Below are 72089 nucleotides of genomic sequence, written 5' to 3'. Positions count from 1 at the left end.
TAGTATTAACGGATCGGAGTGTCACGTTCCGACACATAGTATTAGTGGATCGGAGTGTCACATACCGACACATATAGGGGATCGGAGTGTCACGTACCGACACATATAGGGGATCGGAGTGTCACGTACCGACACATATAGGGGATCGGAGTGTCACGTACCGACACATATAGTGGATCGGAGTGTCACGTACCGACACATATAGGGGATCGGGTGTCACGAACCGACACGTAGAATTAGGGGATTGGAGTGTCACGTACCGACACATAGCAGTAGGGGATCGGAGTGTCACGTACCGACACAAGAGGAAGAAAGATAATGAATCTTGAAAGATGATAATATACTCAACTTAATAAACTTAATTCCCAAATGAGTATGGTGTTGAGGCTTGAGTCCTTATGGATGAACTTGATGGTACTTATTGATGATTATAGTACTTGTTGTTGCTACATGTTGAGTTTTATAGTTGATTTACGATAATATTTGATATATACTGTTCCCTATTTTGAGTTGGCCGATGATATCTACTCAGTACCCGTGTTTTGTACTGACCCCTACTTTTATGTTTTCTACTTGTTATTTGTGGAGTGCAGCAAACGTTCCGTCATCTTCAACTCAGAAGTGATTCTAGCCAGTCTTCGTCATATCCGATATTCAGGGTGAGCTAATGCTTCTAGCTTGGACTGGGTCTTCTTCTTGAAGTCTTGATGCCTTGAACTTCCGGTATGGACTAGGTTCTTATGTATTTTTAGCTTTTAGAATACTCTTAGTTTGGTCATTTGATCGTAGATGTTCTTGTGATGATGACTTCCAGATTTTGGGAATAATAATAGTTATTGATTTTATTAATGAGTTTAAGTCTTCCGCATTACTTTATGTTGATATTACATTGAAATGTTAAGGTTTAGATTGGTTGGTTCGCTCACATAGGAGGGTAAGTGTGGGTGCCAGTCGCGGCCGGATTTGGGTCGTGACAAACTTGGTATCAGAGCATTAGGTTCGTTGGTCTCATCACACAAGAATAGGTCTAGTAGAGTCTTAAGGAACGGTAGGGGGACGCCTTTACTTTTCTTTGAGAGGCTATAAGACTTTAGGAAAATTTCACTTTTTCATTCTTTCTTTCGTGCTACTACTTGAGTCCAATTGGTATCTAGGTGATACGAATTGGTATCTGACCATCTTCACTCTCTTTCGCGGATGGTTAGAACTAGAGCAACGACTGCGCCAACACTAACATCGGCAAGACAAGAAGTGTCTGAGCCAGCCGCTGGGGCTGTGGCTCGAGGAAGAGCAACGGCAAGAGGCCGTGGTAGAGGTCGTGGGAGGACGTCCTCTAGAAGAAGAGGACAAACACCTAGCCCATCTGATGCTAGGGCGGTGACTCCTCCACCGACTAAGGAAGTAGTAAGAGAGGGTGAGGAAGGGGAGAATGAACAAGTGATAAATGAGGAATTGCCACCCCAACCTACCCCAGAGATGATCAATCAGATTCTCGCTTATCTTAGTGGGTTGTCTGATCAGGGTCAGGCACCTCTAGTGTTTTCTACACCAGCACCTCAGGGTCCGAAGGTACAACATGCGGCTATTGTGGCTCCCCGCATGGATGCCTCATCGGACATAGGCACGTTTCCACGTCTGATTGCTGGGCCTATAATGACAAATGATCAGCGTGAACTTTTTAGTAAGTTCTTGAAATTGAAACCTCCAGTCTTCAAGGGTGTTGAATCTGAGGATGCTTACGATTTTCTGGTTGACTGTCATGAGCTACTACACAAGATGGGTATAGTAGAACGGTTTGGTGTTGAGTTCGTGAGTTATCAGTTTCAAGGGAACGCCAAAATGTGGTGGCGGTCACATATTGAGTGTCAACCAACAGAGGCACCACCTATGACTTGGGCATCATTCTCTAGCTTGTTTATGGAGAAGTATATCCCCTGAACTTTGACGGATAGGAAAAAAGATGAGTTCTTGAGCCTAGAGCAAGATAGGATGTCGGTTACTGCATATGAGGCTATGTTTCGTGCATTATCAAGGTATGCCACCAAACTTTGTTTCAGTCCACAAGAGCGGATTCGCCGTTTTGTGAAGGGGTTGAGATCAGAGTTGCGGATTTCAGCCTTACAGGTAGCGGCTACAGCGAAATCCTTTCAAGAAGTGGTGGACTTCGTGATAGAGGTAGAGGGAGTGAAAAGCCCAACTTCAAGACTTGTTGAGCAAATGCTTCATTAGACCAAGTGCATCTCCTTGGGGTGCTCCGATTTTGTTTGTAAAGAAGAAGGATGGGAGTTTTCGAATGTGTATAGACTACAGACAACTAAACAAGGTAACCATAAAGAACAAGTATCCTCTTCCCCGCATTGATGACTTGTTCGATCAGTTACAAGGTGCTTGTGTCTTCTCTAAGATTGACTTGAGATCCGGTTATCATCAATTGAAAATACGGGCAACGGATGTGCCAAAGACTGCTTTTCGAACGAGGTATGGGCATTACGAATTTGTAGTGATGTCTTTTGGTCTTACGAATGCCCCTGCTGCGTTCATGAGCTTGATGAACGGGATTTTTAAGCCATATTTGGACCTCTTCGTGATCGTATTTATTGATGATATATTGGTATACTAGAAGAGCAAGAAGGAACATGAAGAGCATTTGAGAATGGTATTGGAAATGTTGAGGGAGAATAAGCTTTATGCCAAGTTCTCTAAGTGTGCGTTTATGCTAGATGCAGTGTCCTTCTTGGGGCACGTGGTTTCAAAAGAAGGACTGATGGTGGATCCTTTTAAGATTGAGACAGTGAAGAATTGGGTAAAACCTACTAATGTGTCAGAAATAAGGAGCTTTGTTGGGTTAGCTAGCTACTACCACCGATTCGTCAAGGGATTCTCTTCTATTGCTTCCCAACTGACGAACTTGACTAAGCAGAATGTTCCATTTGTATGGTCGGACGAATGTGAGGAAAGCTTTCAGAAGCTCAATACTTTGTTGACTACCGCACCTATCATTACCTTGCCAGTAGAGGGTAAGAACTTCATTGTTTATTGTGATGCATCCTATTCTGGTTTGGGTGCAGTACTAATGCAAGAGAAGAGTGTGATTTCTTATGCTTCAAGGCAATTAAAGGTGCATGAACGTAACTATCCGACACACGATTTGGAATTGGGTGCGGTAGTGTTTGCATTAAAGCAACGGAGATACTATTTATATGGGGTTAAGTGTGAGGTCTACACGGATCATCGTAGCCTTCAGTATGTCTTTACTCATAAGGATTTGAACTTGAGGCAACGGAGATGGATGGAACTACTGAAGGACTACGACATCACTATCTTGTATCATCCGGGAAAGGCGAATGTTGTAGCGGATGCTTTAAGTAGAAAGGCGGGAAACATGGGAAGTCTAGCTCACTTGCAAGCTTCTAGACGCCCACTGGCTAGAGAGGTTCAGACTCTAGCTAATGACTTGATGAGATTAGAAGTAAATGAGAAGGGAGGGTTGTTGGCTTCTGTTAAGGCAAGATCTTCCTTTCTTGACAAGATTAAGGGAAGACAGTCTGATGATGAGAAACTGCGCAGAATTCAAGATAAGGTATTGCGAGGAGAGGCTAAGGAAGCACAAATTGATGAGGAAAGTGTTTTGAGGATCAAGGGAAGGGTATGTGTACCCCGCGTCGATGGTTTGATCAACACTATTCTGACAGAGGCTCATAGTTCAAGGTATTCTATACATCCGGGCGCAACCAAGATGTATCGTGACCTAAAGCAACTCTTTTGGTAGAGTAGAATGAAGCGCGATATTGTTGACTTTATTGCCAAGTGTCCAAACTGTCAACAAGTAAAGTATGAACACCAGAGGCCCGGAGGAACACTTCAGAGAATGCCCATTCCTGGATGGAAGTGGGAGAGAATGGCAATGGACTTTGTGGTTGGTCTCCCCAAGACATTGGGAAAGTTTGATTCTATTTGGGTAAATGTTGATAGGCTAACTAAGTCTGCTCACTTCATTCCGGTCAAGGTGACTTACAATGCAGAGAAGTTAGCCAAACTTTACATCTCGGAAGTGGTGTGATTGCATGGAGTTCCACTATCCATCATATCAGATAGAGGTACGCAGTTTACTTCTATGTTTTGGAAAACATTGCATGTGGAATTGGGTACTAGGTTAGACCTTAGTACCGCGTTCCATCCTCAGACCGATGGTCACTCTAAGAGAACGATTCAAGTGTTGGAGGATATGCTTCGTGCATGTGTGATAGAGTTTGGTGGTCATTGGGATAGCTTCCTACCCTTAGCGGAATTTTCATACAATAATAGCTATCACTCAAGCATTGATATGGCTCCATTTGAAGCATTGTATGGTAGGAGATGTAGGTCTCCCATTGGTTGGTTTGATGCATTTGAGGTTAGGCCTTGGGGTACTGACCTTTTGAGTGATTCGATAGAGAAAGTGAAGTCTATTCAAGAAAAGCTTCTAGCGGCGCAAAGTAGACAAAAAGAATATGCAGATCGAAAGGTTAGAGACTTAGACTTCATGGAGGGTGAACAAGTCTTGTTGAAAGTTTCACCAATGAAAGGGGTGATGCGGTTTGGAAAAAAGGGGTAAACTAAGTCCAAGGTACATTGGACCATTTGAAGTACTTAAGCGAGTAGGAGAGGTGGCTTATGAGTTAGCCTTGCCTCCAGGGCTGTCCAGAGTACATCCGGTATTCCATGTGTCGATGTTGAAAAGATACCATGGGAATGGAAACTACATTATCCGTTGGGATTCAGTTTTGCTTGATGAGAACTTGTCTTATGAGGAGGAGCCTGTTGCTATTCTAGATAGAGAAGTTCGCAAGTTGAGGTCAAGAGAGATTGCGTCCATCATGGTGCAATAGAAGAATCGACCGGTTGAAAAAGCCACTTCGGAGAAGGAGGCGGATATGCGAGAAAAATACCCACATCTGTTTACAGATTCAGGTACTCATTTTCGCCCTTGTTTTCCTTCTTGTGATTGTTCGGGGATGAACGATGGGTAAATTGGTATCTATTGTAACGACTTGTTTAGTCGTTTCGAGCAGCAGATTTTATTTCTGGAAAAACAGGCTGAGGCGACGAACCCAACGACGGACCGTCATGGGCAAGACGGAACGTCGCAGGGTCTCGTTTCAAAACACTTAGAAAATCTAAAATTGGGTACTGAAAATCGACTCTCTGAACTTCGTAATGGAATGGCAGGACGGACCGTCACAGGCGTGATGGACCGTCACAGATAATTCAGTGGAAACTGAGTCTCTGACCCTTGCGACGGCCTGCAGGACGGACCGTCGCAGGCACGACGGACCGTCACAGGTTGCGCAAATCCCAGTCTGGGTCGGATTTCTTTGCATGTTTTAAGGGACGTTTTGGACTATTCCAACTTTAATTATAAAGTTAGAGGGTTAAGGTTAATAAGTCTAATTACTTGGGGGTTAAAAGAGGTAACCCTAAGTTAATTAGTGGGGTATTATTGCCATCTTTTATTCTTAATTATATACTAATTAGGGTAAAAGAAAGAGGGTTTGAATAAGAAAATAGAAAGAACAAGAAGGGAGAGAGAGAAACGATCGAGAAGAAGAGGAAAACACCAAGCTTTGAGGATTAACTTGCTTGATTTCAATTCTTCGGTGGAGGTAGGTTATGGTTTTCATGCTTTCATAAGTAAACTCTTAATAGTGAATGATATGTATTGGTAGTATTGTAAACCCTACTATATGCTTAATGGTATGTTTGCATGAATATGATTATGTGATTGTGATAAGATAAGCATGATGAAAGTATTGAATCCCAAATCTTGAAAGAAACTTTAATATACATTATTAATGATGATGCCTTGGTATAGAAGAAGGCTTGATGAATTAAAGTAATGGGATTGATGATGCCTTGGTATAGAGAAGGCTTGATGATTTACAAAATGATATTAGTGGATCGGAGTGTCACGTTCCGACACATAGTATTAGTGGATCGGAGTGTCACGTTCCGACACATAGTATTAGTGGATCGGAGTGTCACGTTCCGACACATAGTATTAGTGGATCGGAGTGTCACGTTCCGACTCATAGTATTAGTGGATCGGAGTGTCACGTACCGACACATATAGGGGATTGGAGTGTAACGTACCGACACATATAAGGGATCAGAGTGTCACTTACCGACACATATAGGGGATCAGAGTGTCACGTACCGACACATATAGGGGATCAGAGTGTCACGTACCGACACATATAGGGGATCGGGTGTCACGAACCGACACGTAGAATTAGGGGATCGGAGTGTCACGTACCGACACATAGCAGTAGGGGATCAGAGTGTCACGTACCGACACAAGAGGAAGAAAGATAATGAATCTTGAAAGATGATAATATACTCAACTTAATAAACTTAATTCCCAAATGAGTATGGTGTCGAGGCTTGAGTCCTCATGGATGAACTTGATGGTACTTATTGATGATTATAGTACTTGTTGTTGCTACATGTTGAGTTTTATAGTTGATTTACGATAATATTTGATATATACTGTTCCCTATTTTGAGTTGGCCGATGATATCTACTCAGTACCCGTGTTTTGTACTGACCCCTACTTTTATGTTTTCTTCTTGTTATTTGTGGAGTGCAGCAAACGTTCCGTCATCTTCAACTCAGAAGTGATTCTAGCCAGTCTTCGTCATATCCGATATTCAGGGTGAGCTAATGCTTCTAGCTTGGACTGGGTCTTCTTCTTCAAGTCTTGATGCCTTGAACTTCCGGCATGGACTAGCTTCTTATGTATTTTTATCTTTTAGAATACTCTTAGTTTGGTCATTTGATCGTAGATGTTCTTGTGATGATGACTTCCAGATTTTGGGAATAATAATAGTTATTGATTTTATTAATGAGTTTAAGTCTTCCGCATTACTTTATGTTGATATTACATTGAAATGTTAAGGTTTAGATTAGTTGGTTCGCTCACATAGGAGGGTAAGTGTGGGTGCCAGTCGCGGCCGTATTTGGGTCGTGACAGTAGTTATCCTTTTTATCGATTCATTAAGTATATAGAGATGTAATCTTGAACATTTTGTTGGTATGTCGTTCTAACTGATTTTTTAATTTCTTGATTTATTAAGGATTACTGAGGTCTATAGATTGGATTCGGATGATTGAGTCATTGATTAAGGAATGACATAGAGCCTGTTTGGCTCAGCTTAAAAGCTGGTCAAACTGACTTAAAAACTGGTTTTTGACTTATTTAGCTATTTGGCAATACTCAAAACAACTTATTTTAAGTTAAAAAAAACTTATTTTAAACCAAAAGTTAAAAGCTGGGATAGGGGAGCTTTTTTTTTCCAGCTTATAAGCTGTTTTAATTTGACAACATTTTTACCTTTTTGCCTTTAATATGTTTATACAATCTCCAAATTACCCACATAACCCTAACATCTCTTTCTTCTATTTTTCCCTTTTCACGTGTGGATGATATACAATTACTATTACTAATGAATGAAAATAAAATAAATCTTAACTCTTTCAGGTGATCTATTCAAATTATATATTAATAAAATGTAAAATAAGTTGCACATATAACTTAAACAAAAATTTATATTCCTCTTATAAATAATTTGTGATGATAAAGAAATATGTGAATGATAGACAATTATTATTGCCTATGGATGAAACTAAAATAAAAACTTAAATCGTTCTTAAATCTATTCAAATTATATATCTTTAAAATCTATAATAAGTTTATATTCCTCTTTTAAATAATTTGTGATGAGAAAAAAATATGTGAATGATAGAAAAATATAATTATTTATGGCTGTAAAATATAAATTAATTAACTTTAATTATGTTAACAACTTTAAGGGTATTTCAGACATTTTGATTTAAAAAGTTGTTTATCAGCACTTATTTGCCAAACACATCCACAACTTTTTTTTAACTTCAGAACTTTTATCCAAACGCATAACTGCTTATTTTAAGAATAAGTTTCAGCACTTTCAAAAGTACTTTTTTAAAGATGCTTTTATGAAGCCCATCCAAACGGGCCCATAATGTTTAGTTTTGTGTTCGAGAAAGATGAATTTGTTATGAGTTGTTTATGAAGTTGAGTCTACTGTTATAGGCTGTTCATTTAATCATAATTATAAGTTAATTGAATGTAAAAAGGTTGTGTTACGACATCTGAAGTTTAAATGAATACCATATGTGAAAGTTTGGTTTATGCCAACAAATTGGCTAGCAAAACTATGTCCAAAATATTATCTCCCAAAATGTATGAAGTTACTAACAAAGTGATACCAATATCTACATCAATGATATCATAACATAGGGTATGCCAAACAATGTGACAAGTCCCAACATACCCTATCCACATGAACTTGTGAACGTAATAGCATTGAATAAGTAGTTATAACTTTCATAAAGAATCAAAGCTAGTTCATAATTCTATAATGCCAAAATAACTTCATAGCATGGCCAAACAAAGCATTGAATTGTTCTTGTAAGTTAATGAAAGATTAAATGTTCAAGTGTAGTGAAAGTTTGGCTTATACCAATAAATTTGTCTACAATATTATTTTCAAAATATGTAATAGAATTGGATAATGATTCCATGAAATTATGCTTTAATGAATTTTCTGCCTTATGCCAATAAAATGGCTAACAATACATCATCTAAGAATGATGAATGAAATTGGCTATAATGTTACCTTTAAATAATTATAAGATTAGTTAATTGGTAAGGTATACAAAACTAAATATGAATAACTATAACTTTGACTTGTACCAATAAATTGGCTATGAAGTCAGTTTTCAGATTTTCTAGGCCAATACTATTTTTGTACCAATCATATATAGACAAAGTATATCAATGAAAATATAAGCACATCTAAGGTAATTCAATGAATCCATATCCAAAGGCATCTCAATCGTTGGGACAAGTCCCAACATGCCCTAACCAAAATTAAATATGAACATATGCAATTCATTGAGTGAAGTTCTCATTGTCCACAAACAATGATATAAAGCTATCAAACAAAATAAGAAAGTAACATGAGTAATAACATAACTAAAGATGTCTACGTTGAGAAAGTGACAAGAATGAGGGTTAAAATAAGTGAGACAAGCCTCACTTATACCTAAGCTACTATGTTAAAAAAACTCACAAATGAAGGTGTTAGAATTATGTGACACAAGTATCATCATAACCAAAGATGTTATCTAAGGACAATTCATATCTCATCAATGTAAAGAAAAGGATGACAAGTTATTAGTAGTGTAAGTAAATGTGACCAAAACGTACTCACCTTTGAGATTGTAAAGATAATGAAGAGACCAGTGTCTATGTACACTTTAATGAAAGTATTGATACTTATGTATACTCAATACTAATGAAGAGATTAGAAATCTTCTATTGAGATATGATGTCCTCATACTAAAATCCAACTTCCAAGACGTATGAGTTGAATGAAATTGAACTTTATAATGAGCACCCATAGGCTATCTATGAGCGGTGATGCCTTCTTTAGAGAAGGCGGAGGTTCACGTAACTCTCATAAGATGAGTCTGTCCAGCATTCCGGGTATGAGTCTCATTATATCTCCTAGTCTTCGAACATATACTGTCAATATAGGGATCTTGCGGGGATCAATTCCCATGTAAGCTAGCATGTTTTGGGTCACTTTGGCCGATGATTCCATCTCTTTTCAGTGTGGGCTAGACACTGGATTTCATGATGCTCACATAATCTATGTCGGTTAAGGTTGGAGTTCCTCAATGTATGAAAGTTAATGAAATGAACGATACCGAATGTGTTTGTTCAAGACAATCAGGAGGTGAAATCAGATTCAAGTAATGACATTAGGTCATTCTTGATCAATGCACTTCATGATCTTGATGAGATTCTTAAACTTCATCCTAGGTATAACTGTTGTTTACATCAGACTACGAATGAATGAAATGAATAATTTGATGTACGATTGAACGAATGAAGCAGACTCTATATTTTCTAAAGAAGGCCCTCGGGTTGAGGTCTCATATGTTGGGCCTTCACTTGAGATGTCTTATGCTACATCAATGATTCCAAAGTCTCATGTATATGAAATGTATAATATATAAAACATTAAGGTTATTAAATAAATGGAATTATCAATAGAGAATTGTTTATGAAAGTTAATGGATATATAATGTAAAGAATGACTCACTTTAAGGTTGGGAAATTATTCATTAGTCCTTGGATTACTTACATCGATTCATTATTTGTATGGAACTACAACGAATCATTGCACTTGTAATTAAAATAACGGACCAAAAGATCTATTGAACTAAACAACAACAAGAAGAAAAAGACTAAAAAATAATCTAAGTTTACAAAGAGGAGCTCTAGACCTAAGAGGAAAGAAATCTGCAATCTTCGCCCGAGTTGTTCTAAAATTATGTTGATGATACTAATGTTTTGTTATCATATATAAAATGAGTTGCGTGCTTTAAATGTATTAATTACATCATATTCATACCACAATTCACAACTAACAAATTAGGAAAGTCTAATGACTAGACTTTGCAGAAGTGGCATGTTTCTTAGGAAGATCTTTCATTGATCATGCATAGATTTATGAGTATGTTTGCATGCACCCATACTTAGTACAAGTGGTGTACTAACCCCCTACTATTTACTATTCTTATAGGTGCAGGTCAGAGCATAGGTTGACGACACCTGTTGCGGTTTGGACTTCAGCGTTTCTCCAAACCATTTGGTAGGTCCTCATGATATCGAGGATGCTATAGATTTAGTCTAGCTTTAGTTTCAGACATAGCTAGTGGATGTTGGACCTAGAGATTTTTTTGCACCTTCATTTCGAAGCTTTGTAATAAGGCCGTATTTAGCGAACTATTTATGATATACTCATCTTTAGTTTTGAATAGATTCTTTATGTTAGATGGTTGTTATCTTATGTTGAGCTTAGTATATGATGTATCAAGTTAATAATTATATGTAGTATATGTATACCTCATACATATAAAAAGTTTTATAATTTTTCACAAATTTAACTAGATGAATGTTATGAATGCAAGATGAGGCTTGTCTACGACCTCTGAGAGGTCAACGACGCCGGTTGCGATCTGGATTCTAGAATTCAGGTCGTGAGAAACTTGGTCTACAAAAATGAATATACACAAGGATCAATAATCAAAGATCAAATTATTCTGATAATAACAAACCTAAAAAACCTGGACTAAACCCAAGATCCTAATACAAAAATTAAGGCTTTTCCACCATAATTCTTAGGTTAAAACCCTCTACCCTCAATAATAACCCAAGAAAATAGGTTCTACAGATAAAAAAAAGAGATTCGGGGAAGTAAAACGTTACATTTAGCCACAAGAATGGTGAAAATTGTGAAGAAAAGGTCTGGGGTAGCTTTCTTACTTCTCAAAATAAACAATTGTCAAATAAGGCCGTTTAAGGAATTTGTTTTTGACTTTAAGTCGCGTCTGAGCTGGTACAGTGGAACCATACCACTACAGAGGTCCCTTTTTGGCACACAAAATCCAGCTACAACGTCCTCAATGGAGACACAATGTACACGTTGACGCTAAGATCGTTTACGGGTGTTATACTCGCCCAAATTCATTTTCATAAAGTTATAGAGGTTCCTTATCGTCATAGCTATCCAATCATGTAACAAAATTCCTAATTAGATCTCTAATTCATAATAAGATTTCCCTACACCTTAATGACTCTGATTTCTTCCAACATTTGACTAGGCTAGGAATTCCAAGTTACTACCAAAAAGTTCTCTAGCCCCAATTATTTCTTCATTAACTTTTTCCTAATTACGGAAAAACTTTGTTACAATATCTGTGGAATAAATGTTTGCCTTATCAAGTATTCTTTAGTTCAATGTTTTATTATTTTGTATCTGTGAGTATTACAATTTTAATTCATTTTTATTAGAAGGTTTTTTCTATGTTTTAGGCATGAGTCTGTTTTTTTATATATAAAATCACGAGTTGTATCCTAAAGAGACACATACGAACATGGTTCTTGGAAAGATTTGAATTAAAAAAAGAACCAAAATTCTTTTTCTCTCTATTCTTCTATTTTTTGTTTAGCCATATATATTTGTTTCCTTTTAACCGTTTATCAGTTCAAGTTAATTAATAACATTTCTGAAGTCATATATTCGTGGAAATTTAAGGGGATTTTTCCCCTTTTCCCGAATTATGAAGTATTTTGCTAAAATCTTCACCTAATAATGATTAACTACAATAGTCAGCCTTAATAAATTTTATATATTTCAATAAAAAATTGCAAATATTTCTATAAGTACTAGCATATATATAACTAAATAACCATGAGGTATTCACAAAGCTAAGCTTGACCATAAATGTATTTTCATGCAGTTGTAGAAACTTCATCTAGATTCAGGAGGTTATTTATTATTCTAAAATATAACAGTTCCACTAGAGTTTCCTATAGCTAAGACCTCAATCATATTGTTAAAAGAAAAATCACCAAGTGGAACTTAGTGATCCAACATTTCTGTCTCCCACAAGGCTACCAATGGAGGCCTATACCAATCAAATAATGACGTAAAGTTTCACCTAAAATTCGGGCCAGTCCCTTCCGTACGGTTTCTATATTATGATGCTCATGGATCTGTTCAAATTTAGGTGGGTTTATCATTGTGTCCTTTTTGAATACTATCAACGTATTTGTGTTTGAATTCTTTACTGTTGGGTTCAATATTAGCATATAATCAATTTCCTATCGGCTGTTTAAAAAGGCTCATGATATCTATTAAACTTTAAGAAGATTCGACAAACAAATAAGCCTGAGTTTCTTATCTGATTTCTCATTGTAAATCATTAATTTTACTTCTTTTAACACAACTATTTATGTTCCTGTTTCTCTCATTAGTTCTAGGGATTATTTTAATATTTGGGTGTTTGTATTCACAAGTTTAAATAGAACAAGGTTTACAAGAGTGAATACCTTGAAATCCCTCCTATAAACTTAGCTCAGTTTGGACTTGTGAGTACAATACCTATCAAATAAAAGAAGCTATAAAAGTAATAGGCATCCAACAATTCAATCAACAAGAAATTGACACTTTTCATCAAGAACATGTAAACAACTCTTAAATTGCTGAATTGAAAAAAATTGGTGTGTGGGTGGACTAACCATACACCAAAAGATCTCACATACCTTAATAGGGATCACTCCCAACGAACTCCACTTGAATTTTCTTGGGGTTCTTGACGAAACCTTGATCTTTTTATCTTCTCCTTGTTATCTTCTCTTTTGTACTACTAAGATTTGTAAGAGATTTAGTCGATAGATAATTATTAATTCTTGTTGTGTTTCACATGTAAATCATTATTTTTATCTTCTCCAACAAAATATTTGTCCAATTTCTATCATTAGTAGTTATTGATTTTTACGCATCGAATTACACCCTAGATGTGGCTAACACTCAAGAACCATCGTTGGTCCTCGAGCAAATCCTTAGACTGCTTAACTACTTAGAAGAAGAATTAATCAAGCAAACAGGAAAATTTTAAATGCATAATAAAACTCAACAGTCTCAATTAAACTCAACTCAAATATATGCCTCGAAATAGTGAATAAGGTATTAGCAATAGTCTCAACATCTCAAAACAGAATGAAACAAACTGAGAGACTCGTCAATTTAAATTGTCTATAAAACCTCTCAAACTAGGATCAATGTAGGGAAAAGATCAAAGACAAATCAAAAATAAACGGAAAAGAAACATGAAATCCTCCGAATAGCAAGGAGGCTCACCAAATCTAACAAGAGCGCTAACTAGAGAACAAGTGATCACAACGAAGCTCCTAATGTCGATGACCCTAAACACATGTAATTGCATCATAATAGGATGCAGGTATGAGTATGTATAGAATATTCAACGCACAAAGAGGTAAACTGATAAGACTGACATAATACTCACCTAAACTAAATTGAATGCACAAAAAAGTAAACTGATAAGACTGGCATAATACTCACCTAAACTCAACTCTATACAAAGCAATAATAAAAGATGGATTTTTTAAAGCTTCATAAATAAAATATATGAACTCCGGGATGTATACAAAAATACAATAAAATTACTTCTTACTAGTTTTTTGGAGACCCTCTAACTGACAACCATGACTATATGCTATGTGATGATACAACTTCTCGCGTACACTGCTAGCACTTTTGTATGCCTTGTCGGGATATAGAACACCTTAACTAAATAGATTAACTAAAGCTATGCTCAAAAGAAATAAGATTAGGCGTTTGAAGATGGTGATAGAGTGTATTTGAAAATCTCACTTATCAAAGGGGTGGTTAGATTTGGCAAGAAAGGAAAGTTGAGTCCTTGTTATGTCGGACCCTATGAAATCTTGCAAAGGATTAGTATGTTTGCCTATGAATTGAAACTTCCTTGTGAATTAGCTTCGGTTCATCTTGTTTCCACTCTTAGAAAGTGTGATAAAAAGTTTTAAATTTTACATTAAATTTGACCTATGAATGTAATGATGTAAACAAATAGGCTACTCTTGGACCTCAATGAGGACGACGACACCAGTAACGTCTAGGGGGTAAACCCCGATGTGACACATAGGAGGAAAGATAACTTCACATTACATTCAAGACTCCTAACCTTAGATATTTACACATTTACATAGGGGTACATGGGTAGGGTTCATCAATCATGAACATTTCATTAATGGAAGCACCTACACATGATCCTAACAAATTTATACACATGCTCATAGAATGGCCAAACAACATAGATCACAACCAGAATAGGAAAGCAGACATAAGTTTCACATAGTGTGATCATCATAACCACACACTCAAGTATTCATCAATTTTCCTTCAAGGCCATAATCAACACACATATAATGACAATAAGGTAAACACCACCATAAGTGGACCATACCACACAATTCCACACAAGGCTTCATCAATTACAATAATATAGAAAATTAGAGGGAAAGAATCATTCTTACCAATTCATAAACCTTTAACCATCATTGATAAATACAAGACGTTTATGAAAAATTAAATTATAAGGCAGTATCTAAACATTTATTAACATAAACGAAACCATACTCAAATCCCTACAAGTTAAAGGTACCAACATAGGCACTTATTATCAATTCAATAGTGAGTAGACAAAATAGGTCATCTTACCAATTTCCCAAAGTATTGATTATCAATCCTATTTTATTAATAAAGTACATGCTAGGAAGTAGCAAATCAATTATTAATCATGCTTTATTCATCTTAGAATATAGATCACATCCTCTACATAGCATTATCAATCATTAGGCGAAAACATGCATATTAATCCTTATCAATATTCCCATGATTTGATCATCAAAGGTTTATAGAACCAATCAAAAACCTAAGACAATAGCTTTTATCATCTTCACCTAATAGAATTCAACATTCAATCATTACAAAAGCAATGTTACAGTGAAAACCTATAGATCAAAGATAGTCACATTCAATTCTTCCTACATTGATCCACAGGGATCCATCATCATCAATTCATCATTAATACAAGTAATTAACAGTAGACATAAGAAATTACGTAATAAAATCACAAATCAACCATTGACAAGACATGTTCACAATGCACATGCAAGGACTAAATCAATTTTAAAAAGGAACATGGGTTCATAATGCATTGGATTTGTAATCATGTTAAAACAAATTCATTATCATAAATTCATCATGATTAAGCCATTAAAATGTTTTTACAAACAACCCATGGCTAGATTGAAAGATTGAATGTTTGATCATGAAATTTCTTTTAAAACATTAAGATTAACTCTCAAGATAGAAGAATAAGTAGAGATGAAGGATGAACATACCTTTATCTAGTTTAAAATCTATAATACTTGATGAATAATCCATAGAAATCCAAGGTCCAAGAATTTCTTGAGTTTCACCTTAAATGGAGGTTTCTAAGGAGAATTGGTTTTGGAGGGAAAGATTATTTGGTGTTAAATTTCTTGGGAATGGGTTGATCACGTTTTTGATCACTTGTATACACCAAAAATAGCTAAATAAATCATGTAGGGTAAGTTTATGACTTGGGGTGAATTTTCCATTCACCCCTTTAATGAAAAAGTCGCTAGGCAGTAACACAAGACATGCATCGACAGACCCAACGACGGGCCATTGGTCCATCGACGGGCCGTTTTGTTCCCTCTGTCATTTCTGTCTGAGGCTTTCATGTAGAGAAGAATTATCCAGGATAAGTGATAATCGATGCTTCCTTATCTATGGGGCATCAGTCCACCAATTGGCCGTCTTTTGAGCTCATCGATTGACACTGCAAAGGCTGTGCTCGACAACCTTTGGGTACTTCTAGTGGGACCTTTTGTGGGTCCTTGGTAAGTCGTACCTGGGCGTTTCCAATGTAAATATGAACCTTAACATGTTGATGACCTTCCACATCACTTTCACCAAAAATTAACACAAGAAACATTGTCTAATATGCTAGGCATATTCAAGACGCACACATGCATGTCTTAGGGGCTATCTTTTGAACATCTAAGACGTTTGACCTCCAAACTCCACGAAACTCGATATACTGCTTAAAAAATCATTATTACTCATTTAAGGACCTCATAATATCAGTAGACACACATAATCACATCAAAACACATAAGGCCTCTTAGGTGACTAGTCGTCTAATGTCTTGATCGTCCCTTGACGTTTGACTTCCAAATGACATCAAATCACCCAAGCGTACATTAAAGAACTGTATTAACATGTTAACAGGTTTATAATAACATGTGAGGCTCTATACACCAATAACTCATATTGGGGGTCTTACAATAGACCTCATGACTCTCAACCACTACTAGGCCACACTCTTGAGTACAATAGAATTACTAGAATATTAACATGATACAAATCGAAAAAATAACCACTTACATGAATTACCAACAATTTTAACTAAAATTTGAAAACCTAATCTAGAGTGGATTGCATTAGCTTAATATGTAAAGCTTTTAGATGTTATAGATCACCACATAGTTAAGACAAAAACCTCTCCAATAGATTCTTATAAAAATCTATCTTTATATTTTTTTATATTATAAGATACTAGTATTGTGCCATGTCTCCTCATTTCATATTTTTCCTCTGCAAACCTTCTATGATTTACATTTCAAAGGGAAAAAAAAATTTCCGAAAAAAACATAGGCAAGAAGCCTAAAGAGTATTTGATATCAGTGATTCCCTTTTCTTTAACCTCTAGTGTATTAAGAGTTTGTAGCGCATTAGTAAGAGCAACATGTTTACTAACTCTCAAATATTCTTTTTGACATCATCGAATTCTTTTTAGCCCTCTTCCCAGACTATTCTTTTCCACTAAAAAGAGTGATTGAGGATCCCGAGAACTTCTCTGAACGTCTGTCTTAGCGAGAAGATTGGAAAAGAAAAAGGAATTCTTTCTGCAATAGTCATTTGCAGGATTCTTATAAACAACATAGGATGTGTTGATGTACTATACCACAAACATAATAAATTTCAGTTGAAACAAAATGAAAAATGTATAAATAAATATTCAAGCCCACTGCGGCATACTATATACTCATCCTACATACAATAGACCAACAATATTGTAGACTCTAAAGAACTCCAAATTAGTTGGAGAGTCCAAAGCTCCATAAACAGAACACTTTCCTTCAACATAAAAATATTTCGTTTTATATATACTGAATATACTTTATACGTAGAACACTTCTTTGTCTCAACTTCTCTTTCACTATGCTTACATCACTACCGACTACAATATTTATCCACACTTCTCATCTTTTTTGACAAACACTTCATAAAGGAAGAAGCACCACCATTTATAGGGGAGAAATTCTTCTTTGTATTGAATTAAAAGAATGAGAATAATAAAGTAGGTAAATGAATGTCCTAAAGCTTACATAAGTTACAATGTATAATGTGGTAGAATAATGGATGGAATTAGCGTTAGATAATGGCAATAGAGGTGACCACAGTTACACCACAATTATGATAACATTCTTGTCAACTTATACCAACTAGCACATGCACTTTATTTATATAATTTTAATATGAAAAGCCATAAACACAAACATTTCCCACTCATTCGAATATTAAAATAAGAGAGTGTTTCACAATATAGTTGAAGGTAGATTTTTGTGCATGATGAAGGTGTGAGCTGCATTGAACCTTCACATAGTAAAAAAAAGTCTTTACTCTAGAGTCAATAGTTTCTAAGACTTGAACTATAACTACTTAAGGGGAAAAAAGTATCATTACTTAGACAAAACAATCAAGGTGTTGACATAAACTTTCTTTTAGCCAGCATGTTACGGCCTTGTGTTATCCCGGTTTTCATGAGTGTTTTTTAGAACAAGATCATTATTGAAAGCGTCCTACATTCACACTCATATCGGTGAAGTCTTTCAAGGGTTCTCCTATAATTTTACACCCCACTCATACAAGATATAGACTTTCATTAAGAGTTGAAAGACTCAACCTCCACAAATCAATATAGGATAAATATACTCTCATCATATGGCTTGAATAAACATAACAAGAGTGTGTTTCACAACAAGTCATCATCAGATTCAACTTCCTACTAAACATTGTTATAGGATCTCTAGTTCCAGTTTGGTTTTCCTCTTATATAACTTAGAATTTTTTTTCTTCACTTTCATCCCTCTAAATTTGATTCAAACTCTTTATCTTGCTAAGGCCTTACCTATCAAATATGTAAGATTTTAACAAATTTTAACACAACTAATATTGATGGTATGCGAGTGATCGATATGATCTCTTAATATTGTGTTTTCTCCTTAGGTGTCTTAATTTACCATTTTAATAACGATCTTGTACTCTACCATCATATTGGTATCATTAGAAAAATCAATTTCCCAAAATAAAGTTTTTGGTAAAATCGATTCACTTTTTTAACTAGTTTAGATTTTCTATTGCACCCTCAATAGTAGAGTTAGCAAAAAATTATTTGCTTTTATCATACCAACAAATAAGAGCAATTTTTTCTTTTTTAGTTCACTTGTACCTGAGGGCAAGTACTTTTACCACAAACACATCATCAAGTAATGTGATCAATCTCATAGCTCATATTTTATCAACCAACAAACTCAATTTTTTTCACAACTTTCTCATAATATTGAATAAAAAGAATCTCCAAAACTCACACAACTAAAAAAGTAGTATTCATAATTTTTTTTCAATATTATGTGACTTGAGAAGGAATATTTCATCACATGTTTTAGAAATTTTTCTTTCCAATAATGATTTTTTTTCTCTCCCAAAACATTTCATTTTAAATGACAACTCAAGATGTTTTTTCATTATTTATTTATAACCCTCATGTTAGAGCTAAAAATCATCACATTATTGTCATACAACAACATGTGATTTATTCCACAATCAATATATGGACTTGTAATACTCCTTTCAGAACATTTCTCAAAGACGCAGAAATCTTTTTTTTTTCAAAATGATTTTTCCTCATTTCATGAGACACCACTATTTTAAGAATTTAAATATCTGTTTTTCCTGAAAAATAGTATAACTTTATAAATAAAAATATTAGGTAAGAGTTTTCCCTTAACATTTTCTCAACTTGAATTGTGTAAAGAGAAAACTATTTAACCCGTTCATCTTTTCTTTTTCATCTCTTGAAGAGAGCAAAATTGAGCAGAATTATACCCGCTAACATATACACTTACTATTTTAATTTTAATATGAAAATGCATAAACACAAATAGGATGTATTAGGATGTTCTAACATCTGTTCTGATTAGGTGGATCTATTATGGGAATGTCCCTTAAGGATTGTATCCGGGCATCCTTGTTCAGATTCTTCACTTTTGGTTTCAATTAGTAGCACATAGTTCCCATCAGATAGTTAAAAGGGCTCTTAGTCATATGTCACATCCGGGGTGCACCCCCAAGATGTAATCGGCATCGTCGTACTCGAGGACTAAGGCTAGCCTTTAAGCATCGTCATAACATATCATACGTTAAAATGCGAAATATTTAAAACTTTTCGTTAGCCTCTATATTGATCTTTACATAGTCCTCTACATAAACATAATATATTTATATCGAGTATACATATACCCTTCGTATAGGAAGATTACATAGTCTTCTACTTTTATTGCACACATATTTATATATAAGATACGATATTGTCTAAAAACGAATGTCTCATATCATAACCTTTGAAACAAGAGTATAACAATTAAGCATACCCCATACATCAATGATATAAGCCACATGTAGGCTATTACAACAAACGTCTTTAATGAAAAGGAAAGAACATATAATTCTTAAAACTAAAACAACATTACTGGCTTGATAATGACATTGTCCTCAAAAGTGAGGACCTACCGAAACACTTGGCAAATGTCCAAGTAGTCTTCAATGGTCTTAAACTAAGCTCAACAAACGGATCCTACAATTTGTAGTAAGTGTAAACATGGGGTTAGTACACACTTGTACTAAGTATGAGTATATGCACATAAACAAGTAAAATCATGCTAAAGAGGACATTTGTTCAAATCCATTACAAAGTACTTTGAAAAGCTTATGCACAATGAAGAACTCATATAAGCCAATACTTACATAATCCATAAGTCCAAACCATGAACAACACAATACCAACATTAACAAGAATAGTCATGTCAACATGTATATCCACATAATTGAGTACATAATCAAGACAACTCCAACATCAAGTGATAACACCAACAAGCATGTATAAGAGTTCCTAACATCAGAACATAAGCAAAAACCTTACCCATAACCCATCATTAAGCCTACAATTGCAATGACCAAGTAAAGCCCATAACCTTACTAAATCAAGTAAACCAAACAAAGGATCATTAGAAACGTCCAACTCAATATAACATAGCATCAATAGTAGACATCATCACATTTAGCAATATATACCAATAGCATGTTCATAAATGAAACTGACAACATTTAGGATCATCAACATGCATATTCATAGCATATACAGTATAAGAACACAAGAACAACCTCCTAAGGATTCCCTCAAGGAAAACTAGTGCGAGGAAAAGAGTCTCATACCCCTACCTAGGCTAACTCAAACCTCTCAAGTCACCCTAGTTAGTGTGTAGTCCATTACTTCATTTTACTTTCAGGAACACTTTCCTTAATATACAACCACAAGAGCTAAGTGTGGAATCTGGTGTTGTAAAATCTTACACCAATGGAAGATATTCCACCGGCCAAAGTAGAACCAAACATGAACATAGCATCTAGGTGGATCCACTAGCTAGTATTCCTATGGTGGAAACATAGTTTATGGAGCTTAGAGGTTGTCATGGAAACATGACTCTATGCCCCTTTTGAACTATGAAGCTATCGACCTCGTGAGGACAATGGTGAAGCCTACCTTCCCTCATAGGGAAGGTGTCACCCCTCATCTACAAGATCACTCCATGCTTAGATAGAGTCCATTTTGAAATGTATTTATATATCAATCATAAGCTTAGTTTAGGTCATTTGATCTAATCCCTTGTGTAGTCATTGTGATTAGCTCGTTAGAAATTCTATGAGAATATCCTTTCATGTCAACCCTAATATGTGGGGCACATAGGTACTTCATAACCAACATTATATGATTTCATCTTAAACATTATCTCACAATCACATAGTCAAGAAATTCCAGTTCAACAACATACAAACACCTATTTAGGCAAATCACAAGTCATGCTTTAATTGAAATACATCATCAATCACAGATCATAATAATTGAAGTAAAGGTTAGGATCATACCATCAATCAGCCAATTACATCCAACACTAGTTTTTTGTAAAATCAATCAACACTACATAACACAAGAACTAGATAAATTGCGTCATCAGTATCTAATTAACATCAATTCATAACCTAGGGTTAGGGGAAATAAGGGTCATCATGAATTCGTCAACAATTCGATCGAATACCAACAATACCTTACCCTAGTCAATCCATACATGAATTAGAATAGATAAAACAAATCCAATGATCAATTCATACTTCAATTCCCATCAATTTACAACTAAGATCTAATATTTGGGAAAATTAGGGAAGGGACATGATACTCATCAAATTCAATCAATTAACAACGATTAACCAACAATATATACTCAATTTGTCATAATTAATATCAATTAATCAAGATCAATCATAAATTTGATGTTTAGAAGAACACCCATTAGAATTGAAAAACCTTTGGAATCGGGTAATTTAGAAATAAACATTGAAAGAACCTCCTGGGGACAGGATTACCAAGATTGAAGAGTCATACCTTATTAAATATTAATCCATGAAATTTAAGGGAAATCCTAGAAAATCGACCTTCTTCCTCAAGCTTTCTTCCTTCTTCAATGGAGGATTTGGGGAGAGAGAAATTAGAGAGAGATGAGAGCTTTTGGCTTTGTTTCTGAAATTAGGTTTAGATGAGTGAAAAATAAATTAAAACTGACCCTTAGTATATATACAATCACCCCCTAAATTTCCCAATACACCCCTCACATAATTGGGTCTTTTTCTGAAATTAAAATGGCTAAAATATGATTTCAACAAATGTGGGAAGTGGCTCCGCATTGCGAGGCTGATTTATGATTTTATTTTTTAAATCCCTGTCGAGGAACTGATCCTCGTGTAGTGCACGTGTCGTGAGGAAAAATTTTCCAATCTGTGCGTCACGCAATGTTTGCCAAATCTAGGCTGCCGCAAAACATTTGTGGAAGCCTGCCTACCTCTTTTGGGGTCCTCCTCAAGGAACTTTTGGCTTGTCCTTGGGGAGTCGTTATTGTAATTTTAAACCCTCAATACTATATATTACCTATCCAAAGTCTATTTATAAGTTTTTGACTTCATTTTACCCTCTTAAACCTTCACCTAACATAGTGATGTCAACTAGTTCAATTTATCTAGTTTCCAGACGTCATGGATGTTCTTTGATGTCTTGGCTCTAAAATTTCTCAGTTGACTAGAAACTTCTTATAGGCTCTAGATTAGCTCTTGAATTTTCTTACTTTTACAATCCAACACCCCAAAAATTACAATGTTAAGACCCGAACTATTCTTGAATTTCGTATAAAGTCTCACCAAGTAATTGTTAATATTTTTATATTATTATTTCAATTCATTATTGTGGGAATGATTTTTGATATCAAATAAGGTTACTAGCATTCCGTAAAATCAAAATTGAGTTGAAAGCTTCCTTAACGATTATGTTTTGACCTAAGATTCTACATAGGTAAGCTCAAAACTATCCTATCTCTTCGCTTGTAAAGAATTAGGTAGCCAATAACATCTCAAATTAAATGTGTTAAACTCTTCTTTCCAATGCCACCATGTATTTTATTTTTTCCCTCTCCTTCTAAGCCTAAGCCTCATTTTTTCACCTAATTAAGGATCTAATCAGTGTTAAAACATATTTTCACATTTTTAACACTTGGAAGAATTACGCAATTTCCCAAGAGGAGAAAATTCTAGGATTCAAGCATTCTTCAAAACTTCACCAATTTTCATAAAGAACCTTTGTTCTTTGCAGGTATGTAAGGTGAACATAATATTGCACTACCTTGTCCTCATGTCCTACATCTCAATTTTTCAATCATTTAAGGGATCCATTCGTACTTCTTGATATTGAATTTGGTTCTTTAACCATTGGGGTTTTGATTGTTTTATTTTGTCGTATAGTGTTGTTCATGCTTAGTATCAGATGAACCCTATTGATTTCGTTAATGTATGTTTTCAAAAGGAATTTTATGAAATTTTCTCTGGTATTGGTATTGGGTTCGAAAATCAAAAATAGTTTGGGATCAATTTCCCAATTCTAAATTAATTTGGTGTCCTAATTTAACTTGAAATTTCATCGGGGATGGTAGAGAGGTCCATAGGTGGTGTGCCAGTAATACACCACACCTAGAGTTCAGTAGTTCAGACCCTGAAGCGGTGCGCCTAGGCCTGACTTCTGAATTTCAAGGTTTTGCACCATGCGCCAACAGTACACCAAGGATTTGTTAGGCTAATTCTTTTTTTTTATCTGATACATGCTTCTTTTAGTTGTGGGCATGTTTCCTTCTCAGTATTAGATCCTATAAGGTCCATTTCCCTTTTAAAAAAATTGCATATCCTAATCACATGTATTACTGCACATTTAAAACAAAATTGAGTTGAGGAGGAATGTTCAAGAGCTTTTTTGGAGTTATGATTGAGAATCCTTTTTAACCAACAATGATCTGAAACTAACTATTCCCAAATATATTTTTTTCATTGAGAAAAGAGAAACCTTGAATTCTAAAAAGTTGTTATTTTGAGTAATAAACCCAAAATAGACAAAGGATATTTCTACTAGAGCATGATTATATATACTTATTGGGAGTAGTATTGAGCAAGGATATGGGAATGTGTTTAGAAAACTCACATTCCTCATAAATCATGTAGCTATGAAAAAAGGATCATATTTGTAAAAAACTCCTAAAGTGATCGAACTTGGTCAACCTATCCACAACTAACCATATAGAGTTACGTTGCTTGAGTCCGAGGTAAACCCACTACGAAATCTATATTGATGTCTTCCCACTTACAAGTAGGAAGTTGGACTTCTTATAGTAAGACAGACAACTTTTGATGTTTGGCTTTTACTTGTTGGAAATTTTGACCCTTAGCAACAAACTTTGCTATGTCCTTCTTCAAAACTTTCCACCAATATACTTCACTAAAGTCATTGTACATCTTTGTCGAACTCGGATGAATGGAGTAGCAGGACCCATGGACTTTCTCAGGTATCCGAGCCCTCAACTCATCTTCCTTAAAAATACACAATCTTCGTTGGTACCTCAAAACACAATCACCTTAGGAGAATGCCTCATTAAGCTTTCCATGTACCGATTCCTTCAACTCCATCAATAATTTTTCAAGGTGTTGTTTGGACTTCATCAAAACTACCAATAATGACTCGAAGTTATGGTGCACCGTGAAACCACTATTAGGAGAAACTTCCAATGTCACACCCAACCTAGCCAATCTATGAACATCTTTCACTATGTATTTATTGGCTTAATCTATGTGAGACACGGTACCCATATTCATGCAGCTTAGAGGGATTCGCAACTACATTAACCTTGCCGGGGTGATAGAGGACACTCATGTCGTAATCTTTCTACATTTCTAACCACCTTCTTTGTTGGAGATTCAACTTTTTTTGGGTAAACACATGTTGGAGACTCTTTGGTCGGTATAGACATCAACATACCCAATATACAACTAATGTCTCCAGATTTTCAAGGAAACTACCACGACCTCTAACTTAAGGTCATGAGTAGAATAGTTTCTCTCATGCACCTTACGTTGCCTAGAAGCATAGGCTATCACTTTACAATGTTTCATAAGAACACACCCCAAACCCACTCGGGATTCATAAAAATACATAACAAACCCCTTCGAACCCTCTGGTAAAATGAACACCAGAGCGGAAATAAGCTTATCTTTCAATTTGAATCTTCTCTCACATTCCTCCGACCACTCAAATTTCTTAAACTTTTTGATAAAAGTAGTAAAGGGAGAAGCAATTGATGCATAACCATCCACAAAGCTCTGATAATTACTCGCTAAACCCAAGAAACTCCAATTGTCGGTTGGAGTCAAGGGTCTAGGCTGATTTTTTACCACATCCATTTTCCTTGGATCAACCTCAACACTTTCACTAGAGTTGATATGACCAAGAAATGTAACCGACCTCAATAAAAACTCACATTTGTTATACTTAGCAAACAATTGATGTTCCTTAAGTACTTGCAACACCACCCTCAAATGGTTCGTGTGATCACCCTTATTATTTGAGTATACTAAGATGTCGTCAATTAATACAATGACAAATGAATCTAGGTATCTTCGAACCACCCTATTCTTTGGGTCCATCAATGCCACCGGAGCATTAGTGAGACAAAAGGATATTACTAAGAGTTTATAGTGACCATATCTAGTCAAAAATGTTGTTTTTTGTATATCCTATTGTCTGACCCTAAGTTGTTGATACCCAAACCTCAAGTCAATCTTAGAAAAGTAGCTTGACCCTTGAAGTTGAACAAACAAGTCTTCAATCCAAGGGAGAGGATACTTGTTCTTGATTGTGACTTTATTGAGTTAGAGGTAATCAATAGACATTCTTAAGGACCCATCATTCTTCTTCCCGAACAAAACCATAGCACCCCATGGAGAAATACGTCTTATAAAGCCTTTTTTTAGTAGATCCTTGAGTTGTGCCTTCAACTTTTTCAATTCATCTGGAGCTATCCGATAAAGAGGAATTGAAATGGGATTTCTATCCCATAGCAAATCTATACAAAAATCAATTCACCGTTCGGGAGGAATACGGGGAAGATCATGAGGAAAAACCTCCAGAAATTCACTCACAACGGGGACCGACTCAATGTGATGAATTTTAGAGTCTAGATCTTAGACTCTTACAATATGGTATGGACAACCTTGAGAGATCATTTTGAATGCTTTTAATTCTCTCATATGACATCAAAAATGAGAAAACTCGGCAGCGTTGGAAAAATAATTCCAAGTGATTTCCAACCCTATCAAGAACTACCTCTAAATCCTCCTGAGTTAGAAGTTACAACCTTTTAAAATTGATCAAACCTCACTTCTTAAACATAGAGAAATTTACCAGATTTTCTCCTTTGTTTCAAAAAAGTGATTATGCTTAATTTCTTAGCTTATTCTTAGTTATTTCGAGTTATGAAATTTACAATATCTCCCCTTAGGAATCTTTGTCCTCCAATTCGATTTCTTTCACTAATATAAGAATTATAACCTCAAGATTAACACTTAGAAATAAAAAAAAAGTAATAACATGCTTATTCATAGATTACAAATTACCAAGAAGATAATTAATAACTTCATATACGTTGTCTCCGGATTCAAAGGGATGTCGATATCTCATCTTCATATCCTCTTCATCTTCCCAAGGTGATTATTCAAAAAATTGGTTCCTCCAAAGTACTTTGAGTGCACAACCTCCTTTGTTCTCAACTTGCGATCTTGGCGATTTAAAATTTGAATCGAATTTCTCCATCGGATAAATCATTCTTAATCTCAACAATTTTCAGTTGGTACAATCAATGAAGTATCACTCATGGAATTTTTCAACACAGACATGAAATACTAGATGAACAACTTATAACTCTTGTGGTAGCTCCAATTCATAAGCTACATTTCCAACTCTCATGGATATTCTATAAGGATCAAATCGGGGACTAAGTTTTACTTTCTTACTAAACCTCATAACACCTTTAATTGGTGAAACTTTAAGATATACCCAATAATCCACTTCAAGCTCTAACGACCTTCTCCTAACATCTATGTAGGACTTTTGGCGACTTTGTGTCATTTTCTTTCAATCTCTCTTGAAATATATTCACCTTCTCCATAGCTTGGTGAACTAGATCTGGTCTTATCAACCATTCTTCACCAATATTAAACCACCCAAGAGGATATATGCATCTTCTCCCATGAAGATCTTCATATAGAGCAATCTGGATGCTCAACTAATAGCTATTGTTGTAGGCGAACTCAATGAGAGGTAGATGCTCATCCTAATTCCCCTTGAAATAAATCACACAAGCCCTCAACATGTGTTTTTTGGTCTGGATAGTTTCCTATTCTTGACCATCCATTTGAGGATAAAAAACAGTGCTTAAGTTCACCTTTGAACCTAAATACTTCTACAAAGACTTCCTGAAGTGAGCAGTGAATTATGCACCTCTGTCTAAAATGATCGACACGGGACTCCATGAAGTGTTACGACCTCATGAATGTATAACTTCGAATAATCCTTTATAGAATGAATGGTCTTTACCGGCAAAGAGTGGGAAGATTCTGTCATTATATCGACAATCATCAAAATTGAATCATGGTGTTTAAGAGACCGTGGCAAGCCTGTGATGAAGCCCATATTAATCATTTCTCACTTTCATTCTTGAAATTCTATATTCTGAAGCAACCCTTCAGTCCTTTAGTTTTCTACTTTAACTTGATGGCAATTCGAGCACTTGGCAATAACTAGGCAATATCCTTCTTAATACCTTCCCATCAATGTACCTCTCTCAAATCGCGGTACATCTTTGTGGATCTCGGATGAATGAAATATCTGGAGCTATGAGCCTTTTCTATGATCCTCTCTTGAATTCCATCCACCCAGGTACACTCAACCTATTTTGATACCTTAACACGCTACATCCCCCTTGTTCAAAACTCAATACTTTTTGCTTATGAACATTCTCCTTCAAATAAAGCAAAATGGTGTCCTGATCTTGCTTTTCTTTCACCTCTAACAGTAGTGAGGATTCATCTCCATTTGTCACCAGTATCCTCTTTTTATTAAATTCATAACTCTAACTTCCAGGCGTGCAAGTCTGTGAGCATCATTAGTTAACTCCCTCTTTTCTTCATCTATATGGGCGGTACTCCCATGCATGACCTGCTTACAGCATCCACAACCATATTTGACTTACCTGGATGGTAAGGAATACTCATGTAATAATCATTGAGTAATTCTAACCACCTCCTCTATCTGAGATTGAGCTCTTTCTAGGTGAACACATATTGTAGGTTTTTGTGATCATCGAATATATAAACATGAACACCATACAAATAGTGACGCCATATCTTCAAGGCAAAATCACTACAATAGCCAACTCAAAGTCATGGGTTGGGTAATTCATCTCATGAACCTTCCATTGTGTGGAGGCATAAGATATAACTTTGTCATTTTTTATTAACACACAGCCTAACTGAAGTCTTGATGAATCACAATACACCACCAAACCTTGAGAAATCTCTAGTAACGTCAAAACTAGGGCATTAGTTTACCTCATTTTCAATTTCTGAAAGATTTTCTCACAATCTTCAGACTACAAAAACTTAATTATCGTCTGACTCAACTTTGTCAAAGGAGACGAAATAGATGAAAACTCCACAACAAACCTTCTATAGAAGCTGGACAAAGCTATGAAACTCCTTATATTAGTTGGAGACATGGGCTAGATCAACTTTCAACTGCTTCTATCTTTGGGGTATCCACTCTAATTTCATCACCAAAAACTATGTGGCCCAAGAATGCCATCGACTTAAGCCAAAACTTACACTTAGATAACTTGGCATAAAACTCCTTATATTTCAAAGTCTGAAGGACTATGTTGATATGATTAGCATCATTTTCTTCATTCCTTGAACAAATTAGTATGTCATCAATGAAGAAGATGACAAACATATGCAAATGAGTTTTGAATACTCTGTTTATAAGGTACATGAACGTTGCTGGTGAATTATTTCAATCGAATGACATGATCTAAAACTCATAATTCCCATATATGGTTCTAAAGTCTTTCTTTGGAATGTCACACTCCCTAACTTTCAACTTATGATAGACAGATATCAGGTTTATTTTTTTTAAAACAGGTGGCACCATGAAGTTGATCGAAAAGATCATATATCCTTGGGATAAGAAACATATTCTTAACGGTAAACTTATTCAATTGGGAGTAGTCTATGCACATTCTAAGGGAACCACTTTTCTTTCTGACAAACATTATCGGAGCACCCCAGGTGAGACACTTGGTCGAATAAAACCTTTATCTTACAGATCGTTCAATTGATCTTTCAACACTTTTAATTTTGTTGGTGCCATTCAATATGGTGAAATACATATATGAGGAGTGTATGGGATGATGTTTATGTCAAAGTCTATTTCTCTCTCAATGGAACTCTGGGTAAATCATCAAGAAAAACTTCTGGACCTCCTACAATAGAAATTGACTGAAAGGAAGGTACCTTGCACTTGAGTCATTAACTCGGACTAAGTTATAGATACATCCTTTTGATACTAACTTTCTTTCTTATGGTACGAAATGAAACAACTCTTAATTATTGCTGAACTACTACTCAATCCTATGACTTGATCATTAGAAATGTAAAACTTGACGTGTTTAATAACTTATTCATGCATAATAGGCATGAAGCCAGTCCATACCTAGAATTACATTAAAATCTACCATGTGTAACTAAACTAGATTGGTCATGGGGTTCTTCTGATTAATAAAATAGGACAATCGCGATACAGTCTTTCTGCTAGAATAGACTCTCCAGTATGGGTAGAAGCACATACAGGTTAACCGAGTTTCTCAAGAAAAATCTAAATCTTATTTTCAAAAAAAGGATTTAGAAATGATCTTGCACCAGGGTATAACAAGAAATAAACATGAAAAGTAATTACTTTAATTATACCCGTGTAAACATCTAGAGAGTTCTCTTGCTTTTGGCGGTTTGTGATTTCATAGACGTAGTTTGCCCCTCATCTAGTTCCAGAAGTGTCTCCTCTAGGTGAAGCCCTGTTTTTTGAGCATATAATTATTTTGGGATCTGTTTCTAGGATTTCCACTACACTACCTGATCTTTGGGCACTCCCTAAGAAAGTGTCCCTTTTAACCATACTTAATGCAACCTGTCTGGCCCTCATCACATTTATATGTAGTTTCTACCGCACCTATAACATGCAGAAAGAAAGCTACCTCCTTCTGCCACAGTACCTTGAGATTGTGCTAGTCTTGCTCTAAAGGTATAAATATTCTGCCCATGATGCTCACCTTTGTTTCTTGGTGAGGAGCACTAGCAGATAATGGTGCAGGACCCTTTTGTTTCTGAAAATGTTGTTGATTACCACCTTTTTTCTACCCAGACTAATTCCCAATTTTAGCTTTCTTATTGCTAGACTCTTATCTACCGCTCAGCTTATCCTCTTGAACTTGTTGCACATAGACCATTAACCTAGATATGACCATGTTGCCAATTAACATTGCAAATCTGCCCTCTTTGCTTGAAGCATGACCAAGTTAGCAACAAAAAAGTTCATTCTGCTCTTCATGTCCTTAACAATTCTAGGAGCAAAGTAAGATAGTTTGGTGAAGTTAATCCTATATTCATGTACAGTCAAGGAATCTTGTTTCAGTATAAGGAAATCATGTACATTAGCTTCCTTAAGTTCTCAGGGAAACATATTCCCCAAGAAAGCTTCTTCAAAGAAAGCCCAACCCGAACGTGGTGCATCCTCATCTGCACCCTCCTTCCATTGATCGAATCACGTACTCGCAACATTCTTCAAATTGATATGTAGCTATCAAATCCCTTTCACCATAAACCACATGTACCAGATCAAAAACCTTCTTCAACTCTTCCACAAAAATTTTTTGGATCCTGAATAGTGCTTGAACTGGTGAAACTGGGAGGATTCATTTTCACGAACTTACATATCCTCAAGGTTCCAACCTCTCCTTGTTGAACCCCTCTGTATTGCCTGACTTGATTAGTCACCTCTTGGCTTAACATCCGAATAGTCTCACGGAACTCAACATTGGTGATTTTTCTTTGAGGTTGCACGTTAGCAACACTTGGTACCTCTGGTTCCTCAACATTCCTTCTGTCTATACGACCTCTTGCTGCTCTTCGTGGAGGTATGATGATCTGAAACACGCGTAAGCACGAATTAGAAAGAAACCTTTTAGTAATGAACTCTAGCGCATGAAACCACTATGAAGGAAGTGAAGAAATTCCTAAAATTTGCAACATCATATTTAATGATGTGGAGCTCTTCACATCGATAAGTAGGACACTAGAGACACTAATTCATAGAATCCCTAGGACTCTTGAACTTTGTGCTATGATACAAAGTTTTTCTTTTCCTGAGCCTACACCATGGACGTGGCCGACACCCAATAACAATTGCTGGCCGTGAGAGAACCCTTGGTCTCTTGTTAATTTAGTGAAAGACTTTGCTCAATAATAAACAAGAGTCATCCTCACAAGAGTAACCTTAGCAATTATGTTTCATAGTAAAAATATATGTAAATAAAGAGACACTTAACAACTAAGCAGCTTGACTGTCTATATGTCTATGAAGCCTCTATAATACTATGACGAATGTAGGGATAAACCCCATAATATTTTATATATAAAAAGACTGGAAAGAAATAAAAGAGTCCTCCGAAATGCAAGGAGGCTCACCACTGACATTGAGTGCTCAAACTTGATCAACTAGGCATTCGATGCTAATACTACTTACTTGCATCTGAATCATAGGACGATGCACGCCAACCTGCATCTGTACATTGACTGTACGAGTATGCAAGTTTGCATGCTTAAAACAGTTTGTACGAGTACATTTTTAAATAATTTTTTTTGTATTTATTCTTACAACAATTAGGAATTTTATATTAGTGAATTTTAATTACATTATTTTTATCATAGTAGGTTGACTACGTTCAAATGTTCATTCATTTTTATTAAATCATCAGTTCTGTTAAATTATATTTTTCACATATCATTGATTATGTACATCACATTTTTAATCATCATTATATTCATTACATTTGTTCAAATTCATTTTAATATTTTGCATAGTCTGAAAGTTCACTTATGTATGGATACAATTACATACACAAATATTTTAAGATAGTAATATTGTATTATATGGAATTTTTTATTTTTATTTACGTTATTTCTTGGTCATTAAGTTCGGAGAAATGGATAAATATTAAATTTGAGGGTGAACTTTCAGATTTTTATAGATAAAAGAGTTTCTTGTTTTTCCAATGAGTATACCAGAATCCGGCAAACCACCACCACCAGAACCCTTCTTAGAAGATGAAATAAAGTTTAAGTTTATATGTTTTGTATGTTAAAATGGAAATCTAAAGAAATTACCGTTGATTTCTAAGCCCTCCCATCTTGATAAAATTGTCCACCCCGAGCCTACACCTGGACGTGGCCGACACCTAATGACCATTGCTGGCCTTGAGAGAACCCTTGAGGGAGACTCAACAACTAAACTCTCAAACTTTGTATATATATATAAAGCCTCTATAATACTAATATGAATGTTGGAACAAACCCCATAGCATTCTATAAATGAAAAAACTGGAAAACAATAAAAGAGTCCTTTGGAATGCAAGGAGACTCTCAACTTACTCTGAGTGCACAAACTCGATCAATAAGGAACTGAATGATGATTTTTGTTACCTGTGTATGCATCATAAAATGATGCAGTCCAATTTGCATTAATACATTTAATTTATGAGTATGAGTGTTTGCATGATAAACAACAACTTAACTTGGAAAAGAATAAGAAGAAACACTAACATTGGGTTTGTTCAACTCATGAAATATTGAACTTAATATAAAAAAATAAAGACACATGCAAATATAGAATTTATAAACTTAATGGATGAAATAGCTTAAATTACTTGATCATCTAAAAAGTATGCCCCGTTGATACCCATAATGGCTATATGGTTTACATGCAGACTTGAGTTAATATCAACTATTATCCCCACATTTGTGCTTAATACTACTACCAAACTTTACTTCAGCTCATGCTTTTAAATAAAATCCTTTCTTTGGGCTGACATAATTTGCTCAACAACTTAGCTTTAACTATCTCTCTTGAAATCGATGTCCCCTTTTTCTTGTTCAAAACTCTTTTGTAAATCTTTGTTTCCACTTTAACTTAATAGTGAAAACGTATATAGTCTTTTATGTAATACATAGTTCCCTTGTAACTTTTGAGAAATTAACTCAACTCTTTACTCTTTGCTTATATTGAAAACTTGAGCATTAATAAACTCTTAGGAAATACTTAGTTCCCTTAATATCTTTGAATGTAAGAATTAATCTTTTAAATTCATTTACTTCAATATTGAGCCTTCGAAATACGTTTAAACTTATAATTAAGTCTCTTTAAAACCTTTATGAAGTTTTTTTTGATTTACACCTTAACATTAGACTATACTCTTAACTCTTAGAATTTTATCGTAACTCTCCTTGAATTGGATTACGAATTCAAGGTTATGAATTGTGTTCGTGAATGATTTCTAAGTGCTTAGAAATTATTTGAAGTAATTAGAATCATTGGAAGGTTTTTTTTATACCTTAGAAGTACTTAAAGGGTAAAACTACAAAAAATTAGCAAAAAACCACGATTATGGCCCGCCGCGCTAGCCTCAAATGACTGAGGCTTATTTTAAGCACACCGGTGGCGCGCTGCGCTAGACCAATGTAATACTACGAAAGTCTAAAGCATTATCTAACATGAGTGTATAAGGTTTGTAACAATTTTTTAAGGTCAGTAATAATGAATAAAAGTTATTTAGTAAGTTTTAGAGTAAAGGTGTCAAGAAACGTCTATAACGTCTAGAAACTAGTTAAATCGAACTAGTTGACGTCCCTATGTTTGATGAAGATTTGGGAGGGTCATATGAAGTCCAAAACTTATAAAAATTACTTTCAATAGGTAGAATGTACTACGAAGGGTCCAAACATCTAGTAATCACTATCCAAGGACCTCTTGAAGAGTCCTTGAGGAGGATCCAAACCTTGGCAAACAAGCTGCCAAAACCGTTTGCGACAACTAAGAATAGAAAGTCACTGCACGATGCGCCACTTACACTTCGAAAAAGTTTCCTCTCAATGCATAACTCTACAGGTCCATTGCCTCAATCCGAATTTCAAAAATAAAATGTGAAATTAGCCCCACTAAATGCAACCACTTTCCAGATTCATTAAAATCGTTTTTTAAGCATTTTGACTTCATAAAAAGACCCATTTAAGTGACTGGTCTTTTGGGTAATTTGGAGGATGACTATATATTGACTAAGGTTCAGTTTTAGGTCTTTTTTTACCCACCTAAATCAAATTCCCAAAACAAAACCCAAAAGCTCTAGTCTCTCTCTATTTTATCTCTCCCTAAATCCTCCATTGAAGAAGCATGAAATCTTGAAGAAATACCAATTTCATTAGGATTTCAATTAAATTTAGTGTATAAATATTCATTAATGTATGGTTTATTAACTCTTGGTATTCCTTTCGCCAAGAAGTCCTTTCAAAGTTGATTTCTAAATCACCCAATTCCAAGGGTTTTCTTTTAAACTTGCATTTGATGATTCATTATGATTAATTGTGATTGCATTTGGATAATTGAGTGTTTATTTTAAATTAATTGATGACAATATGGGATATTCATTTATATCATGTCCCTTTCCTCAATTTCCCCAAATCTTGGACCTTGCTTATAAATTGATAGATGAATTGATTGTTAGACTTGTTGTATCTATTCAAATTCGTTTATGGATTTCCTAGGGAAATTTATTATTTGGATTGGATCTATTTTTGAAGAATTCCCGATTTATCCATTCCTTGTAGCTCTAGGTTATGAATTAAGTTAATTGGGATAGTTATCATGCAATTGATTTAGTTATTGTAATAGTTACAATTGAATGATGTTACTACCACTATTATTGGATGAAATTGGCTTGTTGATAGTAAGACCATGATGATGGCTTGTGAAGGATATGGGATAATCCTTGTAATCGCAATCTTTTACTTCAATTATGATTACTTGTGTTTAGTGATGTAGTTATATTGAAGTATACCTTATGATGAAATTTATTAGGGTTGGTATGATGTTGAATTGGAATGTATTGAATTATGACTTGTGGGTTTTTGGATAAGATGTAATGAAATAAGGGTGTTGATGATTTTTCTTACTTGCCTTGTCATAACACGAATATGTAAATGTGCTAACCTCACATTATTGAATTGTAATTAAAGGACAATACTCAAGAAAATCATTTTGAGCTATGATTTATTACTATATAAGGGCTAGACCCAATGACATAAACTATGTTATGATTACTAATGAAAGACATTTTAAAGGGACTCTAGCTTAGCACTGAGTGAACTAGAGTTAGTAGTGTCTCTTCAAATATTGGGAAGGTAGGATCACAAATGTACTCATGAGATTGAAGACTATAATGAATGTAGCATAAAGAGGTCACAACTACATCTCCTAGTTCATGAAATATGTTGACCCCATATCAATAATAATTAGTGCATATATGCTACGCTCATGTTTTGGTACTACCTTGAATGTAGTCCGCCTTCTTTAGGTGTAGGTTTCCATAAAATCGGATTCAAAATTAGCTCGTGTGATCTATGTTGGTTAAGGCAAGATGTTCCCATGAAGTAAAATGAAGTGATGAAATGAACTCTAACTAGAATGACCTAAGGGGTTTTACTTAGTCTAGGAAAAGGCATGGGACTCTACCTATACATTGCACTTGTCAGCTTTGAATGAAGTCTTAGAAGGATGTTATTATGTGCTTATATACTTATAAATGTAAATGATATGTATATGTTGATCTTACATGTTAATGACACTATGTGATATTGGTTTCATATATGATCATGTGGTTGATCTCTATTGTTAATGTATGATTATGTTTACTCTTACCAATGTAGTATGTGAACTTTGGCATCGCGTACAATTCTTCTCGGGTTTACTTGATTTAATGACGTTATGAGGTCTTACTTGGTCATTTCACTAGTGAACTTAATGAGGGTTTATGAGTAATGGTCTTGCTTTGGTTGTGGTGCTACGAACTTATAGATATGGTTGTTGATATTATAACTTGATGATAGAGTTTTCTTGCTTATGTTCTCAATTATGTTAATATGCATGTTAACTTGACTAGACTTAGTATTGTTGTTCTTGTTATATACATGGTCATGACTTAACCAATATGTGCTTATTAATTTGTATTGGTTCTTAATTTTTCATAATGTGCTTTCAAAGTAAATTAGCATGCTTTAATGAAATTTCCTTTTTAGCATGATTTCTATGTTGTGTATGCATATGTTTAGATAATTAGTAAAAGTAATGTGCTAACCCCATTTCTGCCTTTTGTCCCAAAAATATAAGGTTCCGGTCCTTGAAGGGCTTGTGACGGCTTTTGAAGAAGACTTGGATCCTCATTCTCCAAGTTGGGTAGGTCCTCACAACTTCGAGGACAATGCCAATTTCTAGAATTGGATGTTGATTAGTCTAAAAGACACTTTGTTAATTCTCTTTCATTTGAGTACTATTATTATATAGCCTATATAAAGCTTTTATTGTATTGATGTATGGGTTATGCCCGATTGTAATACTCTTATTGAGATAGTTATGATATGAGAAATATTATTTAAGACGATACCATATCTTATATATGTGTGTGCCATAGTAGAAGACTATGCAATCTTCTTATACCAAGAGTCTATGTATATTTTATATAAATATATTATGTTTATGCTACAGGTCTATGTTAGCCTCGTGATAGATTTAGAAGAAAAATTTAATGTTATCTACATATTTTCCCTACGAATGTAAGAATGAATGTTAAGATGCCAGTCTTAGTCCTCTCCTAGGATGACGATGTCAGTTACGTCTAGGGGGTACTTCCCAAATGTGACAAGCTTGGTATCAGAGCATGTGGTTGAATATCTTTAGGAATTATGTCTCTTTAAACCACGTCTTTGTATGTTCTTAGTCATGATTGTGCAGCCCGCCACACTTAAGAGTAAGAAGATGCATGATGCTTAGAAAATACTCATTTTATTTGAAATCCAATTTCGTGCCTATAGAGTCTACATTATGAATGTTTTTACAAAAACGTTGTATTGTGGCTCTAGGTATGCATACTCGAACGGCATCCGCACAAAGACTTGATGAAGAGATTGCTAATGAAAGACTTCCTTCCCGTGGCAATCAAGATCCTCCTCTTGAAGAAGTTGTTAATGATGATCGAGCTTTGTCCAATCCTCCGGCCTTGTCAGTTGGGGACTTAAGGGTAGTGCTTCTCCAAATGGCCCATGCCATTAGTACTCAAGCACAAGCCTTCACTATTCAAGCTCAAAACATGACAGCCCAAGCTGACCGCAAGGTGGTACCCCAAGGAAACCAACATGTTTGCACCATGCCCTAACACTTGAGGGATTTCACAAGGATGAATCCCCCTACTTTCTATGGGTCTAAGGTGGAGGAAGACCACCAAGAGTTCTTTGAGGAAGTATAATAAATTCTCTATGCTATGAGTTCACTACTAGTGAAAAGGCCGAGTTAGACACCTACCAACTCAAAGATATGACCCAAACTTGGTACATTTAGTGGAGAGACAATATGCCTTTGAAGGGTGGTCAGTTGACATGGGATATTTTCAAGTAAGCTTTTCTTGATAGGTTATTTCCAATGGAAAAGATGGAATCTAAGGTGGAAGAATTCATCAACATTCGTCAAGAAGGTATGAGTGTGCTTAACTACTCTTTGAAATTTACAAAGTTGTAAAAATATGCTCGTTCTTTGGTCTCCGACCCGTGGGATGAGATGAGCTACTTTGTGAGGGGAGTGTCCGATGACTTTAAAGATGAATGTCGTTCGGCTATTGTACATGATAATATGAATGTTTCATGTGTACTGGTTCACGCTCAACAAGTTGAGGAGTAAAGGGTTAAAAAGAAGAGTAGAGATGTTAATATGATAGTCATTTTTCAAAGCGTAGGATTGATATCCAAGACAAACAAAGGTTCAAAATGAGGTTTTCCAATTAAGTCCCTTCCAAATTTTGCAAAGGCTCGTGATGATAAGGTTTCTAACCCTAAGACTCAAAATGGAAGAGGTGCTAGCTTACCAAGCAAAAATTCTACTTGTGGAAAGTGTGGCAAGAAGAATTATGTTGATTGCCTAGTAAGGATAGACATTTGCTTTGGGTCTGGAAAGAGTGGACACAAGGTTAGGTATTTCCCAAATTTTAAGATGAAAGACAAAAGTAACGGGAAAGATCAAGCTAGTGGTTCTAATGTGGATCCTCTAAAGAGAATCGCTTTAATGTAGTTTTGTATAGGGGTGTACAAGAGAGTTCTCCCGATGTGGTGACCGGTATGTTATAAGTCTTCTGTATTGCCGTATATACTTTACTTCATCCAAGTTCTACAAAGATGTATCCTGACCTTAGAGAAGTATTTTGGTGGGAAGTCTTAAAAGGGGACATAGCAGAATTTGCTGGAAAATGTCTAAAGTTCCAATAAGTGAAAGTCAAGCATCAAAAGCCGAGTGGTTTACTTCAAGAAATTCAAGTACCTACTTGGAAGTCATAAGATATTAACAAGGATGTCATGTTAGGGTTTCCTCAAACTCATAAGCAACATGAATCTATATGGTTGATGGTGGATACTTTGACCAAATGCCCTCATTTTATTCCCGTCAAGTCCACATACTTAGTAGAGGATTATGCAAGGATCCTCATATAAGAGATTGTATGTCGCCATTGTATTCCATTATCCAGCATATCGGATAGGGGTACACAATTCACATCTAGGTTTTGGAGGTCATTCCAAAAAGGGTTTGATACCACGGTAAAGGTAAACATTGATTTTCATCAACAAATGGATGGTCAAGAGGAGCGTACTATTCCAACCCTAGAGGATATGCTTAATGATTGTGTAATCTACTTCAAAGGAAATTGAGATAAACATTTGCCTTTTGTTGAGTTTTCTTACAATAATAGTTTCCATTCATCAATATATATGTCTCCTTTTGAGGCCTTGTATGGTAGAAGATGTAGGTCTTCAATTGGATAGTTTGAAGTGCAAGATTCTTCACTCTTTGGTCCAAAATTTATTTACAAGACGTTGGAGAAAGTTCATATAATAAGGAAGCACTTGAAAGCAGCCTATACCAGAAAAAATGTCTTACGCCGACCATTAGAGAAGTGATTTAAAGTGTTAAGAAGGTGATAAGGTTTAAATAAAAATTTCACCTATGAAAGGGGTGGTGAGATTTGGCATGAAAGGGAAGTTATGTCCTTATTATATCATGAAATTTTTCAAAGGGTTGGTAAGGTTGCATATGAGTTGAAGTTAACTAGTGACTTGACTTCGGTTCATCCGGTCTTCCATGTCTTTATGATTAAGAAGTGTATCGGTGATCCCGAGTCCATTCTTCCTATTGTGGGTCTAAGTGTACAAGAGAACCTCTCCTATGAGAAGGTTCCGGCTTAAATCCTTGATAGACAAGTACGGAAGTTAAGAAACACAAATGTGGCTTCCGTAAATGTGTTATGGAAGAACAACCTAGTTGAGGGAGCAACATGGTAGGCCGAGGCCGACATGAAGTCCTGTTATCCTCATCTATTTGTTTATTCAGGTTAGTTGTTCCTATTAATAATGAAAATAATAAATAAATTAAATTTGGCTAGATTTATAAATATGTGCATATTTATGATAAAGGTTTTTGTTTTTTAAAGTGAAGTTTCATTTGGAAAAAATGCTTTTTTGCTCAATTTTGCACTTAATTGTGTATTGGGTATGATGTTGCCTATATGTAATCAAATTGAGCATGATGATATGTTTGTATGAAATTTTGGTATAAATGAATCCATATGTTGTGATGAACACATGTTGTTATTGTAAAGGAAATTTCTCATTTAGTTATGTTGAGCTCTTATGAGAAAAATGGATGTTTTGAGGTCATATGGTTATGTTGATTTTCGTTGTAAATCTTGTTTCGATGTGTTGTTGTTGGTTGGGCTGCTAGTCTTGAGTCTCCTTTCTTTCAACGAGTTTTAGTGTCATTTGGTGATGAGTGTTCCTAAGAGGAGGGGGATAATGTAATACTCCAAAAGTCGAAAGACTATTCTAGATCTTAACATGAATTTATAAGGGTTCTAACAATGTTTTAAGGTCAATAATAATAATAAAAGTCATTAATGAAGTATTAGAGTCAAGGCATCAAGAAACGTTTATGACGTCCGGAAACTATCTAAATCGAACTAGTTGACGTCCCTATGTTCGGTAAAGGCTTGGGAGGGTCATATGAAGCACAAAACATATGAAAAAAGACCTTAACTAGGTAGAATGTAGTACAAAGGGTCCAAAAGTCTACTAATGACTCCCCAAGGACCACTCGAAGGTTCCTTAAGAAGGACCCAAACCATGGCGAGCAAGCTGCCAAAGCAGCTTAAAGAAGCCGAGAATTGAAGGTCACTGCGCGATGCACAGCTACCACATAGAGTGCAAAAACATTCCTCATGACGATTTCACTCCACGAGTTCCACTACTTCAATCGAGATTTCAAAAATAAAATGCGAAATTAGACCCGCAACACGCAGCCACTTCCAAAATTCATTGAAAATGTATTTTAAGCATTTTAACTTCACAAAAAGACCCATTCAAGTGATGGAAATTATGAGTAATTTAGAGGGGTAATATATATAAAATAAGTGTAAGTTTTAAGTCATTTACCACTCACCTAAATCAATTTCCAAAAAGAAAAAAACCTCTTATCTCTCTCTACTTTCTCTCTCCCTAAATCCTCCATTGAAGAAGCAAGAAAGCTTGAAGAAGAAGACCGATTTCTCTAGGATTTCACTTCAATTCCGCGGATTAATCTTCTTTCATGTATGGGTTCTTCACTCTTGGTATTCCTTTCCTCAAGAGGTCATTCAAAGATTATTTCTAAAAGACCCAATTCCAAGGGTTTTCCTATTCTAATAGGATTTCTTCTAAACTTACAATTGGTGATTGATTATGATTAATTGTGATTTCCTTTGGATTATTAAGTGTAGATTATTGAGTAATTTATGATAATTATAGGAAATTCGTGTGGATCATGTCCCTTTCCCCAATTTCCTCAAATCTTGGATCTTGCTTATAAATTGATTGATGTTTGATTGTAAGACTTTTTGTATAGATTATAATTCGTTCATGGATTTCCTAGAGAAATGTATTATTGGGATTGGATCTATTTGTTGTCGAATTCATGATGAACCCATTCCCTCTAACCCTAGGTTATAAGTTAAAAATAATTGGGATAGTGATGATGCATTTGATTTAGTTATTGTATTAATGAATATTGAATGATGTTACTTCACTTATTATTAGATGAAATAGGTTGGTTGATGGTAATACCATGATGATGGACTTTGAAGGAATTGGTTATGTCTTGTGATATCAATCCTTTAATTCAATTATGATTACTTGTGTTTATTTATGAAGTTATATTCAAGTGTAACTTATGATAGTATTGATAACACTCCAAAATTCCAAGTCACTAGATAGAGCCTCACATGTTGATCTAAGTTTAGTAACACTCTCGCAAGGCCTAAATTAAATTTAATAAAAAATTTAGGATTTTTTGAAGTCAAGACATCACGAAACGTCAATAACATGCGGAAGCTAGTCAAATTTCACTAGTGAAACGTCCTTCGGTTTCAAGAAGGTTTGGAGGTGTTGTATGAGATCTAAAACGTGTAAAGTTACTTTGTATAGGTAATACTATGTATATATATTAATGTGGTAGCGGACTCTCTAAGTAGATTGTCCATGGGAAGTTTGTCCCATCTGGAAAAACCCAAGAGAAACCTAGTGAGGGATGTTTATAGGTTGGCTCGTTTAGGGGTTCGAATTTAAGGTTCTCCTAATGGTGGTGTTGTGATAAATCATAACTCTGAGTCATCTTTGGTTGTTTAGGTTAACTCTAAGAAACACCTTGATATATTATTAATGTAGTTGAAGGAATCGATTCTTGGAAAGATGAATGAGTCATTCACCCAAGGAGGGGATGGTGTTATTAGGTACCAAGGGAGATTGTGTGTGCCCAATGTTGATAATTTGAGAAATTGGATTCTTGAGGAAGCTTGTAGTGCACGTTACTATATTCATCCGGGTTCTACTTATATGTATCATGATGTCAGAAAAGAATTTTGGTAGGATAACTTAAAAGGAACATTGAAAAATTTGTTGAAAAGTGTCCAAATTGTCAACAAGTGAAAGTTGAGCCAAAAAGTGGGTGGTTTACAATAAGAAATCTAAGTTCCAACTTGGAAGTAAGAATATGTTAACATGGATTTCATAGTTGGGTTGCCTCGAACTACAGGGCAATGAGATTCTCTATAAGTGTTCGTGGATAGATTTACAAAGTCCACTCATTTTATTCCCGGTAAGTCCACTTATTCTACTGAAGATTATGCAGAAATATATATTGACAGGATATTAGGTCTTCATGGGGTTACTTTGTCAATCATATCTAATTGAGGTTCTCAATTCACATCTAGGTTTTGGAGGTCGTTTCAAAGAAGTTTGGGTACTCAAGTTAAGTTAAGCACTGTTTTTCGTCCTCAAACGAATGGTTAAGTGAATTCAAGCTCTTAAAGATATGATTAGAACTTGTATCATTGAGTTTAAGGGAAATTGAGATGAGCACTTGCCTTCGGTAGAATTCTCAAATAATAATAGTTTTCATTCATCCACATCTATCGCTCCTTTTGAAACATTGTACGATATGAGGTGTATATCTCCTATTGGATGGTTTGAGGTTAGAGAGTCTTCATTTCTTGGTCTCGACTTGAGATATAAGACCTTAGAGAAAATTAATATCATAGTGAACTATTTGAAAAAATCCTCTAGTCGGAAAAAGTCCTATGACAATCATAATATAAGATACCTTTAAATTGAAAAAGTTTATAAGTGTGGGACGACAGTTTCATCAATGCCTCATCGATCCACACACGAATCGTAGCCTGCACCTCTGCACTCTATCGATTAGTTGAGAGTCTGTGCAGGTTAAGGGGCCTTATCCACCACCCTAAGTGTGTGACAACGGTGGCATCGACGCCCTGTCAATCCACACACAGACCGTCATCTGTCTGGTCGATGTATACTGCAACGCAATGCTGTATCAAACTGAAGGGATCCTCCTCAAGGGCCCTTGGTTAATCCTTAGGGAATTATACCTATACATTTCAATAATGAAACAACTCAAACACCCATTAGCTACCAATCCACCCATTTAGTTCATTTTTGACTCCTAAAAGTTAGTCATAAAGCTAGGCACACTAACATCCCTTTGAACCAACATCCTAGGCATTTTTGGACGTTTTGGTTCTTAACCTTCTAAATGACCTACGTTCATTAAAAATGGAGTTATAAACAGTGTTTAGACTTTATGACACCTATTTTAGGATTTAAAATGAGTCTTGGATTTTCAAGGTGTTAAATCCTCACCGTCCGAGGGTGATGTCACTATCAATCTATTGTTGTTGTTATAATTATAATATTTCTAGTTCTTTCCTTTACATTGAAAATGATTGTTATATAATCCTATATGAGGCTCTTTGTTGTAATGAAGTATTGGTTAAGCCGAATTGTCATATTTATTTTAAATGGTTCTAATATGAGACATATATAGACTTCCTATGAGATAATCTTACTATAATATGTATGTGAAATAAAACTAGAAGCCTATGTAGTGCTTCCTATTGTCAGGAGTCTAAGTTACCTCCCTAAATATCTATTATGTGTAAGAGAGAGGTGTAAGTAAACCTCAATGTAGAAGTAGTTAAAAAAATTTACATTTTCCTTAATATAACCTAGGAAAAGTAATGATGAATGCTAGGGGATGCTCCCCGAATGTGACATTGGCTACGATGTAATGATATAAGGGTGGTGATGAATTTTCCTATGTGTATTGTCATAATGTTATTATTAAATGTGCTAACCTCACATGTTTGAATTGTAACTAAAAGATAATACTCATTATATTCCAATTGAGCTATTATTGATGACTATTAAAGAGCAGACCCTAAGACCTAAACTATGTTATGTTTACTAATGAAAGACATTTCAAACGGGAATCTAGCATAGACTAAGATCATGTGGTCTATGTCGGTTAAGGCAAGATGTTTCCAAAAAGTAAAATGAAGTGATGAAGTGAACTCTAACAAGGATGACTTAGTCTAGGTAGGGGTATGGGACTGTACCTATAGATTGCACTAGTTAGCCTCAAGATAAGTCGTAGAAGGATGTTATTATGTGCTTACATACTTATAAATGTAAATGATATGTATATGTTGATGTTATATGTTATGTCACTATTTGATATGGGTTTCATTTAGGATATGTGATTGGACTTTATTGCTCAAGTATGATGATGTTTACTCTTAATGATGTAGTATCTGATGTTGGGCATTGCTAATAATTCTTATTGTGTTTGCTTGATTAAATGAAATTATGGGCCCTTACTCAGTCATTTCACTAGAGCACTTAATGAGGGTTCATGAGTAATGGTATTGGTTTGGTTATGTTTTGATGATCTCTTATACATGTGTGTTGATATTTTAACTTGATGATAGAGTTGTCTTTATTATGTCCTCAATTATGTTGATATGATTGTTGACTTGACTAGACATTGTATTGTTTGTCTGGTGATGTACATTGTCTTGACTTAAGGAATATGTTCTTATTGATTGGTATTGGTTCATTAATGTGCATAATGTGTTCTCAAAGTAAATTAGCATGTTTTAATGAAATGTTCTTTTTAAGCATGATTTATATGTTGTGTATGCATATGTGCCTATACTTAGTAAAAGTGATGTGCTAACCCTATTTATCCCTTTTTTCCAAAATAATTAAGGTTACAGTTGTTGAAGGGTTCGTGATGACTTTTGAAGAAGACATAGATCCTCATTATCCATATTGGGTAGCTCCTCACCACTTCAAGGACAATGCCACTTTTTCTCTGTAAGACTTTGAAAATACAAGACGTTTTATAGAGTCTAAAATATGTGTCGTAAGGGTTAGACACTGATTTAAGGTCTATTTTGATGAAAATAAGTCATTTTGGAAGCCTACAAACCGAAATGTACAAGAACGTCTGTGACGTTCGGAAACTAGTTTAATGATGTACTAGGGTACAAGGCCCATCTGACTAGATTTTAGAAGTCAGAAAATGATAAAAATATGTGGAAGGGTGTCTTACATGTGTTTGAGGTAACTCATACTAAAAACGTCTAGTTACGACTCCCCAAGGACCAAGTAATGGCCCTTGAGGAGGGCCCTTGCAAAAATTAGCAAAAGCTATCAAGAGACAGTGTTACCAATGGATGCCACATACGGGCCGTTGGTTAATCAGCGGGGCGTCGATGCCACTCGTCTATGTACACTTAAAAAAAATCTTGGAAGAGTCATATTTCATAGTCTCTGAACTTAACTACGGATGTGCAGCACGAAAGAGGGATTGGTCGTCGATTTACTCATGATTCGTCGATCGTGGTGTCGTTTGTGAGAACGGGCTTTCACAGCACATTTTAGCTTAGGTTAATTAATTAAGTAGATTATTTGTGAATTTAATTAGGGTTTAAGGGAGGTCTAATAATGTGATTAAACCCCCTATATAAATTCCTAACCTAATTAAGACTAACTTAAACTCACACAATTCCCAAATCCGAAACTCTCTTCCTTCTGTCTTCTTTCTCTCTCTAGTGAAGAGTTCCATTGAAGTCAAATATGGGGGGGGGGGGTTTAAGGGATGCAAAGAGACAAATTTCACCATCAATATCCATCAATTATAAAGCTATGGGATCTCTTTCACCTTTGAGACATCTTTGCTTAAAGAGTTCCATAAAATTTATTTCCAAAAATTGGGTTTTCAAGTGATTTTCATCCAATATCGAAAATTATGTTATGAATTGATTTGTTTATGATTTATTTTGGATATTATGAATAGATTAACATATTTTCTAATTTAATTATAATCTATATTGATGTTTTGGTCTAGTTTGTAGAAGATGACCTTTACCCCTTAAACCTAGGTGATGATCTTAATATAAATTAATTTGTATTTCTTCAATTGACTTGGTTATTTGTTGAATTACTACTAAATGATGTTGTTATACGAATCTTGAATGAATTAGAGTGAATTATAGTCCTTTCATCTAGTTCATGAGATGTGATCTAGGTTATGAAGTATATGTGAATTGATCTAAGTATCTTGTCTTAAGCTTTGTACTAGTATTTAATTATGATGTAATGATTCTTTTAGCCTTGTCATCATGATTATCATTGAAATATGATGATGGTATACCCTAATTGGATTGAGTTAAGGGTTGATGGTAAGATCTTGATGATGGATTATGAAGGAGACTTGGTAAGTTTTGTGATCACTATCCTTTACTTAAAATTGTGGTTAATTGTGATTAAGTCATGATATTGTATTAGAGTATTCCTGGTATAGGATTTATATGGTAGTATAATGTTTAATTTAAATGTCTTGATGATGGTTTGTGAGGTGTTGGGTAAGATATAAATGTTATAAGGATGGTGAATGACTTATCAATGTGCCTTATCATGATATGAAAATGTTAATGTGCTAACTCCCATATATGAATTGTAATGAAAGGATTATACTCATACGATTATTTTTGAGATATGATGATGATGATGATGATTATACAAGGTTTAAACCGTATTACCTACGATAAGATATAATGAATAATTAAAACATTAAAGTTATTTCAAAACGCGAATCTAGCTTAGCACCGAGTGAACTAGAATGAGGAGTGTCCCTCCCATATAGGAATTGTAAGATCACTGATGTAATCTTGAGACTGATGACTATAATGCATGTAGCATAAAGATGGTCCCAACTATATCTCCTAGTTCATGAACTATACTCCCCCAATTGGAATGCTAGCTAGTGGATCCACGTAGTTGCTATCTTCATGTTTTGATACTACCTTGGCAAGTAGTACGACTTATTTTTGTGTAGATTTCCATGACACAGGAGTCAATATTATCTCATGTGATCTATGTCGATTAAGGTAAGATGTTCCCAAAACAAAAAATGAATTAAAGGAATGAACTCTAACTAGGATAACCTAAGGGGTTTAACTAAGTCTAGATAAGGGTATGAGACTCTACCTAAACATTCCACTAGTTATCCTTAAGGGAAGTCATAAGAGGATGTTCTTATATATGAATATGCTTATAATGGTACATGATATGTATATGGTGAACTTGCATATTGTTGATAGTATATGTTGATTGGTGTCACTTATGAATATGTGTTGATCTATATTGTAAAATTATGATAATATGTATTCTTAAATGACATGTTATGTGAATTGGGATATTAGTAATGATTCTTGTTGAGTTATTTGATTAAGATGATGACGCTTTGCTTGGTCATTGAAATTAATGAGTTGATAGGTGTCCATGGGTAATTGTCTTACGTTGGTTATGACTAAATGTACTCTTATTCATGAAAGTTTTTGGTCGTGACTTGATTACAGAGTTACTTGAGTATGTATTCAATTGCATGATATGCATGATGAATTGACTAGTTTTAATGTTGTTGGTCTTTTGATTCATATGCCTATGACTTAATGAATATGCCTAAGAAATTCTGAATAGTCTCTTTGAATGTCCATAAAGGTTTTCAATGTAAATTGCATACTTAATGAAAAGTCCTATTTTAACATGTTTTCATGATGTTTTTGCATATGGTCTAATGCTTAGTACAAGTGGTGTACTAACACCATTTATTCCTTTTCCCCAATATTTTAGGTTTTGATCATTGAAGGGCTTTTGGAGACGACATTGATGAATACTTGGATTTCTTAATATACCAAGTAGGTTAGGTACTCACTTTCTAAGGGTGATGACACTATCAAGCCTTGATGTTGGTTCTAGGATTAAGACTCTAATGTTTCTTTCCTTTTCATTTTGATACTAAAAGTTGTATGACCTATATGTGGTGTTGTTTCATTGATGTATGGGCTAGGCCCAATTTGATATAAATCTATTAGATGGTTATGAGATGAGATTACTAATTTATAGACTATGCTATATTTTATATAATTATGTGCAATAAAAGTATAATACTAAGCAATCTTCATATACGAAGGGTCTATGTATACTAAATATATATATATATATATATATATATATGATGTGTATTTAGAGGTATATGTAAACCTTTAAGTACAAATAATGAAAAGTTTTAAATTTCTGCTAATTTTGACCTATGAATGTAATGATCTAATCTAAGAGGCTAGTCTTATTATCAAAGGGGATGACGACGTTGGTAACGTCTAGGGGGTATTCCCTGATGTACCAAACTTGGTATCAGAGCATGAGGTTAAATATCTTTGAGTCAATGTCTCTCTCAACCACGGATATGTAACTTAGTATTCATAATTGTGAAGCGTGTAACGCTTATGTATAGGAAACTATGTGATACATAGCCAAACTCACTTTCTTTGAATTCCAATGTAATTCCTCTAGAGTTTAGCTCTATGTTATTTAGCATCTTATCCTTTTATTGTGATTATGGGTAATGAATACTCGAAGGAATGCGACATGAAACCTTGAAAAAGATATTGCCAATGAGGGAGTTCCTCCCCGTTGTGATCAAGTTCCTCCTCTTGAGGAAGATGTAAATGATGATAGAGCCCAGGTCAATCCTCCCCCTTTGATGTATGGTGACATAAGGAATACTTTTCTCCAAATGTCTCAAGCGATTACCACCCAACCACAAGCCATAGTACTTAATCTCAAGCCAAGACAGCCCAAGCTAATCAATAGGTTGTACCCCAAGCAAATCAACAAGTTTCTACCATGGCCTCTCGTCTATGAAATTTCACTAGGATGAATCAACCTACTTTATATGGGTCCAAGGTTGAATAAGACCTGTAAGAGTTCATTGATGAGTTTTATAAGATCCTCTATGATATTAGTTTTCTACTATTGAGAAGACCGAGTTACCCACTTATCAATTTAAAGATGTGCCCCATAATTAGCATGTCTAATGGAGGGACAATAGGCCGTTAAGGGGTGGACCGATGACTTGGAAAGTTTTCAAGAAGTTTTTTCTTGATAGGTTCTTTCCTAGGAAGAATAGAAAGACAAGAATGTGGAGTTCATAAACCTTCCTCGAGGAGGTATGAGTGTTCTTCAGTACTCTTTGAAATTCACTAAATTTCCTAAATATGCTCCTTCTATGGTTTCCGACCCCAGAGATTAAATGAACCACTTTGTGCTGGGAGTATCAGATTAATTTCAAGAGGAGTGTCATTCGGATATGCTACACAACAATATGAGCACTTATCGACTCATGGTTCATGCTTAACAAGTCGAGGAGGCAAGGGATAAGAGGAAGAGTAAAGAAGCCAAGAAGGCAAGATCTTTTGATGGTGCTTCTTGAAAAAATTGGCTCGAGATTCAAGACAAGCCTAGGTTCAAGAAGAGGGTTTAAAATCAACTTCCTTTCAATTTCCCTAAGTCTAGGTATGATTGGTTATCTAACACTAATCCCCAAAAGGGAAGGGATACTAGTTCACCAAACAAGAAGTCAACTTGTGGAAAATGCGGCAAGAAGCATTATGGTGATTGTCTTAAGGGAATAGAAAACTATTTCAGTTGTTGTAAAAGTGGGCACAAGGTTATTGATTGACCTAATGTGAGGGGTCAAGACAAATGTAGTGGTAAATCTCAAGAAAGTGGTTTAAATGAGGCACCGAAGAAGAATCGCTTCTATGCTCTCCCCTCTAAGGGTGAGCAAGACACTTCTCCTGATGTGGTGATGTGAATCTTGGCAATCTTCTCTATTGATGTTTATGCCTTACATGATCCTGGTGCTACCTTATTATTTGTTACTCCCCTAGTAGCTAAAATGTTTAATGTTTTGTCTGATATCTTGCTTGAACCCTTAATAGTGTCTACATCGTGGGTGAGTACATTGTTGCAAAAAGGGTGTATAATAATTGTCCTATATAGTTGCCTACTAGACATTCTAATGTTGAGTTTTACCATATAGTAAGAGTCTATGATTTAGACTCTGAAACTCCACACATTGAGCTGGTACCTGTAGTAAAGGAATTTCCGAAGGTCTTTTCGAATGATATTAACCGGTATTCCTCCCGAACGAGAAATTGATTTTGGTATCGACTTGTTACCGAATAAAAATCCCATTTAAATTCATCCTTATTTGATGGCTCCGGCACAATTGAAAGAGTTGAAGGCTCAACTCAAAGATTTACTAGACAAGGGATTCATTAGACATAGTATTTCTCCATATAGTGTTCTTATTTTTTTTAGAAGAAGAAGGATGGGTCCCTTAGAATGTGCATTGATTACCACAAACTCAATAAAAGCACTATTCATAATAAGTATCCTGTCCCTCAGATTGACGACTTGTTCAATAAACACAAGGGGGCAAGCTACTCTTCTAAGATTGACTTGAAGTCTGGGTATCAGCAACTTAGGGTGAGAGGTGAGGATATACCAAAGACAGCATTTCAGACTAGATACGGTCACTATGAGTTCTTACTAATGTCTTTTGATCTCAGGAATGCCCAGACGCCGTTTACGCATCTCATGAATTTAGTCTGTCGAAGTTACCTAGATTCATTTATCATTGTTTTCATTGACGATATCTTGGCATATTCAAAAACTGAGGTGATCAAATGAACTCTCACATCCCAAAACCTCACTCTAGAAGATATGTCATTCTGCAAACAACGTACTTGACCTCTCGTAGGTCTTGTAACAACCATTGTCATATCGTTCATCAAATATACATAATAAAAGGTAATGCGGAATTATAACTTTTTTAAAAAACATTAGAATATCTTTAATAACATTTTTAATTAGAAATCATAGGAAATACTAAGTGTCAATCTCATCAAAGCTTAGACGTGAGAATACTTGGGAGACGGCTCATTGTAACGACCTCTTTAGTCGTTTTGAGCAGCAGATTTTATTTCTTGAAAAACAGGCTGAGGCGACGAACCCAACGACGGACCGTCATGGGCACGACAGACTGTCACAGGGTCTCGTTTCCAAACACTTAGAAAATCTGAAATTGGGTACTAAAAATCGACTCTCTGAACTTCGTAACGGAGTGGCAGGACGGACCGTCACAGGTGTGACGGACCGTCACAGGCCATTCACCCAAAAATAAAGTTTCTGAACTATGCGACGGACAGCAGGACGGACCGTCGCAGGCGCGACGGCCCGTCACAGCTTGTGTAATCCCAGTTGGAGTCGGATTTCTTGTTAAGTTTTAAAAGGGCGTTTTGGACTATTCCTGCTATAATTATATATTTCGTGGGTCTATATTAATAACTCAAATTCTTGGGGGTTAAAAGAGGTAACCTTAAGTTAATTAGTGGGGTATTATTGCCATCTTTTATTCTTAATTATATACTAATTAGGGTAAAAGAAAGAGGGTTGGAATAAGAAAAATAGAAAGAACAAAGAGAGACAGAAAAAGAAAGAGAGCGAGTAGAGAGAGAGAGAAACGAAGAGGATAGCAAGGATTTTGAGATGATTGCTTGTTGATCGCAATTCTTCGGTGGAGGTAGGTTATGGTTTTTATACACTATTCGTAGTAAACTCTTAATAGCGAATGATATGTATTGGGTAGTGTTGTAAACCCTTCTATATGCCTAATTGTGTGTTTGCATGTTGTGGTTATGTAATTATGAATAAATAAGCATGATGAAGCTATTGAATCCCAAATCTTGAAAAGAAACCCTAATCTACTTTGTTAATGATGATGCCTTGGTATAAAAGAAGGTTTGACGAATGAAAGTAGTGAGATTAGGGAATCGGGTGTCACGTTCTGACACAAGGATAGAATATGGATCGGGTGTCACGTTACGACACCAGGATAGAATATGGATCGGGTGCCACGTTCCGGTACCACGATAGAATATGGATCGGGTGTCACGTTCCGACACCAGGATAGAATATGGATCGGGTGCCACGTTCCGGTACCAGGATAGAATATGGATCGGGTGTCACGTTCCGACACCAGGATAGAATATGGATCGGGTGCCACGTTCCGGTACCAGGATAGAATATGGATCGGGTGTCACGGTCCGACACCAGGATAGAATATGGATCGGGTGCCACGTTCCGGTACCAGGATAGAATGAGGATCGGAGTGTCACGTTCTGACACCAGGATAGTATATTGAGGAGCGGAGTGTCACGTACCTACACGAGGGGAATAAAGATAATGAATCTTGAAATATGTTAATATATCCAATCTAATGAACTAAATTCCTAAATGAGTATGATGAGGAGGTGTGAGTCCTCATTGATGTGCTTGGTGTTGTAACAAAGAGTTATGGTAACTGTAAATGCTGCATGCTAAGGATATTAGTTGATTTTATGATATTGCTTAATACATACTGTTTTCTATTTTGAGTTGGCCGATGATATCTACTCAGTACCCGTGTTTTGTACTGACCCCTACTTTTATTGTTTTCTTCTTGTTTATTTGTGGAGCGCAGCAAACGTGCCATCGTCTTCAACTCAACAATAATTCAAGCCAGTCTTACTACATCGGAAATTCAGGGTGAGCTAATGCTTCTAGCTTGGACTGGATCTTCTTCTTCAAGTCTCGATGCCTTGAACTTCTGGCATGGACTAGCTTCTTATGTAGTTTTAGCTTTTGAATACTCTTAGTTTAGTCGTTTGATCGTAGATGTTCTTGTGATGATGACTTCCAGATTTTGGAGAATAATAGATGTTGAATTTTAGAAGTTAATGAATTGGTCTTTATTTAATGAGTTTAAGTCTTCCGCATTACTTTCTGTTGATATTATATTCAAATGTTAAGGTTAGATTGGTTTGTTCGCTCACATAGGAGGATAAGTGTGGGTGCCAGTCACAACCCGGTTTGGGTCGTGACAAAACTTGGTATCAGAGCATTAGGTTCGTTGGTCTCATCACACAAGAACAGGTCTAGTAGAGTCTTAAGGAACGGTAGGGGACGCCTTTACTTTTCCTTGAGAGGCTATAAGACTTTAGGAAAATTTCACTCTCTCATTCTTTCTTTCGTGCTACTACTTGAGTCCAATTGGTATCTAGGCGATACGAATTGGTATCTGACCATCTTCACCCTCCTTCGCAGATGGTTAGAACTAGAGAAACGACTACGCCAACACAAACACTGGCCAGACAAGAAACAACTGAGCCAGCCACTGGGGATGTTGCTCGAGGAAGAACAGCGGCAAGGGGCCGTGGTAGAGGTCGTGGGAGGACGTCCTCTAGGGGAAGAGGACGAGCGCCTAGCCCATCTGATACTAGGGCAGTGACTCCTCTACTGACTGAGGAAGTAATAAGAGAATGGGAGGATGGGGAAACTGAACAAGTGCAGAATGAGGGATTGCCACCCCAACCTACCCCAGAGATGATCAATCAGGTTCTGGCTTATCTTAGCGGGTTATCTGATCAGGGCCAGACACCCCCAGTGTTTTCTGCACCAGCATCTCAGGCTCCGGAGGTACAACATGCGGCTACTATGGCTCCCCGCATGGATGTTCCATTGGAAATAGGCACGTTTCCACGTCTGACTACTGGGCCTATAATGACAAATGATCAGCATGAACTTTTCAGTAAGTTCTTGAAATTGAAACCTCCAGTATTCAAGGGTGCTGAATCAGAGGATGCTTATGATTTTCTGGTTGACTGTCACGAGCTACTACACAAGATGGGTATAGTAGAACGGTTTGGTGTGGAGTTTGTGACTTATCAGTTTCAAGGGAACGCCAAAATGTGGTGGCGGTCACATATTGAGTGTCAACCAACAGAGGCACCACCTATGACTTGGGCCTCATTCTCTAGCTTGTTTATGGAGAAGTATATCCTTCGAACTTTGAGGGATAGGAAAAGGGATGAGTTCTTGAGCCTAGAGCAAGGTAGGATGTCGGTCAATGCATATAAGGCTAAGTTTCGTGCATTATCCCGGTATGCTACCCAACTGTGTTTTAGTCCACAAGAACGAATTCGCCGGTTTGTGAAGGGGTTGAGGTCAGAATTGCGGATTTCGGCCTTACAGATAGCGGCAACGGCAAAATCCTTCCAAGAGGTGGTAGACTTTGTGATAGAAGTGGAAGGAGTGAAGCCAGACGACTTCACCCCGACATCAACATCAAAAAGGTTTCGAAAGGGAGGTGAGTTTAATGGTGCTTACACTAGAGGACAGGGTTCGGGAAGTTACTCAGTCCGACCAATTCAGTCTTCACTACAGACTGTAGTTGGGGGTCCACCTCCGACCGGTCAACACTTCTCTGAGAGACCTATGCATGTACCCAGAGAGTGCTATGGATGTGGGGAGATTGGACATATTAAGAGATATTGTCCAAAACAGAGTTACAGACCTCCAAATGTTAGAGGTAGAGGTGGTCATGGCAGAGGCCGTTATTCTGGAGGACGTGGTGGTCGAGGAAATGGTGGTCACCAAAACGGCCGAGGTGATGGGCAAACTGGAGCCACTACATCACAACATGGTAGGGGCAACGGACAGATGAACGATAGGGCCCATTGTTACACTTTCCCTGGGCGGTCTGAAGCGGAGGCGTCTGATGCTGTCATCACAAGTAATCTTCTGGTTTGTGATTGCATGGCCTCTGTATTGTTTGATCCTGGATCCACATATTCTTATGTATCTTCCTCATTTGCTAATGGTCTAAATTTACATTGTGAATTACTTGATATGCCTATTCGTGTTTCTACTCCGGTGGGTGAGTCTATGGTAGTTGAAAAGGTATATAGGTCTTGTTTGGTGAAATTTGTGGGGAGCAACACTTATGTAGATTTGGTTATCTTAGAAATATATGATTTTGATGTAATTCTGGGTATGACTTGGCTTTCTTCGCAACTTGTGATTTTGGATTGTAATACTAAAACGGTGACGTTTGCCAAGCCTGGGACAGATCCCTTAGTTTGGGAGGGTGACTACACTTCCAATCCGGTGCGTATTATCTCCTTTCTTCGTGCTAAGAAAATGGTTAGTAAAGGGTGTTTAGCTTTCTTGGCACATCTCAAGGATGACACTACCCAAGTGCCTTCGATTGAGTCGGTTTCAGTAGTCCGTGAGTTTCTGGATGTGTTCCCTGTAGATCTTCCTGGTATTCCACCAGATAGGGATATTGACTTCTGTATCAATCTCGAACCGGGCACACGCCCCATTTCTATACCCCCTTATAGAATGGCTCCCGCAGAGTTAAGAGAGTTAAAGACACAAATTCAAGAGTTATTGAACAAAGGCTTTATTAGACCAAGTGCATCTCCTTGGGGTGCTCCAGTTTTGTTTGTAAAGAAGAAGGATGGGAGTTTTCGGATGTGTATAGATTACAGACAACTAAACAAGGTAACCATAAAGAACAAGTATCCTCTTCCCCGCATTGATGACTTGTTCGATCAGTTACAAGGTGCTTGTGTCTTCTCTAAGATTGACTTGAGATCCGGTTATCATCAATTGAAAATACGGGCAACGAATGTGCCAAAGACTGCTTTTCGAACGAGGTATGGGCATTACGAATTTGTAGTGATGTCTTTTGGTCTTACGAATGCCCCTGCTGCGTTCATGAGCTTGATGAACGGGATTTTTAAGCCATATTTGGACCTCTTCGTGATCGTATTTATTGATGATATATTGGTATACTCAAAGACCAAGAAGGAACATGAAGAGCATTTGAGAATGGTATTGGAAATGTTGAGGGAGAAAAAGCTTTATGCCAAGTTCTCTAAGTGTGAGTTTTGGCTAAATGTAGTGTCCTTCTTGTGGCACGTGGTTTCTAAGGATGGAGTGATGGTGGATTCTTCTAAGATTGAGAGAGTGAAGAATTGGGTAAGACCTACTAATGTGTCAGAAATAAGGAGCTTTGTTGGGTTAGCTAGCTACTACCGTCGATTTGTCAAGGGATTCTCTTCTATTGCTTCCCAATTGACGAACTTGACTAAGCAGAATGTCCCATTTGTATGGTCGAACGAATGTGAGGAAAGCTTTCAGAAGCTCAAGACTTTGTTGACTACCGCACCTATTCTTACCCTGCCAATAGAGGGTAAGAACTTCATTTTTTATTGTGATGCATCCTATTCTGGTTTGGGTGCAGTACTAATGCAAGAGAAGAGTGTGATTGCTTATGCTTCAAGGCAATTAAAGGTGCATGAACGTAACTATCCAACTCATGATTTTGAATTGGCTACGGTAGTGTTTGCATTAAAGCAATGGAGACACTATTTATATGGGGTTAAGTGTGAGGTCTACACGGATCATCGTAGCCTTCAGTATGTCTTTACTCAGAAAGATTTGAACTTGAGGCAGAGGAGATGGATGGAACTACTGAAGGACTACGACATCAGTATTTTGTATCATCCGGGGAAGGCGAATGTTGTAGAAGATGCTTTAAGTAGAAAGGTGGGAAGCATGGGAAGTCTAGCTCCTTGCAAGCTTCTAGACGCCCATTGGCTAGAGAGGTTCAGACTCTAGCTAATGACTTGATCAGATTAGAATTAAATGAGAAGGGAGGATTGTTGGCTTCTGTGGAGTCAAGATCTTCTTTTCTTGACAAAATTAAGGAAAACAGTTTGATGATGAGAAACTAAGGTGAATCCAAGATAAAGTATTGCGAGGGGAGGCTAAGGAAGCACAAATCGATGAGGAAGGTGTTTTGAGAATCAAGGGAAGGGTATGTGTACCCCGCGTCGATGATTTGTTTAACACTATTCTGACAGAGGCTCATAGTTCAAGGTATTCTATACATCCGGGTGCAACCAAGATGTATCGTGACCTAAAACAACACTTTTGGTGGAGTAGAATGAAGCGTGATATTGTTGACTTTATTGCCAAGTGTCCAAACTGTCAACAAGTAAAGTATGAACACCAAAGGCCCGGAGGAACACTTCAGAGAATGCCCATTCCGGAATGGAAGTGGGAAAGAATTGCAATGGACTTTGTGGTTGGTCTCCCAATGATAATGGGTAAATATGACTCCATTTGGGTGATTGTTGATAGGTTAACTAAATCTACTCATTTCATTCCGGTAAAGGTGACTTACAATGCAGAGAAGTTAGCCAAGATCTATATCTCAGAAATCGTTCGATTGCATGGGGTTCAACTATCCATCATATCAGATAGAGGTACACAGTTTACTTCTAAGTTTTGGAAAACATTGCATGCGGAATTGGGTACTAGGTTTGACCTTAGTACTACGTTCCATGCTCAGACCGATGGTCAGTCTGAAAGGACGATTCAAGTGTTGGAAGATATGCTTCGTGCATGTGTGATAGAGTTTGGTGGCCATTGGGATAGCTTCCTACTCTTAGCGGAGTTTTCATACAATAATAGCTATCACTCAAGTATTGATATGGCCCCATTTGAAGCATTATATGGGAGGAGATGTAGGTCTCCCATTTGTTGGTTTGATGCATTCGAGGTTAGACCTTGGGGTACTGACCTTTTGAGGGATTCGATAGAGAAAGTGAAGTCTATTCAAGAAAAGCTTCTAGCGGCGCAAAGTAGACAAAAAGAATATGCAGATCCAAAGGTTAGAGACTTAGAGTTCATGGAAGGTGAACAAGTCTTGTTGAAGGTTTCGCCAATGAAAGGGGTGATGCGATTTGGTAAGCGAGGTAAACTTAGCCCAAGGTATATTGGTCCATTTGAAGTACTTAAGCGAGTAGGAGAGGTGGCTTATGAGTAAGCCTTGCCTCCAGGGCTGTCCGGAGTACATCCGGTATTCCATGTGTCAATGTTGAAAAGATACCATGGGGATGGAAACTACATTATCGGTTGGGATTCAGTTTTGCTTGATGAAAACTTGTCTTATGAGGAGGAGCCTGTTGCTATTTTAGATAGAGAAGTTCGCAAGTTGAGGTCAAGAGAGATTGCATCCATCAAGGTGCAATGGAAGAATCGACCCGTTGAAGAAGCCACTTGGGAGAAGGAGGCGGATATGCGGGAAAAATACCCACATCTGTTTACAGATTCAGGTACTCCTTTTCGCCCTTGTTTTGCTTCTTGTGATCGTTCGGGGACGAACGATGGGTAAATTGGTATCTATTGTAACGACCTGTTTAGTCGTTTTGAGCAGCAGATTTTATTTCTGGAAGAACAGGCTGAGGCGACGAACCCAACGACGGACCGTCAAGGGCACAACGGACCGTCGCAGGGTCTCGTTTCCAAACACTTAGAAAATCTGAAATTGGGTACTGAAAATCGACTCTCTGAACTTCGTAACGGAGTGGCAGGACGGACCGTCACAGGTGTGACGGACCGTCACAGGCCATTCACCCAAAAATCAAGTTTTTGAACTATGCGACGGACAGCAGGACGGACCGTCGCAGGCGCGACGGCCCGTCATAGCTTGTGTAATCCCAGTTGGAGTCGGATTTCTGGTTAAGTTTTAAAGGGACATTTTGGACTATTCCTCCTATAATTATATATTTCATGGGTTTATATTAATAACTCAAATTCTTGGGGTTAAAAGAAGTAACCTTAAGTTAATTAGTGGGGTATTATTGCCATCTTTTATTCTTAATTATATACTAATTAGGGTAAAAGAAAGAGGGTTGGAATAAGAAAAATAGAAAGAACAAAGAGAGACAGAAAAAGAAAGAGAACGAGTAGAGTGAGAGAGAAACGAAGAGGATAGCAAGGATTTTGAGAAGATAGCTTAATGATCGCAATTCTTCGGTGGAGGTAGGTTATGGTTTTATACACTATTCGTAGTAAACTCTTAATAGCGAATGATATGTATTGGGTAGTGTTGTAAACCCTTCTATATGCTTAATTGTGTGTTTGCATGTTGTGGTTATGTAATTATGAATAAATAAGCATGATGAAGCTATTGAATCCCAAATCTTGAAAAGAAACCCTAATCTACTTTGTTAATGATAATGCCTTGGTATAAAAGAAGGTTTGATGAATGAAAGTAGTGAGATTAGGGGATCGGGTGTCACGTTCCGACACCAGGATAGAATATGGATCGGGTGTCACGTTCCGACACCAGGATAGAATATGGATCGGGTGCCACGTTCCGGTACCAGGATAGAATATGGATTGGGTGTCACGTTCCTACACCAGGAGAGAATATGGATCGGGTGCCACGTTCCGGTACCAGGATAGAATATGGATCGGGTGTCACGTTCCGACACCAGGATAGAATATGGATCGGGTGCCACGTTCCGGTACCAGGATAGAATATTGATCGGGTGTCACGTTTCGACACCAGGATAGAATATGGATCGGGTGCCACGTTCCAGTACCAGGATAGAATGAGGATCGGAGTGTCACATTCCGACACCATGATAGTATATTGAGGAGCGGAGTGTCACGTACCGACACGAGGGGAATAAAGATAATGAATCTTGAAATATGTTAATATATCCAATCTAATGAACTAAATTCCCAAATGAGTATGATGAGGAGGTGTGAGTCCTCATTGATGTGCTTGGTGTTGTAACCAAGGGTTATGGTAACTGTAAATGCTGCATGCTAAGGATATTAGTTGATTTTATGATATTGCTTAATACATACTGTTTTCTATTTTGAGTTGGCCGATGATATCTACTCAGTACCCGTGTTTTGTACTGACCCCTACTTTTATTGTTTTCTTCTTGTTTATTTGTGGAGCGCAGCAAACGTGCCATCGTCTTCAACTCAACAATAATTCAAGCCAGTCTTACTACATCGGAAATTCAGGGTGAGCTAATGCTTCTAGCTTTGACTGGATCTTCTTCTTCAAGTCTCGATGCCTTGAACTTCTGGCATGGACTAGCTTCTTATGTAGTTTTAGCTTTTAGAATACTCTTAGTTTAGTCGTTTGATCGTAGATTTTCTTGTGATGATGACTTCCAGATTTTGGGGAATAATAGATATTGAATTTTAGAAGTTAATGAATTGGTCTTTATTTAATGAGTTTAAGTCTTCCGCATTACTTTCTGTTGATATTATATTGAAATGTTAAGGTTAGATTGGTTGGTTCGCTCACATAGGAGGGTAAGTGTGGGTACCAGTCGCAACCTGGTTTAGGTCGTGACACTCATACTTAAAAATATAGAAATACTTAGTCTATTATAATACTTCGATAAAGGAAATGAAAGACATCTTATGCCCTTGAGTCAAATGGGGACAAACTTCAACTTCACTTGAATGATGATACGATACAAGTCTTGCTTCCCAAATGCTCATCACCTACCAACAACTATAGAGATGAATAAAAGCATGGAATTGTTACAACCACATGTACTAGCTATGGCATAATGCATAAATTCATGAAAACAAACATTTATTAGAAATATGCATCTTTCCTATCAAAACATCATAATATAATCATAACAATAAGTTTTAACACCTTAGAAAAACAGAAGATAACATTAAGAAATTTATAACATTTTTATGAACATTACAGTGAAAACATGTCACTTTAATGTGACTCAATTCATTGTTAAGTTAATCCCTTTACTGTTATAGTGAAGCCTATCATCTTCACATTGGATACTTTATAGCATGCAATTCACTCACTAAAAGCTATCCTAAGACTCACTTAAGTAAAATAAAGAGAGTCCGCCCCTACAATCTGTCTAGGCACACCTAAATGAGAATCATTCTCACTTAATACAACAACATATAGATAATATGACATTCTCTTTCCAAAGTCTATCAAAAGACTTACTTTCGTAAATCAAGAAGATAATGTCCATGATATACCTCTTCAAGATTACCTAAATAATCTTTAAGACTACCTAAGGCTTAGATCATTTCGACATAATTAACCATATTCCCTAACAAGAGTTATTCTTATGACTTATATAGGTAAGATACGAACTGACCATTCCCAGGCACCCTTCTCACCATCACTACACAACCCTTAACTAATCTAGATAGGTACTTATCCATTTATCACGATTTCTTAAATTAAGTCATTACATTTGTTAGTTCATTTAAGACTCAGTCATCACCTAAGGATATTGAAGTACTTGGACAATACCTAGGGATTCTTACTAACAACTTCAAAGACTATTGTGCAAAGTCTAGATAGTGTCTCATACCACCACCTAAACTTCACACAACTTCTCTAATGCTACTAGGTATCCTATATGATGAGAATAAGGAATAACCGACATAGACCATAATAGCTAGACATGGACTCCAGAGTTCTAACCTACTCCGATAAGGTTGTTCTACTTGCCAAGGGTAGGACACATCCCATGTAGGCACATGGTTAAGGAATATGAAGGTATTTTATGGTCTCTAGTCATATTTTAAAGTAGATATACATTGTCCTCTAGTCTCTTTATCAAGTAGATCTACTTCCTATAACATAATCACTCGGTTCTAGACTTTGTTCTAATAAAGTAATTGACAGGAAAGGATCACAAGAAAATGTTTCTTATCTAGTTCATAACCCAATCACATTCAACCTACCAAAGTGGTCCACTAGGGATACCTTTCAATAGCGAATAACATAGATCATTATTAATTTTCTAAGGATGATATTGATACCGTTCCATCCAACCAACCCTAACTCCATCATCCTCTACATGAGAGATACCATTACTACTCTTATACCTCAACATTCATAACCTTACAACTAGGTTTAAGGTACCACGCACATGACCTTCTTAACATAATCTAATATGTCACATATCATTCATTCATACATCACAAGGGTGAAATAATCCTACCTAGTACAGACATATTTTATTCACATATCATCCATACATGTATCAAGTAAGGGACACAAGTCTACAAAAATAAGACACAACATTCATTACTTTATCACACATAGCATATAATTCTTTGAAGCACTTAGGAATAACCCTTATATACTTTATGTAATCCTATACATTAATATATAATCATCAATATAACCATCACAACTCATATAGGCAAGTAGAAAAAATCATACATCAACATCAAAGACTACACATCTAAGCACATAGTCATAGTCTATGTGATCTCCTAACATACATAGAAACAACACATACTTTCACATTACTTGACACGTAGATAGATATGCTCATACTTCACGTAAATCAACTACACAAATTATCATAATACTCAAGTAGTTGCCGACAAGGCCATGATCAACATAGTACATAAAGTAACACCAACAAGGCCACATCAATTTCGAGTAAAGCACATAACACGACCATCATAAGTGGACCATACTAATAACAACATAAATGAAGTCCTATTCTCATAAAATAAAGATAATTAGGGCAGCATACCACCACTCCATTCTTAAAACTTCAATTAAATGTCAAATCTTCCAAGTCATTACCACAAGGCCCTTACCTATGGCAAAGAACCTGAATTTAATATAAAAACTACGACAATCAATGAAAATAGGAATTTTCAATATAGATTGATCAATTTAATACAACCTAGATAACTATTCAATACAATTATTACATCAATCAATACCTCATAGAAACTACACTAGAATTCATAAGAATTATGTCAAAATCAATTAACCCATTAAGTAGTGCATAACTAGGTTTTATCAATTACATAGGTTCATAGGTTAATTGAGTTAAAATCATCTAATTAACAACAATTCAATCAATATACAATGTTTTAAAACCTTAAATGCAAGAAATCATGGATAGATTATAAAATTTGACATTTCTTCTTTGAAAACATTAGAAAAAGTTAATGAAAGTTAGGATCCTTGATGAATAGAGTTTCAAGAATAAAAAAGCATAACTCAATGATGATAATGATCCAATTTATGAAGAATCTCCACTCAATTCTAGAATCCAAGCCCTTCCTTGAGTTATGGCTCCAAACGAGTTCTAGAGAATTTATAAGGGAATTTGGATTTTAATTTTGAAGAATGAAGTCTTTTAAGTGTTAAAGGCTTATAACCATGTTTTTAATACCTAAAAGACCCTTATGAAACGTCCAAACATCTAATTTCGATTTTGGGTGAATTTACAACTTCACCCCTAACTTAACAGTGAACTGAGCAGGGAGGCAGTCCTCACAGACGGATCGCCATCAACGGCCCGTCCTATTCGTCCATGGTTTGGGACTGAGACTGGTATCTATGTTTTCCTCTCCGCTAAATTTCCATCTATGCCCATCACCTACGGGGCTTCAACTGACCCACCGGGCGTCGATTGCCTCTGTTGGTTGGGCTGCTTTTTGACTACTTGGGCACTTTTGAAGGGTTTTTCCTCAAGGACCCTTCGATGGTCCTTGCGATGTTTTACCGGACGTTTCCAACCCGAATATGTTTGTATTCAAGTTTAGGACCTCTAACATGATTTCATACAAATCAAACACGTAAAACTCGATGAAACATGCCAAGACACGTAAGGTCATTTCAAGGCACATCTTTTGAACGTCATAGACGTTCTTGGACGTATGATCTCCAAACTTCATGAAAATTGATACAATGCCTATAAAAACTATAAAAAATCATATAATTATATCATTAAATAATGAAACATATAATTAATCATATAACAACACATGAGGCACATAGGTGACTTAGTCGCCGAACATATTCGTCGTCCGTTGACGTTTCACTTTCAAACCACTTAAAACTCTAGACATTGCCTTAATACTAAATTATAGACCATTTTAAGACCTTAGAGAATCATGATAAACATGTTAGTATCTATCTTCACCTATGTCATTTGAGGGGTGTTATAATCTCTCCAGTGGACAATATTCGTCCTCGAATGATACCTTCCCACTTTCCGAATATTTCAAACAATAGAGACTCAATTAGCAACTCATGACCATAAAATATAACACAGTATAAAATACAAAAATCCAACAAAAAAACATCAATTTCATATAATTAAGAGGATCACAACACACCAAGAAACTAAAATAAATTCTTTAACTCAACATGCTATAAAACTCACATCTTTCATTCCAAATAGTAAAAACTCATTTCATATTCAATATAATGCTCATATACATAAGTTCTAATAACATTACAACAATTTTAGACAGAAGAATGAACTAGTAAACTTTTGAAAATCTCATAGTGAACTAACAGTGCATTACAATGAATTATGCAATTTTTCCCAAAAAATGCAACTTTTAGGCAATTCATGATGGAAACATGCTAATTTACAATATAGAACAACATAAACATGTATTAAAACATAATCATAACATCATAAAATGCACAATTCAAGGAATCAATTAAATTCAATTTCAACAAAACCCTTAAACACAATGCACATGCAACATACTTCTATAACTTTCTACTCTCAAGTTGAGTTGAATAGAAGAAATGAGAATATTAATCAAAACTCCTTTATTCACCAAACTCTCCCACATATAAGGAAATCATATTAGTAAAGAGATATAAAGAATTACTTCTAACATTGCAGAAAATGGTCATGTCTAGTGAAGACCCTAGTAAATTTTTAAGAATGTGTATTGTGAAACATTAGGCATCCCAAAGCTCAATATAGGGAAAGATTGGTCATATTATAGAATATTGGCTTAAGGGTATAATCCCATTTATCTGTATACACAAGTATATAAAATATAAACCAAGCTTGTTTAAGAATTGTACCTGCAATGAATACCCAAAGCTAAAATTATTGATTCTCAACTAAACACACTATGTACTAGGCCTCCAAGTGGCAAGCCTAGGTACCATAGCATATGAATATTTAAAATGATCAAGTAGAATAAGTAGTGTCCAAGGATATACTGAGGATCCTTGAGAAAAAAAACAAATGAGCAGCAACACATGTGAAGGCACACGTGCAACATATGTTCAAGCACATGTGCTAAGGAGACAAGGGACAAGCCCAACCGAATTTGTTTAGGGTGGAAGAGAGTAGGCGGCGCACGGCTCACTCCGTGTGGTTCCTAAATTCGTAACAAATTCTACGCTCTAACTAACTTAACTAAATAGCTAACTAAACTAGGTCTAAGCGAAATTAACTAACTAGCGAACCCAATAACTTAAGACCTAACTGGGTGACAATAGCCTACTAACTAACAAAAGAAATATCCTAGTACCTAACCTAGGATGGTCCAAAGGGGTTGATTATGGTACTAATTACTTAGTCGTACTTTATTAATTACCCTAAGTCACTTAATTAATTAAATAATTTTCTTAATAAATTAATTTAAATTCGTGGTCTTAGCCAAAACACTTGGAAAATTTAAAGATTTGGCTAACTCAAATGTTCGCCTATTTTTATTCAAATTAGGAGGTTTTTTTTTATTATCTTATTGATTTATTTAATTAAAATAATTAGCCTAAGTTTAATTAATCAATGTCAGTTCCTAGACCTAGACTCACGATCATTCACTAAGAAAAGCACGACTTGAAAGCAGTAAAGAAACGCAGCACAAAATAAGTTCTTCTAAGGCGATTTCAAGAAGTTCTTCAAATTTTTTATGAAAGAGTGCAAGGTTATCTTTATAGATTCAACTCTACAGTAAGGTATGAGTTTTCTCTCTTGGATTCATTTATCCAAGAGGCTTTTCAACGTTTTTGAATTCAAGAAATTGAAATTAGGGTTGTTCCCAATGAATCGCATCTTCATCAACCTAGTGCTCCCTATATCCGACTCTTGTAGTACGTATAATGTAAATCTCGAGCATGTTGTTTGTATGTGGTTCTAACGGATCATTATGTGTAGGTTTCTATGATTGAATAATGTTAAATGAGACCAATAAGTTAGATCCGTATGATTGGAGTATTATTTACATGACATGAGAAATGTTTTAATGCCAATTGTGTTTAAGAAGATGAAATGGTTAAAAATTGGCTTGATAAAAATGATGAGACTACTATAGTATATACATGAAGTTAATTGAATTGACTAATGATATTCCCATGACCACCTTTTTAATATAAGATTGGTGTATGCAAATAAATTGTCTAGTATTATATCGTCCAAAATGTTTAATACAACTAGCTTACAATATTATTTCCAAAATATCATATAAAATTGGCTAATGACTAAGTTATACCAAATAAAGCATGGCCAATGTAACTCAATGAATTCATAACCAAGGGTATGTCCATCATTGGGACAAGTCCAAACATACCCTATCCAAATGAAGTATGAATATAGTATTACATTGAATACGTTTATAACTTTCATAATGAATGGTATAAGGCTACCAAATGACATTGAGAAAGATAAGGTTATTAATGACATAACCAAAAACTTATGAGTTATAAAATTGACAAGAATGGGGTGTAAAAGGAAGTGATACAAGTCTTAGTTGCAGCTAAAAAATAATGTTTAAGATACTCACATAAGAGGGTGTTAGAAATGGTGACACAAGTCTCATTAACACCATGATGATAATATAAGGTTTAAGTTCAAATTCATCAAGTAAATAAAGGGATGGCAAGTCATCCATTGAATTAAGCATACCTCATATTAGAAGCAAGCTTCCATAATGTATGGGTTAACTCTAAAAGTTACAAATTACAAGAAATTAAGAAAATCATCGATAGAGTAGAAATGAGTTGATGCAAGCACATATAAATCTCATGAGATGAGGCTACCACTAAGATGGATAAGTAGTATCAGAAGTCTCCTAGTCTTTGAACTATAATCTCATGAGATGAGGCTACCACCAAGATGGATAAGTAGTATCAGAAGTCTCATAGGAACTATCAAGTGGATTCCACCTAAGAGAGCTAGGTATTATTTGGTTTCACTTTGGCAGGTGAACCACCCCATTTCCTTGTGGGGCAGACACTGCATTTAGAGTATAGCTCACATGATCTAAAACGGTTAATGCTCAAAGAAAGTATTCACTTTCACTTTAGCCATGAACCACCTCTTTTTGGTGTTTGTAGAAACTAAACTTGGTTTCACTTTAGCCGGTAAACCACCCCTTCAGTGTCGTGCCGACATTTGATTTCATGTTAACTCACATGATCTAGGTTCACTTTTATCGGTGAACCACTCCTTTTCGGTGTGGGGCAGACACTGGATTTCATATAAGATCACAAGATCTTAATGCGAAAGATTTTTTTAAGAAAATAAGAACGAAAGAAGAAGAAAGGTAAGTTCAAAGTGAACTAAGAAAGCACGAGCTTAAGTATATCAAATCATCAGTAGTGGATAAGAATGATGTTTTAACAAGTTATTGACTTATGCCAGTAAATATATATGCTCCAATATCTTCACATTAGGCAAATGATCAAATTAGGGTCATATTTAAATAAAGATTATCTTATAATTACTATTTATATTATGCAAGTGATCAAATAAAAGGCATAGACAATACATATTGTCTTTTAAGACAAAAAATTCAATAACTCATCAATTGAAATATGACTATATGCCTTAGCATCTAGATAATATGAACATGATTAAATAAGTGGATTAGCCAATGTATATTGGAATTTGAAGATTTCATGCCCAATTTAACAAGAATGGAAAGAATAACTTGTGAGTAAGGTATTCAAATAATTCCCTTAGTCTTTTGGATTACATACTTGATTCATTGTACGTATGGGATTACAATGAATCATTCCACTCGTAAGTAAAACATAGGACCAAAGTAGATCTCTAAACTACACAACAACTAGAAGAAAAAGGATGAAAAATTAACTAAGGCATGGGAAAGAGAGCTCTTGGCCTAATAGGGAATAAATTTAAATATTTTTGTTTGAGTTGTTCTAAAATTATGTTCATGATTCCAAGTTCTTATGTTCATATAAAAAATTATTTGTGCTTTAAATGCATTAAAATATGTCATATTCATAGCATAAATAAGAAATAACGAAGTAGGAAAGTATAGTGATATAAATTTCCAGAGACGGCAAGATATTTAAATGATCATGCATAGTCCTTATGTGTTTATGTGCATACACTCATACTTAGTACAAGTGTGTACTAACCCCTACACTATTACTATTTTATAAGTGCAGGTTCTTGAGAAGATTGAAGATTCGTTTAAGCGGTTTGGATTAGCGATCTTTGAACCTTTTGTACGACCTCTTGAGTTCCTAGATGTTATGTTTATTATTCTAGCATTAAGACATTACACATAGCTACTTGATTTTGACCCTAGTGTAACCTTTCAAACAGCTGTTCTAAGCGTTTGTATTACGGTCGTTTGGCAAACAATTATTATATTATTGATTTTTTCATTTCAAATGTTTAATCTAATATAGATGGTTTTTTAGTTTGATACTATTACTATATCACTTTTATCAAGTAATTATATGAAGTCCAAGTCACTTCAATAACAATTAAAATATTTTAAATTTTTCACAAATTTAACTTTATGATTATGATGAATGCTAAGACGAGGCTTATCTACAATCGCTAAGAGGTTAAGGACGCCGGTAGCATTGGGGTTATATAATCCGGGTATGACTATGCTAGTGATAATATCACAGTTAGTTTGTCGCAGCCGGATTCAAGAATCTGAATGCAACCAACATCATTAACCTTTTAGAGGTTACCGATGTCGATAACGTTCGGATTCCTGAATCCCAGTGTGAAAAGCTTGGTATCAGAGCACGAGGTTAAATTAACTAGTAAATATGACTCAAAACAATCATGTTGTGTAGTTTCTAACATAAGTTGTGAAGTGAACCACTATTATGACATAGAGACTAAGTGATGTTAATAATCTTCCTTTCTTCTACTCTTTATCGTGATGTGTAGAGTTTAGATATTTTGTGTCATTCTAGCATCTAACTTCCTTCTTATTTGTGCGTGTATAAAAATGAACACAAGGAGAAATGCAAGCATAAGAGTTGAAGAAGCAGCAGCTGGAGGAAACCAAGCTCCTCCTCAAGGCCCAACTGTTGGAGTATAAGTGCATGACAACCCAGTTGCATTAACGAATGGAGAAGTAAGATGAGCACTAGTTAAAATTGATAAAGCCATTACTACCCAGGCACATGCTATAACAGCCCAGACCACTAGAGAGGGTGCTCCCAGGGAGAACACACATGCTATCACCATGTCTAGCAGACCGATGGACTTCACTAGAATGAATCCTCGAGTCTAATTTTGATCCAGAATCAATAAGGATCCCAAAGAGTTTGTGGATGAAGTTTACAAGATTTTTGTGCCATGGGGGTGAATGAAAAGGAGATGGTTGAGTTGACTGCATATCAACTCAAAGATGTGGCTAAAATATGGTACAAAATGTGGCAGATGGCCGAGCACTAAGAGAAGTCCCATCCCTTGGGACTTTTTCAATACTGCATTCCTGAAGACGTTCTTTCCCAGAGAACATAGGGAGGCTATGTTTGAACAGTTTATCAACCTAAGATAGGGAGGTATGTCAATCAAGGAATATTCCTTAAAATTTGGTAAGCTTTCGAAATATGCTTGTTCTCTGGTGTCCTATAGCATGGATAAGATGAGAAGGTTTGTGACTAGTGTATCAGAGGATATGGAGGAGGAATGTCAGGCAACCATGTTTCATGATAACATGGACCTTTGTAGGTTTATGGTTCATGCACAGCAGGTGGAGGAATGGCATCGAAGAAAGAGAGGCTGAGAAGGAAAAAAGCCTAGACCCTAAGATCAGGCTAGTTCTAGCTCTGCTAGGAGTTCGTTTGGAGTTTAGGAAAGGCCCAAGTTCAAGAAGGGTCACCATCTCTTAGGTTATCGTACTCCTTCCAGGAACTCAAATGCCAAAGTGGACAAGTCTAGCCCTAAAAGGGGTTATGACAGAAATGCCAAGCGTAACAACAAGCCGTGTGGTAAATGTTGCCATTTAAATGGAGGTGAGTGAGTGGTAGGTACTAATGCCTGCTATGGGTCCGTCAAGATTGGACATATAGTCAGGGACTGCCCATAGGTGAGAAATCAGGCAAGGACAAATGTTCAGGCCCGTCCTAATCTTACTGCTGCAGTTGAACCTCTCACGAAAAATAGATTTTATGCTTTGAAAGGTAGAGAGGAGCAAGAGAAGTGAGCTGATGTGGTTACTAGTACATTGCATGTCTTCTCTTACCATGTATATGCATTATTAGATCCAAGATCCACTTTGTCATTTTTTCTCCTTTAATAGCTACTAAATTGGACTTGCTTCCTGAGATCTTGCATGAGCCTTTTCTTATTAGTACTCCCATAGAAGACAACCTTACTGCTAAAAGAGTATATAAAGATTGACCAATTGATGTTCTTGATAGATTCACCTATGTTGACCTAATAGAATTAACCATACTTGATTTTGATATAATTTTCGGTATGGATTGGATCCATAAGTGTTATGCTACCATAGACTGTCGAAATAGGGTGTAGACATTTATCCGGAAAATGTTGAGGAAGTCAAGAATTAGTCGAGACCTCTCACTCCTACAGACATCTCGAGTTTCTTGGGTTTGACTAATTTCTATCGCAGGATTGTTGAGGGCTTTTCAACTATTGTTGCCCCATTGACAACTTTAACAAAGAATAGGCAAAGTTTGAGTGGTCTAAAACTTGTGAAAAGATATTTTAAGAGATCTAAAGGCGACTCACTTCATCACAAGTTCTCACATTGTCGAGGAGTGGTGAAGGGTTTGTGGTGTACTGTGATGCTTCCCGAGTAGGTTTGGGATGTGTTCTTATCCAGGGTGGCAAATTTATTGCATATGCATTAAGACAGTTGAAACTCTAGGAGAAGAATTACCCTACCTATTATCTTGAGTTATTTGCTGTGATATTTGCTTTAAATCTTTGGAGACATTCATTATGACATGAGTTTCCACTATCACCCAGGTAAGTCCAATGTAGTTGTTGATGCTTTGAGCCAATTGATCATGGGCATTGTGTCTCATATTGGTGATGAGAAGAAGGAGCTGGTGAAAGAGGTACACCAACAAGAAAGGTTTGGTGTATTGCGGGTAGATACACAAAGTGGGGGTGTTTCAGTTCATTCCACTTTTGAATCCTCCTTTTTTGTAGATGCCAAAGCTAAGCAGCATCTCTACCCAGTAACCATGGAGTTGAAAGACTTAGTGTTAAGTAAGTTGAATGAATCATTCTCCCTAGGGGGGATGGTATGCTTTGATACCAGAGCATATTATGTGTGCCAAATATTAATGATCTGAGGTATAATATTATTGTATAGGCTCATAGCTCCAGGTATTCCATTTATCCAGGTTCCACAAAGATGTATCATGATCTGAAGGAGATCTATTGGTGGGAAGGTATGAAGCGAGATATTTCTAATTCTATGGAGGAGTTCCCCAATTTCCAATAGGTTAAGGGCGAACACCTTAAGCCTAGAGATCTTACCCAGTCGATTGAGATCTCAATGTGGAAGTGGGAGGCTATTAATATATATTATGTGGTTGGTCTGCCCTGGACCAGAAGACTGTATGATTCCATTTTTGTCATTTTTTACATGATGACTAAGTGTGCTCACTTCATACCTATGAAGTCTACTTACAGGGCCTAAGATATGCCAAATTGTATATTAATGAGATAGTGAGATGGCATGGGATCCCTTTATCTATTATTTTGTACAGGGAAGCCCACTTAACTTCTCACTTTTGGAGATCTTTCCAAAAGAGCTTGGGTACATACGTGAAGCTCAATACTACTTTTCATCCTAAGACGG

The sequence above is a fragment of the Solanum lycopersicum genome, chromosome 5 (assembly GCF_036512215.1).
Source record: "Solanum lycopersicum chromosome 5, SLM_r2.1".
NCBI classification, from domain to species: Eukaryota; Viridiplantae; Streptophyta; class Magnoliopsida; order Solanales; family Solanaceae; genus Solanum; species Solanum lycopersicum.
This window is presented reverse-complemented; position numbering follows the sequence as displayed.